The sequence below is a fragment of the Elgaria multicarinata genome, chromosome 1 (assembly GCF_023053635.1).
Source record: "Elgaria multicarinata webbii isolate HBS135686 ecotype San Diego chromosome 1, rElgMul1.1.pri, whole genome shotgun sequence".
NCBI lineage: Eukaryota > Metazoa > Chordata > Lepidosauria > Squamata > Anguidae > Elgaria > Elgaria multicarinata.
This window is the reverse complement of record NC_086171.1, coordinates 74,168,074-74,228,089: the sequence shown is the minus strand read 5'-3', so window position 1 is coordinate 74,228,089 and position 60,016 is coordinate 74,168,074. Positions and strand designations below refer to the sequence as shown.

The window sequence follows — 60,016 nt, the reverse complement described above, 5'->3', positions numbered from 1 at the left end:
CTCAAGCAGATGGTCTCATTCAGTGACCACAGATTGAGGCTGCAATCCTATCCCCTTACCTGGGACTGACTTCTATATATATTGCACTTTACATCACAAAACATAACATGCATATATGTAGCAATTGTCAAGGAATTAAGCATTTGGCTAATTTTTAATCTTCTAAAGACAGGATATAAAGATTTACTGTTTGCAGATGCTTAATATCCTACATATGAGATATGTATCTCAGAATCTAACCTTTGTGTTAATAAAATATAGAAACATCTAAAAAAATGTCACTGCTGTACTCAATCTGTAAAATGGGTGATTTTTTTATATACTGACATTTGAAGCCAAATTCTGTAGAATTTTATTTACCTTGGATAGTAAATACTACTCAGGGTGGAATGTACCGTCTTAGGAAGATTATTTTTTACAACCTGAAGAGAAACTTTGAATTTTGAAGGTACCATTCACTCTAATCATTAGTGTCGTGGAATTTCAGAACACCGAATACGACTCAGGTTGCTGTCTTGCCCAATTGGCCTTTATTTCTTGTCAGTAAGACAGGCCGCACGCTGCAGAAGAAGAGACTCCCACCCAGCTGCTGTTAGTAACATATATAGGTTAAATGTCGTCATTGATCATTCTATGATTTTAACAAATCTGGTTACAGCTTACACTGATGAGATTAGGTTATTACTATGCGTGCACTAGCAGCTTTCTACTTCTCAGCCAAAAGCTTGTTTAAGTGTTTCCAAAAAGAACAAACAGCTTCTTCACATACAGAGGCCTTATCAATTTACATTCCAGCACATAAGTTACATTTTAGCTCGTAGTTACTTTCCAGCTTGTACTGTCTTCTAGTAGAGTTCCATCACTTACTACACAAGTTGGTTGCAGATGACATTTTTTTTTACCTAGTGGAATAGCTGCACAACGCCTTTTAATTGATAGAGCCCCATCTGGAAGCACCCAATAACACAAATTGTTGAAGACGGACCACTGTACAGAGTTTATATCTCAGTGCTTTTAAACTGAGTTTTTTTAAAACTTGCTTATTCTTATTTGCGGTGTTTTTAGAAATTGAGACTTGCCAGCCCCACTATTAGCCATGATACCCAAGTTGCAATGAACAACCCTGAATCCTTATACTTGTACAAGAGAGTACAAAATGTCTCATACCTCATATGGGGATCATTTTCTCATATGTATACAAGATTTTTTACACATCTGGCAAGGCTGAACAATGTCAGTAGAAACCAAGAAAAGGAAAAGACAGGATTACAAATTCCACACTTTGATTTACATAGAGAATGTTTATTAACAAATATTGAATTTTACATTTTTGGACAGCGGCTGACTATAAATTTCAGAAATATTATTTTAAATTGAAATTAAGTGTGAAAGCTTTACAGTCAATAGTGCAGGGCAGGAAGAAGGTAGATCAGGATCTAACTGGTAGATCTTCAAATGATTTGCAATAATCAGCAATAGTTTAAAAATAGTGACAACAAAAACATTTTTCCTCCTAAATTAGGCAAGAAATTTCCTTTTTACAATTTATTCTGCTTAGTCTCCATTTGATATATTTCAGGCCACTTAATATACTTTAGGCCACTATTATAGAATAAGTTTTACAACTATTTTTTAGACATTCTATTACTTAAAAATAATTTTGTTGCTTTCTCTTTTACCATTGCTTCTATAAAAGTGCTACAAATCATATCATCCAATTTTGCATGAGCAAACAAATATTTTAAGGCTAAAACCTAAGCATATAATCTTGACTTGTAAACATAAATGGAGATTTTTCCACAAACACTTTATTAATGTTAATAATGCTGGACCAATTAGGATGATGTTAAAAATATAAAGAGCATGCAATAACTGGATATATTTTAACCATAAAAGTGATTAAGGTGTTAGTTGACCTTTCTACATTACGTATTTGTCTGATTGTACTGGATAAAAAAAAAAAGAATTCTACTTTTTTTATTTAGTAGCAGAATTGTCTTTCTGGTGACAAAGTGTTTATAATTTTGTTCCCACTAATATCCTTCTGGAATATGAAAGTCATTATTTTCTTGATAGGATGTGTATTTTTTCTTAAGCTAGACAAAATATGGTTTCATTCAATCAAGCAACAGACCATTATGTGTGGGTATATTACATGTTCAACATTAATATTTGGTTTTTGCTCACAGAAGGCTTTATACATTTAGAAGTGCAATTATATGTTTCATATAAAATATGGCTGGAAGGCAAAACAAAAGCAGAACAGAGATAGGTCACGTTTTTTGTTTTACAGTTATGGTTCATGCTCCATCTCCAGAGTGCAAAGGATATGGCTTCAAGTTTCTCTGCCAGTTCTATACCACACCAGTTGAACCCATGCCAGTATCTGGACCCAACATCTGCCCTCATGGCTCATAAGAGCATGAGAGTGCCATCTATTTCCAATGGCAAAGGAACAAATAGGGGTTTCCTGAGTAGTTTGAACAGAGACAGTTGATTACTACAACGGTAATCACTATTTGTGCCACTGCAGTTTACACTGATCTATAGGATTGTGGGTTCCAGATACACATGACAATATAGGAAGACGCAATAACAGGCAAACACTGATGAAACTGACAATGCCTAGAAAATCTTTGTCATTAGAGCAGTTGACAAGGTCTGGAAGGTGGGCTAACTTTGTTACATGAAGTATGCATGAACGTCTTGCAATTAACCAGTTTAATTGCATAAACATTTGATACAACATTTCCACATGGCCGAAGTATCTAAGCCAAAACTATAATTGAGCCACAAGACTGACCCTGCAGGGGCCAATTACCCCTCAGGTAATTGTATGGTTTGTATAGTTACAACTATTCTTTCTTTAGCTTCTTCCAACACTATCCATAAAGCTTGCCAGAGGCAAATTGCAGTCTTTCCATTTCTCCTTATCCCCTGGATAAGATCTCAGGAAATGAGTTTCTCCTGACACTACTTTCTCCTGCTAGTCTCCCTGGGATCCTAAAAAAATCGGTAATAGAGACTAAGTATGCCTTCTACATCTCTGGTGCTCATATAGGACTTTAAAAAAATCATTCTATTTCTATTTTATTCCTTGAATAGCACAAGAGACACTTAAGCTACTTGAGAATCACAGGTGGTATGGCTGTCATTGGCCAGAAATGAACTGCTGCATAGTTTTAGGCATACATTTTTCTTTTTAAACAAAACTTATTAATTGCCCTTTTATTTCAGTAAGAAATTATCTGCAATGCACTGTGTTTTTATAAATATTAAGGGCACTTCCATGCGTCAGGTTTTATGGATGATTCACAATCTGAATTAGAATACTCATCACCCATAATCCATATGATAAGGAGAGCCAGCATCTGCTAGTTGCACCAAAACTGTTTTGGTAGTCCTAAATCTCTGCCTGAGAAGTCCTTTATTAATGAGATGCTTCCTGTTTTGTGTCCCATCTCTGCACTACTGATGAGGCACTGAACAACATATGGAAGCACTCTAACGCATTACACAGTTTGCTGTCCCATTATTTTATTTGGCTGAGAACCTGCTAATGCAGTTTCAGAGAAAGCCATTTGTAATCCATTCCGACCATTGTCAGATAAGGGCTCATGTTTGAGTGTTTGAATAAAGCTGGGATTTTTAAACTCAGAGTGCGTCTTCAGAAACTGGCTATTCAGCCCTCTCTCTTCTGCTAAACTGGCATTATGAAATTGATTATAGTAGTATGGGCCTTGCATGCTCTCCATAGTTTCTATACAGATTGGGTTCTGGGGTCCCAGTGGAGTTGTTTCCTTGTTATTCACCCCTTTGCCGAGTCCATTTCTATTGATGTTATTGGTATGATGCATCACTATGTGTTGCCAGTTATAAGGTGAGTAGACACAATGCTTTGGGGTTGGGCAAGGAGAAGGTTGCTCATTGAGATCCAGTTCGGTTTTAAGGTGAACCCTAGAAGGAAAATGGATTGACTGCTTTTTCACTGTGCTATTGTCATCTAGCCAAACGCAACTTGGTGAAACGGCATAACTATTAGCTATATTTTCAGAGTCAGAATCATATTCAGTTTTTATCAGCATGTTATGAGTCAACCCCGTATTGTACAGAGTTTCTGAGGATATTGACGGGCGTTGTAATTTCATGTATTCTCCTGAATAACTGTCGGCTGTGAACTGCTGCAAGCTTGAATAAGGCTGGCAATTTTCTATACCACTCCAGTGGGAAGGACAGCTTGATGATAAACTGAAGACGTGCTGGGGTCTTAGAGGTTTATTTGAGCATGTATTTTCATTACGCTGACTTCTAGAACAAGAACTTGACGGATTTCTTGAAGTCCAAATGCCATTTCCACTGTTACTATGCTGAACGCCAAATAGTAGAGCAGGATTAACAAATTCTTGCTGAATAAAACATTCATTATTGGCTGTATTAGGCTCAAACTTCACTTTTATGTTATCCTGTTCTTTTTTCCTTGGGGTCCACTTATTATGCTTCATTTGTCCCAATGTGTCTCTATTCCCTTTCATGCTTGCAATGCTGTTTGGTATTTTCTGATGGCTATCTTCCCTTTCAACAAAAGAGGAAAAACAAAATCAGCAAGCATAATAATACTAACCCTAATATTAATAGTAAACAGTTTTTTCCCCCAGAAATGTGTGACACAGAAATATATGGTGATGAGAAATAACAAGAATTCACTGGTACATTACTGGAATTAGTTGTCTTTTCACAATTTAATCTAGTAACATATTGATCAAAATATGTTATATGTGCATGTTGAACAGTATCATTTCATTCATCATCTCTGCAGATCCAAGTGAAAAACAATAATTGTTTGGATGAACAAAAGCAGCACCAGATATTTAGGACAAATATGTACAGCTGATCCTCTAAACCAGCCTTTCCCAACCTGGGCCCCTCCAGATGTTCTGGACTACTAGTCCCATCAATCCAGCCAGCATGATCATTGGGGAACCTGTAGGGTAAGCAAGCTACACAGAGAGCCACAAGCAGCCTGTGAAAACCTGCTGTATCACAACACTACTTTGATAGCTTTAACCATGTTAACAGTATGACATCGTAAGAGGGAAAAGCATGCAATTCACCAAAAGTGAAGAGAGGACAAGGAATACATTCAAGTACAATGAAACTAAACTGCTCAAACAGGAAAGCTCTTTTGAGTACTATCTGCTAAGGCTTAACACCACCAACACCTTCACAGTTCCCAACTAATCTGATCCTTGGAAAATTCTTTCTTGATTCAAATAATTTGAAACCACAAGTCATTCATTAAAAAAGGACACACCAAAAATATTTGTAGCACTATCTTTAAACTAACCCAGTTCCTATCCCATGTAAAAGTGTGTCAAACTAATCTTTCAAAAGAATGAGAGGGGGGAAACCTAAGGGCCACAATCTAATGCAAAATTTAGTGCCCTTATTCTCACTAATTTTGCTAATATTAAATTCACTTATCTCTGCATTGGATTATGGCTAAGAATTGCTCTTCACCAGAGAGGAAACACTTCACTTTCCACATAAATTAGGATGGAAAATTAGGGTCTCTTGTAAAATCCTTCTCACAATTTTTTTTTATCTTTTGAAAGCTCTTAACTTTTAAATATACTTACTTGGGAGTTTGCTGAAGAGCAATGGTATATTCTGAAGAACCATTTCTGTACTGAACTTGAGTACTGGCCTGTATCCAAACCCAGTGGTCTTCATTCGCTTGCAATTTCATCAGAGAAATGCCATTTTCTCTATTGTTCTTCCCTATAAAAAGTTTAAGGGATTTTTTTGGGTGTAATATCTTAAGTATGTTACCAAACTTTACTATTACTATATCATCTATGCAGATAGCCTATTCAACCCATGATATTCTGAACACTCAGTTGTTTAGTACCAAGAAAAATATAAGCCTAAATTTGTCATTCCCTAATATTAGCAAATCAAAGGTATTGAAAGCACATTGCTTTGATTTAGATCCAACAGTTTTTCATTTCCATTATTTCATTAATATTTGCTTGTTCAGCAAGAGCAACTAGAAGGTAATACCAAAACGAGTGTAACCTGAACACAAACCTTCAAGGACAGTTAAATGAAGGAGATAGTCTGGAGCTTCACAGGGAGCTAGAACTGTGGGTTTTGTGATGCATTGCTATCATATCTTCTGGTCTTAGAATTTCAACGCTTTATCAGAGTTATGATAGCAAAAAATGTGAAGGCAACAAACTAACCAAGAGATGGAGAGGGTGGTCAGGGTGAACTGCTCTACCTGCCACATTTTTCTCCAGTCAACTGCTAAATGTAATTTTTTGGAGGGGTGGAACCCAGACCTATCTAGGTGAAATCTCATAGGTCTCAGATCATATTAGATGAATTGGTATTGGTAGAGCAGGGGTGGTGAAATTCATTCGGCCCGAGGGCCACATTCCCTTTCAGGGAACCTTCTAGGAGCTGCATGACAAAAAATGTGGGAAGACCACCCCACACTCCTTCATTCACACATGCACACATTCTCACATATCACACCATCATTCACACAAAGGTCCATTTTAACACAAACACACTCATCTTCCCCCTCCCCCAATACAAATCCCTCTTCCCATGGCAATTAGGCTTCTAAATTGAGACTTTTAAAAAGTGTAATTGCAGCACAGGCAGTGGATGCTGGTGGCTCCTATTTCAGTGGGGCTGTGAATCCACTCTGGGCTTCGGTTAGAACTCTAAAGGAGCTATCCAAGGTGATGAACCCATTTTGGGGATAGGGTCCAGCACTTTGGATAGCTTCTTAAGAATTCTGGCTGGTTCTGACTGAAACCCAGAACGGATTCACAGCCCCACTGATATAGGAGCCACCAGCCTCCACTGGGGAGCGTATTTTCAAGGCGGAGGGGGAAAGAAATCACACCCCTTGGGAAAAGGGTAACGTTTTTCTTCCCTGCAGTGACTTCTCCCACTGGCAGGATGGAGGTTCTTCACCCCTGAGCTAAAGAACGGGAAATATTTCCCAAAAGAGGATAGCTACAGCAATGCACTTCTATATCAGAAACCCCAGTCACATTAGTGGTTGAAAAGTAAAAGCGGAATTGCCTCTTGTATTTTCTTCAGAAAGGAAAAATGATTTACAAACAAACTCTACAAAATGTCATTACATGGATAAATATAGAATAATATTTTTTTTAAAATACCACTGGTGAAAACAATACCTTCTTGGAAAACATTTCTTCTATGATAATCAGCCATATACTGTCCAGAAACAGCCTTTGAGCTATAAAGATGAAATGGCAGGAAAATAGCTTAATAAAATATAGTACAGTTAAGAATTTATCCCAAAGAGTCATAGCAATTGTTGTAAAAACATTTCACAGTAATTCCTGAATAACTGTACAACCTATTGCACAACCTATATGGCTTGGGTCCAGGTTATTTGAAAGACCGTATTCTCCCTTATGAGTCTGCCCGTGCTTTGAGATCTTCTGGAGAAGCCCTTCTTTCAGTCCCACCATCTTCATGGGCACGCTTGGTGGGAACATGGGGGAGGGCCTTCTCAGTGGCTGCTCCAGTGCTTTGGAACTCTCTTCCCGGGGAAGCTAGACTGGCTCCCTCCTTGATGGGCTTTTGGAAGCAAGCTAAAACTTGTTTGTTCCAGCATGCCTTTGGAGAATAATCTGGTCCTCCATCTATGTTAAGGACTTGTAATTTTGTCATGTATTTTCAACGTTTATGGTTTTTTAAAATTGATTTATGTATTATTTATTTATTTATTTTAACATTTCTTTCCCTAGGTTTTACAATGTATGTTTTAAACTTTGTAATGCCGCCTTTAGGCCTAGTATTGGGCAGAAGGCGGGATACAAATAAATATAATAATAATAATAATAATAATAATAATGATGATGATGATGCACCCGGATACAAATAATTGCACCTTTTACCTGAGTTGGTAGCAGTATTCACAGGATTGGATTAGTTATAGAATAGGGCTACAAAGTAACAGGTTTCCAGTTCTGTAGTGTAATAATATCATGTTTGGCAATGTCCTTTTATACAATGACAGGGCAAATGTGGTTGTGGTGTGGAATTAGTCATATTAAGATTGATCTTAGCAGCAGTCTTTAAGTACGGAGAAAGTTCAATACATTTGAAATAGCAGCAAAGTGAACATTAATAACATTGGAAAATACAAGATTCCCAAAATCAAAAGTCTACTGAAGGGAAAAGGGGAAAATCTTGTTAATTTAGTCTCACTAAAATATTCTAAATGAATTTATAGTTGAAATATTCATTTCTATGTTTTTATCAACAAAAAACCTAGTGAAGAATTATGCAAAGAATAAGTATCAAAAACTGCATTTGGACTTACTTTGTATCTGGTGTGGCTGCATGATCAGATTTGCATTTTGCTTTCACAAAAAGGCTTTTTAACTTCATGTCAGTCACAGAAGGAAGCAGAAGTGGTACCACTATGCAGAATAAAGATAGCTGAGGAGGTAATATTGCTCCTGATGAAGTTTTCTTCTTTTGTCCAAAGAGAAATTTCAGTTTACCTTGAAAATGCATTGTCTGGAAAAGGATAAAACAAAGAAGAAAGTCTGTAAATATTTGCTGCACAAAAATAAGCTTAATTTAATGGATAACGTTGGCACTTCATAATATTCAGAAGTTGTATCTTTGCATGCCATAATTGAATGAATTTATAAGTTGCCGTAGCCATGCTAATGTAATTAATTACCTCAACACTCTAATAACTTCTATTAAGATCCACATGGTTAACATACTGGAGGCAACTGGGTTGTGGGAAGGAATTATATTGAGATACAATGTGGTTTAGCGTGTAAAGTGTAGGACCTTGGGGAGAACTGTGTTCCAATCACTGTTTAGCTATGAAGTCACTGGAAGAACTACGGACAGAAGTTCGCAACATTGTGGAAGAACTATAGACAGAAGTTCGCAACATTGTCCAAGAGGTGGCAACAAAAAACGTCCCAAAGAAAAAGAAAACCAAGAAGGCAAGATGGCTGTCTGCTGAGACACTGGAAGTAGCCCAAGAAAGAAGGAAAGCAAAAGGCAACAGTGATAGGGGGAGATATGCCCAATTAAATGCAAAATTCCAGAGGTTAGCCAGATGAGATAAGGAATTATTTTTAAACAAGCAATGCGCAGAAATGGAAGAAGACAATAGAATAGGAAGGACAAGAGACCTCTTCCAGAAAATTAGAAACATCGGAGATAAATTCCAGGCAAAAATGGGTATGATCAAAAACAAGAGATCAAGAAAAGGTGGCAAGAATATACGGAATATCTGTATAGGAAGGATAATAATATTGGGGATAGGTCAAACAGTGTGGTCAGTGAGTTAGAGCCAGACATCCTGAAGAGTGAGGTTGAATGGGCCTTAAGAAGCATTGCTAATAACAAGGCAGCAGGAGACGACGGTATCCCAGCTGAACTGTTTAAAATATTGCAAGATGATGCTGTCAAGGTGATGCATGCCATACGCCAGCAAATTTGGAAAACACAAGAATGGCCATCAGAATGGAAAAAATCAACTTATATCCCCATACCAAAAAAGGGAAACACTAAAGAATGTTCAAACTATCAGACAGTGGCACTTATTTCACATGCCAGTAAGGTAATGCTCAAGATCCTGCAAGGTAGACTCCAGCAATTCATAGAGCGAGAATTGCCAGATGTACAAGCTGGGTTTAGAAAAGGCAGAGGAACTAGAGACCAAATTGCCAATATCTGCTGGATAATGGAGAAAGCCAGGGAGTTCCAGAAAAACATCTATTTCTGTTTTATTGACTATTCTAAAGCCTTTGACTGTGTGGATCATAACAAACTGTGGCAAGTTCTTGGTGGTATGGGGATACCAAGTCATCTTGTCTGCCTCCTGAGGAATCTGTATAACGAACAAGTAGCAACGGAAAGAACAGACCATGGAACAATGGACTGGTTTAAGATTGGGAAAGGAGTACGGCAGGGTTGTATACTCTCACCTTACCTATTCAACTTGTATGCAGAACACATCATGCGACATGCTGGGCTTGACGAATCCAAGGCTGGAGTTAAAATCGCAGGAAGAAACATTAACAATCTCAGATATGCAGATGACACCACTTTGATAGCTGAAAGCGAGGAGGAGCTGAGGAGCCTTATGACGAAGGTGAAAGAAGAAAGTGCAAAAGCTGGGTTGAAGTTAAACCTCAAAAAAAACAAGATTATGGCAACCAGCTTGATTGATAACTGGCAAATAGAGGGAGAAAACGTGGAGGCAGTGACAGACTTTGTATTTCTGGGCGCAAAGATTACTGCAGACGCTGACTGCAGCCAGGAAATCAGAAGACGTTTACTTCTTGGGAGGAGAGCAATGACAAATCTTGATAAAATAGTTAAGAGCAGAGACACCACACTGACAACAAAGGTCCGCATAGTTAAAGCAATGGTATTCCCCGTAGTAACCTAAGGCTGCGAGAGCTGGACCATAAGGAAAGCTGAGCGAAGGAAGATAGATGCTTTTGAACTGTGGTGTTGGAGGAAAATTCTGAGAGTGCCTTGGACTGCAAGAAGATCAAACCAGTCCATACTCCAGGAAATAAAGCCAGACTGCTCACTTGAGGGAATGGTATTAAAGGCAAAACTGAAGTACTTTGGCCACATAATGAGAAGACAGGATACCCTGGAGAAGAGGCTGATGCTAGGGAAAGTGGAAGGCAAAAGGAAGAGGGGCCGACCAAGGGCAAGATGGATGGATGATATTCTGGAGGTGACAGACTTGACCTTGGGGGAGCTAGGGGTGGCGACAGCCGACAGAAAGCTCTGGCGTGGGCTGGTCCATGAAGTCACGAAGAGTCGGAAGTGACTGAACGAATAAACAACAACATGAAGTCACTAGGTGACTCTGGGCCAATTTACTGTCTCTCAGCCTAAACTATCTCATTGGGCATGACTACACAAAGGGTTTGCCCTGGGGTGGCATCGCATTAGCGGCACGTCATCTACATGACGCAGCTGCCGCTGCGAAGCCATCTGGGGGCAAACCTTGGAAACTCTGCTCCAAAAAAGTCAGGCACTTAAGTTGACTTTTTTGGCAGTGGAGCCCATGGCTCCCCCTGATTGGTCGCTAAGGGTGGTCCCAGTAAAAGTAAAAACAAAAAAGGGGGGGAGAGGAACGGGCAGCCAGAGGGAGGAGAGGAGAGGAGGTTCACCCCAAGTCCCTCCTCCCTCTCCTCACGTCCTCCATCTGGATGCCCGTTCTTCCCCCTCCATTTCTTTTTATTTTTATTATCTGTATCTGCGCAGCTGTGCAGATACAGACAATATTTTCTTAAAAAAGGGAGCAACAGCCCCATTCCTCCCCCCCACATTTTTTTGGTTTTGTTTTAACTTTTAAACACTGGGAAAGTTTGCACTTGCGTTCCTTCCCGTGCAGATGTCGGGAAAGAATGCAAGTGCAGGTGCAAGCTGCCTCGCGGCGCCAAAGCACCACCGTGAAAACAGGGGCCCAGAGTTGACAAATACAGTTGAAGAATAAAATATGAGAAACCCTATATATTCCACTCAGAACAGTATGGAGGAAATAATGTGTAAAGTGTACTAAACAAGGCATCTGACACACCTGGTTCCTCCCGAACAGATATTCTGAGAGCAGTATGATATCCACCCATTCAGAAACAGATCCCACAATACTCTAGTAACTTACAAAGCAACCTATTCTTAGAACCAGTAGCATGTTGTCTCATACTCCTCTGTGACCAGCATTAAATCACCATTTCAATAAAATCAGGAAGTTGCACAAAGGCTTTTTTAAAAAAAGGGTTACCTCCTTCCCCTAGAAGAAATGTTTCACTTGGAACAATTTTCTATTAATGTTATTTTTGTGAAGGAAAATCACATGTATACCATGTGGGGTCTTTTATATATAAAGCACCCGCAAACTACCGTGACTGAGGAATAACAAGAGCACAGCAAATGCCTCCTGTAGAAAGGCTCTCTATTTTGCCACATACACAACAGTGTTTGTATGGTAAACACTGAACCCACAAAATGGGTCCATTGTACAATGGCTTATAACAGAACAATAGTGTCATGGGCTAGGCCCATGGTCCCTTTAAGAAAACATCTTTGCATTATCCCGGAGAGAAGGAGATGGGTTTATCTGTGTCAAGAAGGGAGTAGCAAGCTAAATGCCAAGGCCGCGCTTTCGCAAGAAGCGCCTGGCATCTGATAACGCCTCCCTGGGCTGGTACCCGGGAAGAGTAACAAGTTGCAGCTGTACAATGTCTGGGAGCTTTCCCCCCTCCCTTTGGGTGAGGTGTGGGTTGCTAAGGGGTTTCAATTGGTCAGGGTGGGTCTGGTGACAAGGGGGTCCCAGAAAGAGATAAAAAGCTTGGGCACCCAAAGGTCCGGTCTCTTTCCTGTGGGTGTCAGGAGTCCGGTGTGTACGTGGTGAGCAAGAGCATCCAGGCCAGGCCAGCTGGATGGTGGAAGCCCCACGTGGCCACTGAGGGAAGGAGTCTAGTTCGAGTGGCGTGGAGCCGAGTCAAAGTGAGCAACAGAGGTTGAGTCGCAGTTTTAAGTGTTTGTTTTGTTTTAGAACAGGTTTGGGTACAAGTGGGCAAGGGACCTTGCCGGAGTTACGGCTGGTGGTGTTAGTGGGGACTGAGTGCGAATCCAATTGGTCTGAGCGTGGAAAAGGGTGAGGGTAAAGTATTATCCCCTGCTGTCCGGAGTGTGTCATTCCTTTTCTCCCCAAACCTCTTACGTGTTTATCTTAATGTGTGGACCCTTAAGGAAGTGTGTTTGTGTGAAGAATAAAAGTGTTTGGTCCCTATCTCCTATGTGGTGTTGTTCCTTGAGAACCTAGACTCCCAAAGGGTTAAAAAGCGGCAGTGAAGGGCCGTGTGTCTGGGCTGGCCGAGCCAGACCCCTCTTTCCTGGCTGGGAAATCGCTGAGTCAAGCCTGGCGGTTCCATCACAAATAGGTCATGAGGTATTTGGTGGGTTTCCCTTAGTCACTTTCTGAATCCAAAAGTAAGGCCAGGGAGGGACATCTGGGTAGGGGGGAATCAATAGACATGGGTAGGGTTAAGTATCCCCTGCTCATTGATTCTCAGCTGCAAGAGACCTCCTGCATGACCTCAGCAAATGCAGGTTTAAGAACCTAAAAAGAGCCCTGCTGACTTAGACGAAAGGTCCATCTAGCCAAGCATCATGTTTTCCACAGTAGCCAACTAGGTAAGCCTATAATCAGGACATGGGCAATACTTATCTCCTGCTCTTGTTGCTAGCAGCTGTTATTCAGAGGTATAATGGCTCTAAATCTGGAAGGCACATATGGCCATCATGGCTACTAGCCATTGATAGACTGTCCCCCATGAATCTGTCTAGTCCCCTTTTAAAGCAATCTAAACTAGTGGTGATCAACTCAAGGTAACAAACAGTTCAATCCTTAATATGGGCACTGAAGCTGTAATGCCTTTATTATAATGTTGCTCCCAAGAACAGCAGCAATACTTCGGTAAAATATCAAAATAATGGCAAAACCCAAATTCTTTAAATATAACAAATGTCCAAATTTCTACATTTTACATAAACCATTGTTTTGAAATGTACTTATGACATATGGGGTTACTTACAAGGAAGCCAGAAGTACTGTCTAAAAGGCAGCGGATTCGACAAGTAAAACAACGAGTTAAAAAGGATGAAAAGTCTGCTGGCATACTGTCACTCTCCTGTGCTTTAAACATTTTACTAAGAATTAATTCTTCACCTAAAAACAATAAGATGAAAAGTACATTTCATTCACTCATTTCAGTTATTATATTTCTATACTGTCCCAAAGCTCTCCAGGTGGTTCACAAAAATTTAAAATCATTAAAAAGACATCATACAAAGTACAAAACTATTTGCATAAAAACATATAAACAGACAGCACGTACCAGGCAACATTATCTATCTATCTATCTATCTATCTATCTATCTATCTATCTATCTATCTATCTCTAAAAACAATCAACCATTTCAGATTATGAAAGCAGAGAATTAAAAAACAAACAAACGTATTTATTTATTAGATTTTTATACTCCCCAATAGCCAAGGCTCTGTGGGCAGTGCACAATTAAAAATATAAAATTTCAATACGTATGAAATAAATTTAAAACATTAAAAGCTTAAGAACGCAATGTAAAATCAGATAAATTACAATCCAGGGAAAGTTGAGAGGGGTAAATGGGATAAGGAAATAATCACACACACACCCCTCTGCCTCACTCCTTTCCCCTCACCCACCCACAAACAGTATCTTGCAGGTCCCTACCTGTAGCAAGAGATTATTAATCAAAGGTACCTGTCTCTGTCTGCATATGTTGCCCAGATGCTAGTTGTGGTGGATTCATAGACCAGTGCAGTTGTCTGCAGAAATCCTGCCGGTCATCCACATGAATATAATCATATATATTTTGATGCATTACATCAGTCTGAAATAATCATAACATTTGTTATATTTATACCTTCTTTGTCATCTGAGCTTTTACATTTAATTTTTTTTAGCATATTCTTTTGTTCTTTGGAAGGTCAGTGACTTTTCTGATTGTCACTTATTGTCCCCAAATTCTTTTCTCCAACCCAACCCACGGAATTAATAACATTGCTCGCAACAAGGGGAAATCAGGGAAGGTAATAACGTAGGACTCTTGATCCTAATTGGGACCAGTGTATGGGTAAAAACCTCCCCCCAGCTACAAATTCACTCCCTTTCCAGCAGAGTTTAGCCCTTTCTGGATATACCAGTACGAAGATGCACTGATGCTATCCTATGGCTATCCTATTTTAGTGAACAGAAGAACTGTACCTTTTTAAAAGCAACATTTCAGTTGCATAAAAACCCTAAATTGTGAACATCCTGATATTATACAGTTGTACTTTCATCCCATAGAGAGTTTCTAAGCAGTACAGTTTTAGGAACATAGGAAGCTGCTTTATACAGAGTCAGACCCTTGGTCCATTTAGCCCAGTATTGTCAACACTGACTGGCAGTGGCTCTCCAGCATTTCAGACAAGACTCTTTACCAGCTCAACCTGGAGAAATCAGGGATTGAACCTGGGGCCTCCTGCATACAAACGCGATTTTCTCTTGTGTGATGACACAGAGCAGTCGACAGAAAATGGTAGCACAAAGAAGACTGATAAAAACACACCACTATATGCAACTTTCATGGGGTTGTGTCCAAATGGTTATGCAAGTGGAAAGCAGATTGCACAATCACTTTTTCTCTTCTCCAATTCCTTCCACTCTGCAGCCCCTGAAAAGCTTCTCCAGAGGGTTAGGGGTCCATCTTGAACAGTTGAGATGTGTTGTACAGGACTCCGAGGGGAGGAATCAATCACCTGAAATTAGGCAGAGTTGCCTTGCATGGGCAGAGGTATTTATTTTTGTATTTACCTGGTGAAATCCTAAATAGTCCGCAATTGTTGGTGATGCATAGAAGATCATTCCATCAGCACTTACTACCAGTGCAAAACCACTCAGTGTCTGGGGGATAAGGGGAGAAAGAAGTCATAGAAGAAATAATGAATCAAAATGGCCAAAAAAATATTTTGCTCATTCACTATCATTCACATCATCATATTCTTTTTCCTGAACAACTTTTTCTTAAATTGCCAAGTAATGATCACTCACAAATACTTACCCCACACATGGGCCTCATCTACACCAAGCAGGATATTGCAGTATGAAAGTAGTATATAAAAGGCAGGAGCCACACCAAGCAGGATATAGCACTATAAAAGTGGTATATGGTATGTGTCAATGGGCCCCAACAGTTGTCAGTGCACTTCAATACCACTATAAAGCAGTAGTGTAGCTCCTGCCTTTTATATATCTCTTTCATAGAGGAATATCCTGCTTGGTGTAGATTAGGCCATGGTAAAGCAAGATTTTCTGCATGGATATACGTCTATGCTAATGAAGAGTGTGCTTATTCTGGGAAGGCCAGACTTTATTTATTTCTTTTTTAATACAATGAGATTCAAACAGATGCTGGACGTAAGAATGAACCAATCTTGGATGTTGGATACTTTCATATTTTATATTTATAGCTATATCTTCTAATGAGTTTAGCAGAATGCCTAAAGAGCTGCACTTGAAATATCTAGCTATATATTTATAGCAATGGTAAATGACGGAGTGTGACAGAGGTGACTTCTCAATGCAAATAACGTATGGTACTACAGGCTACATGATCCATAATCTGTGAAGGGGCTCGGTACTGGGCTTGTCACCTGGCCCACTAGAGCATCCCTGTGATCTTGATAATGCTCATATCTCCAGATTTCATTAGGCTTCGAAGATATTTATTTGATTTATGCCCCACCTTTCTAACAAAAAATGGCACTCAAGGCAGTTTACGAAACAATTTAAGATGTATTAAAACAAAATCGAAACAATCAAGGTCCGTGATAACATTTGCTGATCAAGGACACATAGGATTTTGTGAAAAGAAAACAGAAGATGCCGGAGCAATAAAAAAGCTTTTTTTTCTTGCCTTGGGGATGCTTCATCTCGATCCCTTGTTTTCTTGGGTCAATAGTATTACTGTTATCATTATTATCATTATCATTTCTATACAATAATTCATAAAAATAAAAAATACAACATAAGGAAAAAAAAACTATTATGTTGTCGTTGTGTTCACCCTGCAGAAGAGCCCCTGCCCACAGGCTACCGGGAAGACTGCCTCTTTTAGATGCAATATAGGTGGACTTTGTCCTGTGACCTTTCATGGGAAACATTCTGCATAGTGGTTCCTTTGCACTGTCTTCTTGATTGCAGAAGCATATATTTGCATCAATTTAATATATTCCCACCCCACCCTAGTAAATTACTATATACACCTGTATGATCAGATAATCCACAGTGAATCCTATGTGCTGTGTGTGCCTATGCTAAGAATTACCCCTGCTGCTCTTTCCTTTATGTTATCGCCTAGAATCATAGAATCATAGAATAGTAGAGTTGGAAGGAGCCTATAAGGCCATCGAGTCCAACCCCCTGCTCAATGCAGGAATCCACCCTAAAGCATACTTGACAGATGGTTGTCCAGCTGCCTCTTGAATGCCTCTAGTGTGGGAGAGCCCACAACCTCCCTAGGTCACTGGTTCCATTGTTGTACTGCTCTAACAGTCAGGAAGTTTTTCCTGATGTCCAGCCGGAATCTGACGTCCTGTAACTTGAGCCCGTTATTCCGTGTCCTGCACTCTGGGAGGATCAATAAGAGATCCTGGCCCTGCTCTGTGTGACAACCTTTTAAGTATTTGAAGAGTGCTATCATTTCCCCCCTCAATCTTCTATATGACCAACATTTAGTCTGCTCTCTGCAATAGGGACAGGCCTCCCCCCCCTTTATTTTCTTTGCTTATCTTACTCTGTAGATTTTCATGAACATAAAACCCAGCTCTTCCACTATGATATATTCAACTTTGGATCCTCCTGGTGCCAAGCTTGGCACCTGACAATTTGTCAACTTTTTAGGAAAGAAACAAATATTTTATGACAATAACTATGAACGTGTTATAAATCTTATCATTGTTTTATTAATAAAACAAGCCCAGCTGGCTACTAAAATGCTTTTAGGCTCTTGAGTGGTTTCTTTTTTAAAAAATTTTTTATAGTACAGAAGAGCGTTACAGATAAACAAAGCTACTCTTTAATCTATGAAAACAGATGACTGTGGTAAATACATATGGAATCAATAACAGTCAAAATTTCTATACTAGGATAAACACTTGAAACATATGAAAAAAATATGTATTGTGAACATTTGTTTGTGGTAAAGTAGTGTTTAGGAATTTTTGTTTTATCTTACATGGTACATGAAGAATGAAATCATTTTTTTCTCCCCCAAAAGGAAAAAAAACGAAGAAGCTCTTGGCTAGAAAATGTACTGTGTGTTCTTCGACAAACATGTAGATCCAATTATACAGTCACGAAATGCTACACCTGCTACTTAACAAACAGTTAGCCCATTGCAGTTCAGTATAAGTTCAATTGGGGTGGGTGGGTTCAAAGTATTTCTCAGATTGAAGTTATCAGTTTCTCCCAAGCAGAGATTTTAGAAACATAAATAGAAAATGGAGACGAATACTTTGAGGAAAGCATAACTTCCCTTGGCAAGGTCTTTTATAATGCCTGCCCCCACCCGCCTCTTTTTTAAATGTTATTTTATTTAACACTCTATCTAAAAGCCTGCCAGAAAACACTTCAAAGCGGTTTTGGTCAAGGTCACAGTTCTAAAAAGTTTTGTTTTGTTTTGTTAAACTCCTGGGCCACATTTATTTTTCTTATTACTATTCTTTAAAATAAAGAAATAGAATGGCTTATATTGCAGTCCCCAGAGAGGAGGTTGCTATGACTCCCAGTGTACAACAGTCAAGGTCTTCAGACATGCCTTGCTTTAACGTATTTTCAAGTCACGCAATGCAGTATGACATTTTTAGAATCTGAACTTTCAGTTTATCTGGAACAGCTTCCTTTATGAGGACGTTGCCCTTTTTTTGTCTGTTTTCCAAATAATTAGCTATTTTCAGCATTTGGAAATGGAACACACACCCCTGTATTTGTTTCACAAGGATGTGCGCTTGTAAACACTCCAATGGGAAAAACAAACTGGTTAGAAGGGACTTCTCCATTTGTACCATAACATATGGTTAAGTGTGATTGCATCCATTACAAGAGGGATGGGGAACCTCAGGCCTGGAAGTCAAGTCCAGCCCTCCTGAGGTCCCCAGACGGCCACGCCCTCTTCTCCCAATGAATCGTTTGGTGGTTTCCTGGCTTTTGTGCAGTCAATTGCTTCTCCTAGGGTTTAGTTACTGGCAGCAAGAGCTTTGAACTACAACAGGCTGTTGATGTTGTTGTTTTGTGTTTTGGGGCCCACTCTCTCTGCCTTCAGTCCTGCCCAATATTGGAACAGGCCTCCAAGAGCTTTTCTAAAACTGAACTTGACCCTCGGGCTATAAGAGGTTCCCCATACCTTCATTACCAGGTGGCAGCCATTTGGAAAGTGAAGAGGAGGGATTCACACCCCCATCTACTAAGGGTGCTTCCCGACAAGGCTTTTATAGCACCATCACCCTGCCTCAGTCACAGAATTTTACGGGGCGGTGGGGGGGAGGACACTGTCGTCTTCCACTTGTAACCCTCCTGTTTTTTTCTCACCCATTCTTCTTTCTTTTCTTTTATCACAGTAAACCCATTAAGGAGAATAAGATGGAATTGCTCTATAATTAATGCCTTCTGATCGTTAATGATAGAAGCCCTTCATCTGGAAGAACCCTCATACCAACTCGAATCTGACTAACACTAGGGCTAATTCTATATTTATATCAAAGATTTCGGGAAAACCAACAAAGTTAGGCAACCTACTTCTCAAAACTTTCAAGTGTCCTATTATGTCTTCAACATACCATAGCAACAAACATGTTTAGAAAAGCTTTGTTTTAAAATTCTAGCCCTTTTTTTCTGGACTGGAATTTTTCCAGAGCTTTTGTTACAATCTTTGGAGATAGATAGGTGTAAGTTTATTAAAGGTACCAGACCAAACATTAAATGAAAAGTTAACTTGCAAGTTAACTTGCTCACTAAGATTTTTTTTTTTAAAAAAATGAAAAATAGCCTTAGAAGGCTGAAGATTTGAGTGGACCAGTGGCATGGGGAAGGAATGCATATATCCCTTTTCCTGTGGGACATTTTTCCAAATCAAAATTGTATGCACCCCAACTTCTTTTTCCCCCATAGTGGAAAAAGTATAGGTACCCCTTCTCCCACTTCAGGGGCAAAGCAGCAAAGAGGACTTTGAACAGGAAAAACAGCCAGTGGGAAAGAGTTAGGCACACTTCCCCAACATTCTTTACTAAAGATCACAGCCCTCCAAAGTCGCTTTTCATTTTTTTAAAAAAAATGCCAGCAGAAATTTACATATAATTTGCATTTAATGTCTAGTTTGGCACTAAGCTGTTTTTTTGGTGGTGAAGCTGTATTGTCTTAACATGGACAAAGATAACTTTAATTGATTCACATTTCATGAAGTGGGGACATAATTTTGTTCAGGGTTCCTGCACAATGAACAAAAATTGTCAAACCTAAAGCAACCTATAATATTGCAAAAGAAAAGCAGAAGTTAAGTCAGTGCCAATGATATGCTGGGTCTGACTTGCACTGAAAAAAACTATTCATGTGTATCCAGTGTGGTATGAGAGCTATAAATTCATGCAAGGTCCCAGCTCGCCTTCCATAAAAAGAAAAGTAATAATGCTTCTTTACATAGAAGAGAAGTATTTACCTTGCAATTGCCACAATATACTGCTCATATAATGAAACCACGGAAAGGTAATCTGGTGCTCCCTCCCATGAGCCCCACACACTAGTGCCAATGATCAGGGATTATAGAAATTGTAGTCCAAAACATCTGGAGGGCACCAGGTTGCCTACCCCTGATTCACACCATTCACAGGACCACTTTTCCCCCTCAAGTAACTGCTGAGTGTAGGCATTTACACAAGGCATTTATTGAGCACTCATGTGGCGCAGAGTGGTAAGCGGCAGTTACTGCAGCCAAAACTCTCCCCACGGCCTGAGTTCGATCCCAGCAGAAGCTGGTTCTCAGGCAGCCGGCTCAGGTCGACTCAGCCTTCCATCCTTCTGAGGTCGGTAAAATGAGTACCCAGCTAGCTGGGGGAAAGGTAACTGCGACTGGGGAAGGCAATGGCAAACCACCCCGCTACAAAGTCTGCCAAGAAAACGTCAGCGAAAGTAGGCGTCCCTCTAGGAGTCAGCAATGACTCAAGTGCTTGCATGAGAGGTTCCTTTCTTTTTTTTCATTTCCTACTCAGAGTTGTTTACAGGTGCTTTAGACGGTGTTGTGATTCTCCAAATTTGCTTCTGTTTTAAAACTGGACTTTTGGCGAGGTTTTTTTTTTTTTTTTAAGAGCAGGAAAATGCAGCATTTAATGATGAAAACAAAAGAAAACACAATTTCCTCTTGTGTGTTCATGCTATTTTGCTATACCACAGCACCACCTAAAGGTTATGTAGTGGAAAAGAAGGAAAGAAAATGCACCTTGTGTAGTGCTCAGATCTCTATTCTGTGTCGAAACGGAAAGCAGATACAGCGAATTGACAGCCAATTAACAGCCTCCTGTAGAAAAGTTCTCAATCATTGCAACTGACTTTCTGACAATCATATCATAAAGTAGGTAGTTCTATATCCATACATAGCTGTAAATAACCTATTTGATGTATAAATAAAATAAAATAAATAAAATAAAATAACAACCGACTCATGGTGAAACACCTGGAGAATACTAGAGGTCAGTGCCTGGGCAGCTGGATAATACTGATATGGACCAAGACACAGGTCATGATGAACATCGATCAGGGTGAAACAGATGCTTTGCTGACCTGAGGCATTTGATCTAATGTAAAAAAATATCTGCATTGGGGTGAAAATTGGTGGGAAGAAGTGGAAAAAGAAATTATTTCCATCTTGTTTGTATCCCACTAGCATAATTTGTTCCATGTCACAGGGACTCTCCCTCCCACAAAGTATTCAAACCTAGTAACATTGTACAACCAGTTAAGTCCAGTCTTGTCCTCAGACTGAGATACAGTGGTTTGCCCAAGGTAAGTGAGTTCATAACCAAGGTAAGATATGAATCAAGAACATCTTAGTTTTCAACTTCCACTGTTAGCTATTGTACTACACCATCTCCAGATTGGGGAGGGCACCTGATTGGAGAAGGCTGATCTACAGTGAGTAATAACAGCCTGCCTCAAGGTTTTGAGAAGCAGGTACCACTCTGGGATAAAGCTGATTTAGGCTGCCATCCTAGACACACCTGGGGCATGGGTACACGAAGGGTTTGCCCCGGGGTTGCTTCGCAGTAGCGCCATGTCATCTACATGACGTAGCCGCCATTGCAAAGCCATCCGGGGGCAAACCCTGGAAACTCCGCTCCAAAAAAGTTGGGGCACACTTTTTTGGCAGTGGAGGCAGCCCTGTGGCTCTAAAAAGGTTTTTTAAAAAAGCGGGGGAGAAGAGGAACAGTGCCGTTTCTCCCCCCTTTTTTAATTTTATGATTTCTATCTGCGGAGATCTGCAGAAACAAATAATAAAAATAAATGCAGGCGGGTGGGGAGGAACGGGCAGCCAGAGGAAGGAGACGCTGTTCTCCAGTCCCTCTTGCATCCTCCTCTGGCTGCCTCGTTCCTTCCCCCCATTTTTATTTTTAATTATATGAATCTGCAGAGCTCCGCAGATAGAGCTTATAAAATTAAAACAAAAAGGGGGGAATGGGCAGCCAGAGGGAGGAGACATGTTCAGCCTCTCGCATCCTCCTCTGCTGCCTCGTACCTTTCCCCCCATTTTTTTCTTATATGAATCTGCGGAGCTCTGCAGATAGAGCTCATTAAAAAAAAATTAAAAAGGGGGAGGAATGGCCCCGTTCCTCCCCCCCCCCCAAACTTTTAAAAAAAACTTTTCAAAAATCGCACTTGCCTTCCTTCCAGTGCAGGTGCCGGGAAGGAAGGCAAGTGCGGGTGCAAGGTGCCTGGTGGTGCCAAAGCACCTCCATAAAGAAGAGGGCCAGGACATAAATCCCATTGAACTCAGTAGGGGTTATTTCTGAGTCAACACATAGGATTACACTGTTACTTTCAAGTTACTTTCATCAAGTCACAAAAACTACAACATATATAAGGCCTATATATAACAGGTTTGTTACTAGTCTCTCACCTGTTACCCCCTGGTGAGTAAGAACAGACTCTAAACAAGACACTTTAGAAAAGCTGTGGGTTTTTCTCCCCCTTTCAGGCTGTAATAATTAACATATAGACATGTTGGCAAGCAGGGTCAACAAAATATTTGGGGGGGCTAAGTTCAAGAAATGCTGTCTATCACCCACCTCTAGTAAGAATCCACCTTCTGGCATGGCAGGTTCCTTGGGTAAGCCAACTTCTTTTATTCCCTGGCCTGCTTGCTTTCTCAAATGCTTCTCTTGAACAGCTGTTAGGAAGAATGAAACGTATATATTTAACGTCACTAGCAATGTCAAAAAAAACCGAAATGTTATTTTAATGGGTTGGATCCAGGTTTAGACACATGTAACTGGGCTGGCAGAAGTGGACTTCCTTGTCCCCTTCCTTGTCCCCTCCAGCCCCCTGAAAATGCTATACAAAGGGATGGGGGTCCCACTGAATGGGTAGAAAGAGTCATCTTCCATGAGCAGAGCTCTTCCATCAACAAAAGGCAGATCCTGGATCCAAGCCAAGGCATTTTGGGACCCTATTCCAGGAGTATTATTTTTCCTTTGTTATACTGTCTATAGTATCACTGGTGTCTCTGTGATTAGTTTAAAGGCTCACATTTTTTAAGTTTTAGATTTGAGGTATAAAGCACACTGGGGCAGGGGGGAATACTGCAAAGTGTGCAAGGTGTTTTCTTTAGAATCTGAAAAACACTGCAATCAAAAATAGAAAATATATTAAGACAAAAGAAGATAGTCTTTCCAAAGAACACACTGTAAATATTGACCCAGCCTTGCCTTTGCATGCTCAGTTATCCCTTTTCAGTTAACTGTAATGCAAAATCTCGTGTTTTCATGAAAATACAGATAAAATGTTCTAATTTATCCATTTTTCTGCAACATCCAACATCTAGGGTTAACCTTGTTAAAAAGAGAAATGCCCGAATCCTGACACATGGATTCCTCAGCTACGAAATGGCCAACACTGCGATGAGACTGTCCTGATGATGTTCAGCTTTGCATCCTAGGGACAGTACTATCAGTGTTAATCCTCCATTTTATGTGAGTGTTGGGGCAGGGAGGGAAATCAGTGCTGACATTTGCAACTGGAAGCAAGATTTTTTTTAAAAGGATATATATCCAGTGGAATATATATATCCTTTTTCTTGTTGAAAGGATATGTATATACAATGTTTATAGCATATTCCTTTGAATGGCTGATTCTAAGGCAGTTCTTTGGACCCAGGCCCATGTGTTTTGTACCAAACAGTACAGCTAGTGGCAGTTGAGTTAGCTTAACCTACCTCTTATGTCAGCCACCCACATCCTGTGCACCAGGAATATTGCCAGGCAAAAGATTCAGGGCCCAGGCCCATAGGATAGAAATCTGCGAATCCTAATTTATATCTATACATGAAAATTTATAAATAATTACTGGGGTTTATTTAAATCTCACAGGACAATGCTAACCAATTAATTTCTCATCCAAATATTCTCAAATAAAAATTTCCAGTTAATTTATACCCTATCCCAGTTCATCTCAAACCAATGGGAAATGTCCCCCCGCAAGCTTTTTTGCCATGCAGGGGAAGATTTGGGGGGTTAGGTTGGGGTGTATTGCTGCCTATGTGACAATTATGCTCGGAAAATGCTTTCATTGGTACCAATGGACACTCAGCGCTCTGTAGAATAGTTCCAGGGCCCTGGGAAATAGTTCCAGAGCCTTGGGAAATAGATTTGGGGTTGGGGCGCCATGAGCCCATGCCTAGCAATGCCCTTGCTAAGTACCATCACAGCTTTTTCTCCACGTGCATCAGAAAAATGGATGCACACAAAACAACCTTCCTTCTTTCATGCTTGGCAATTCAATTTGATACCAATGGCAAGAAATCTGCACCACCTCATATATTCCAAATGTGCACAAAGTATAAAAGAAGGACAATGGTGCCTATCAGTGGATGATATACCAACTGCCAGCAATAAAAACAAGTCTTTTCTCTCCCCTACCTACTGCGCTATTCTCAATCTGCTTTTCCTTTGAACGTTTTCCCTTTGAACTTTTAAAGGCAGAGCACATGACATTTACTTAAGGTGCGGAATTCAGCAAACTACGCAGTCTTTACTACCTTTTAAATCTTTCTGTCTTGCCCCTTAAAAGAAAGAAGAAGCATGAAATGACTTGTAGCCTCCCATTAGAATTTCATGTTTCCCATGAGGTTTCTTCAAACAAGCAACTCCAAGCATTTTGTTGGCTGTTCTGTTTTTTTGACAGCTTGCGTGATTAGCGCTCATAGACATATCTTCTCTGCATATGAGCAAGTGCTGGGCATGGAGCCACTCGCTCAGTTAAAATCTCCACCCATTGCTTCCTTCCCCTCCTCCCCCAGCTGAGGTTTCTTCTCTTTTTTTTGTGAGAGAAACACCAGGGGGAGAACACGCCTTTGGTATAAAAGAATAGTGCTAAGTAACGAGGGCTTCGCTGTCACGCAATGAGAACCGACTGTCAATCTTTCCATGCAACTGACAGTGGCCTGGCTCTTGTTTAAGCCATTGCGTGCGAACATACAACCCACATTCCCCTATGAAATTCTTCATAACAACAGCTGTTAAATATTGATGACGCCTGGTGAGCGCTGAACGTTCTTCATGAAGGTTAAGCCTTCATGTAATGGAACCTAATTTTGTATTTTTATCTGCTTTCCGAAATATTCTTCTGTTTCCAAGCAATGAAAACCAGAAAATAATTTATTAGAGGGGAAAAGGGGAAATTGGCAAGTTAAGAGCGTATCACTGTCAAGCAAACTTTTTTCTTGCATGAAAGCCTAGAAGCCACCCCCCCACCCAAACTAAGTAGGTTAGTTGTATTTGTGAGGATTTTCTATATGCTGGATCTATAAAACTTTGCAAAAACTGTAGTGCAGTTTTCACAGAGGAATACTTAGAATGAGAATGGAATAATGAATACAACAAAAATAGTAAAAAAAATATTATTGCAGTTTTGGCTTTACTAGCTGTTTAATAAATATCTAAATAACAGTACAATCCTATATATACATCTATCCAGAAATAAGACCCACTGAGTTCAATGGGACTTATTCCCAGGAAAGTGTATATAAAATTGCAGCCTGAATGAAATAAACAGCTGCCATTCTGCTGAAAAGGGATTTTGTGTGAAGTTCAATATGTTGAGGGAGACATGCCAATGTTTGCAATCTGTACGAAGCTACTTCCCACAACTTGCTGAGATCTTCATATACCAGAGGATAATTTCTGTTAACTCTCATTAAGATAAAATGCCAACAAAAAGCAGCCTGCATATACACACGCAGAAACCCCTCAGTGGAGACTCACAGGGGTCCTTCTCCGTGAGCCCCTGCCAAAGGAAGTGAGGTAGGTGGCTACTATGAGGAGGGCTTTCTCTGCTGTGGCACCCTGGCTGTGGAACGAGCCCCCAGAGAGGTTCGCCTGGCGCCTATACTGTACTCTTTCCGTCGCCAGCTGAAGACCTTTTTATTTTCTCAGTATTTTAACACCTAATTTAACTTAAATTTAAACCTCGTTTTAATTCCGTATTTTAATCTATATCAATTTTTGCTGTGTGGTTTTATCCTGGTTGTGCTTTTTATATTGTATTTTGTATTTGTGTTTTTAGATTGTTGGTTGTTTTTATGCTCTTCATGGTCTTAATTTTTGTGAACCGCCCAGAGAGCTTTGGCTATTGGGCGGTATAAAAATGTAATAAATAAATAAATAAATTTCTGTTTTTAAGGCAGAAGAAGGAGATCATGAAAATCCTGCAGTCCTATATTTTGGACTCTAATGTAATTATAAGAACTAAACACACAACAAGAAGCATTTATAAAGCGAGAATCCTAACATAATATAGGCCTGTCATCCAAATGGTGGTGTTGACATGTGAGATAATAGCATGTATCATTATCTTGAAAACTCTGAAATATTAAATTTGTCCTCCAAAACAGCCAAGGCTGACTTTATTCGTCACATGATGAAAGCTACTGATCCCGCTATTTAGTCCTTCCACCCAGATCAATGGCTGACTTCAGCTTTTAAGTATAGGAGGATTGCAAGGCCATTGTTGGATCAAAGATCCACCTTCTGAGCCAAAACTTTCCATGTAGCTTGGGCTGCTGGAACATGGGCCCTCAGGTCTAAACAATGCTATTGCTGATGCTGGTGTAATGATGTGGCTTACAGACAGAACTATATATCAGGAAGGCCCCAATTTAAGTTTCACCTTTGCCATAAGACCTTAGGTAAGCCATTCCCAGCCTCAGTCCCATATCTCCAACATGGAAGATAATAATAATACTGACCTAACTTACAGAATATATCTATTGGTCTATCCAGCCAAGTACTATCTACTTTAGCCTTACTCAGTCTGGTGCCTTCCAGATGATTTGGGCCATAATTTACAGAATTCCTGAACATTGACCATGCTAGCTGGAGCTGATGGGAATTGAAGCTGGGGAAGGCTCTCCAAATCTCAGACTGAGAACTTTTCCAACCCTGATTTTTTTTTTAAAAAAAAAATGCTAAGTTTTTCTGATGAGTTACACGGGGCTGTCTTGATGTCGTTTTTGCCTGGGGGTAGCTCTGAATCTGGTTTTATGATGCAGCCAAGGATTCGAAGCCAACCCGGGGCAGAGGCAAAGATGTGTGACTGAAAAGTCCAGGATTTACCATGACTTTTCCAGCCAGTGCAAGGTCAGCCACTCTGGGGGCATTCCCGGGAGGAAGGTGACCATGGTGACCATTGGTCACCAGAAGCTGGGGGAGGGGGTGGACCAGAAAGCCAAATGGCCACTGGAAAGCCCCCCACCATCTCTGGTGTGGGGAGAAAGGTTTCCTTTTTGAAGAGGAGCCTTTTGTGTTTTACAGAGAGTAAAAGGGAAAGCCAGGGAGGGACGGGGTGGGTGGGGGGAGCCGTAAACCCTGCACTCACTCTTTGGCATGGGGATTACCCAGCGTAACCTTGGAGGAGTGAAAGGATGGGGTTCTGGGGGGAAGTGACGCCATCAAGACAGCCCCCAGTTAAATCCAGGTAACCCTTTGTTCCTCCCAACAGATAATTAGCACTATCAAAACTGATAATGCCAATAATTTTAGGCCGCATGCACGTGCATAAACACACTACATCACACTGGGATTATGGGAGATGTTTGGGTTAATGGCTTTGTTTTTAATGAAGTGCTTTGGATTTTCCAAACAAAGCTAAACTCTCCAAACATTGAGAGTTTTTTAACCCTGCCGTCTATATAAATATTCTTCTCACTTGACATGCAAAATACTAGGAAGAGGAATATAAACAGAAGCAGGTTTTATAGAAAATGTTCTAGAATTATGGGTCAATAAGAAGACATATCTAATTAGATGATTATCTTCCTCAAAAAAAAATTCCATTCATGGCTGACCTGAACAGAAAGGTCAGGATTACAGCAAAGACATTTTCTCTTAGCAAGGCAGAAAGACAGAGACAGCAGCTCATTTACACATTACTGGTCTATCATGCATCAGATCTCTGTTCCTCAGATCAAATGATCACTTTCATAACCACTTTTTTGAGGTTGCAACTAAGCCTGCTACAGTCACGCAATCCCTGGGCAGCTATAGTTCACTATAACAACCCAGGCCTTGAAATATTTAAAGAAGCAGCTTCTTTCCCCGCTCTCCTGTTTTCACGCTGATATAAAGATGAAAAATACTGGGGCACTTGAAATAGGTGTTAAAATTGTCACATTTGTTTAGAAGGGTATCCAGACAGGGGTTTGGGGATTTAACAAATACTACTACGAATAAAGAAAAATATAATTATATGAATTAGGAATGCTCTTAGAGAAACTGAACTTGAAATCTTCTAAAAGTTACTAAAGGCTGGGGGTTTATTTATTTACATGAAATCTGACAGCATGGATGCAAATGTCCACGATAAAGATTGGTGAGAAAACATGATTGCAAAGATGGGAGATGGAGGACCAGTGGCGGCAGGAGAACCTGAAGTATGGAAACGTTTGCGTGGCGAGAGGGGAGGATGAGAGACAATGGAGGGGAAGGTAATGGAGACACCATCAGGGATACCTTAATACCCTCCAACACTTCACAGATGAGAACGAGGACACTTTTGTGTATGAGTACTATCACCTGTGTGAGCCAGAAGACTGATCTGGGAACGGAGAGACACATAAGAACATAATAAGTGCCCTGAGGCTGGATCAGACCAAGGGTTCATCTAGTCCAGCACTCTGTTCACACAGTGGCCAACTAGCCATTGGGCAGGGACCAACAAAGCAGGACATGGTGCAACTGGACCCTCCCACCCATGTTCCCCAGCAACTGGTGCACACAGGCTTACTGCCTCGAATACTGGAGATAGCACACAACTATCAGGGTTAGTAGCCATTGATAGCCTTCTCCTCCAGGAATTTGTTTAATCCCCTTTTAAAGCCATCCAAATTGGTGGCCATCACTGTATCTTGTGGAAGTGAATTCCATAGTTTAACTACGCACTGTGTGAAGAAGCACTTCCTTTTATCTGTCCTGAATCTCCCACCAATCAGCTTCATGGGATGACCCTGGGTTCTACTATTACGAGAGAGGGAGAAAAAGGTCACCCTTTCCACTTTTTCCACACCATGCATAATTTTGTACATCTCTATCATGTCTCTTCTTACTCACCTTTTTTCTAAGCTAAACAATCCCAGATGTTGTAACTTTTCTACACAAGGGAGTTGCTCCAGTCTCTATCATTTTAGTTGCCCTGTTCTGCACTATTCCTAATAATATATTTTTTTAAGTGAGGTGACCAGAACTGTGCACAGTATTCTAAATGTGGTCACAACCATAGATTTGTATAAGGGCACTATGAACTTGGTAGTTTCATTCTCAATTGCTTTCCTAATTATGCCTAACATGGAGTTTTCCTTTTTCACAGCAACCACACAATGGGTTGACATTTTCATCAAGCTGTCATCAAAACCCCAAGATCTCTTCCTTGGTAAGATCCCACCAGGTTATACTTGAATTTGGGATGTTTTGCCCCAATGTGCATCACTTGCATACACTGAACTACATCAGCCATTTTGATGCCCACTCTCCCAGTTTGGAGAGATTCTTTTGGAGCTCCTCACAATCTCTTTTCATTGTAACCACACTAAATAATTTTGTGTGATCAGCAAACCTGGCCAGTTCATTGCTCCCTTCTAATTCCAGATGAATAAATTGAAAAGTGTTAGTCCGAATACAGATCCCTGTGGAACCCCAGTGTTTACATCCCTCCATTGGAAGAATTTACTATTTATTTCTACTCTCTGCTTTTTGTTCTTTAACCAGTTACTGATCTATGAGAGGACCTCTCTTATTCCATGACTGGTAAGCTTGCTCAGAAGTCTTTGGTGAGGGACTTTGGGCTTCATCACACAGGGGGAAATCGCTTTTCTTTACCATCGCTTCTCCATCCCTGCTTCTATGTGGCCCATTCAGGGGCTGCTTTGATTGCACTCTTTTTTCTGTACACAGAAGGAGATCACAGCACATTCAGGTGTGTATTTTTTGGGCAGATTTTTTGGGGTCTATTTTGCAATGGGAAAACGAGTGGAAGGCGTGGGAGGCGTGCAGGAGATGGACGACATCATATAAAGGACATGCGCACATCCGTAAGTGGGCAGTAGGAAGCATGCAATAAAATGCTCGTCTGATGAACCTCTTTGTCAAAAGCTTTTGGAAGTCCAAGTAAACAAGGTCTACCACATAACCCCTGTCCACATGCATACTGAAACTCTCAAAGAACTCTGAAAGGCTAGTGAGACAGGACTTAACTTTGCAGAAACCATGTTGTTTCTTTTTCAGCAGGGCTTGTACTTCTATATTCTCACTAATTTTATCTTTAATATTGCTTTCAACCAATTTACCCAGAACAGACATTAAGCTAATTGGCCTGTAATTTACCAGATCTCCACTGGGTCTCTTTTTAAAAACTGATGTTACATTGTCCATTCCCCAGTCCTCTGGTACAGAGGCTGATCTTAGGGACATGCTGTATTATTTTGTTAGAAGATCATCAATTTCATATTTGAGGTTTTTAAGAACTCTATGATGGATACCATTTGGGCCCAGTGATTTATTAACTTTCAATTCATCAATAAGGTCGATAACTTCACCTTTTGTCACCACTATTTCCCTCAATTCCTCAGACTCCCTTCCTGAAAACATCAGTTCAGGCACATGTATGTGTCCTATATCTTCTGCAGTGAAGACCATCCATACTCTTGGTGTAAGTCATCCACCAAGGCAACCAAGGTAGCTTCTGTCCCAAACCCAGAATTGATGCATGTTTTCCTCAGTCCTGTTCCAATGGGCCAGGCGATGTGCTGTTGGTGGGCAGCAGTCACTTGTATGCTAAACATCCAGTACTGGGACATAAGGAAGGAGGAAACTGCTGTAGCTCAGTGCATTCTGGGAAACAAGGTGAAAGTCACACTTGTTGGGGGGTGGGAGGGATGCTCATCAGTGCAAACAGATTTATGGCCTCCTGGTAAGTAGCCCCCAAAGTTCCCTAAGCACCTTCAGCTACCAAGTTATACCCAAAGCAGAAAAAGAAGGTCATTCTGCACATCCAAAGCACATGCTTGAAACAGTACCCTTGCCAGAAGGGGTGAGCACAGGGTCTGATCAGAAATAGCCCCTGAAGAAACTGCTAGTTAAGCATTTCCACACAGTTGTATGTTTAAATCACTGTCACATCAAACACACAGTGTGCAAGAGAATACTCAAAAGCAGAACTATCCCCCCCCCCCCCCCCGGCAATATTGAGGATGGGAAACACACTGCTATTTTCCAGCTTACAAGTGTGAGGTAAAAGAAGTGGGGTTTTCCCTATGCTGTGGGTTTTACTGCTGCACAATTCATAGCAATCAAAGAAACATTCAAGCAGTGGGAAGGCCTGAATAGTGCTTTCCCACACTTGCCCAACTCTCTCAGGGAAGCTCAACACAGCAAACACATTGACTGCTCATACACCAGATTTCTCCTTGCCATAAAGCAGGCAAGCATTTATACACGTCATTAAACACCTGGGTGTACATGCAGTGTGCAAACATTTCACTGGGCCAGGATCTTCAGATGTGTGCACCACTGCTTATTTTGTCCACATTTAGCGTGTGCGCTGCCAGAACCATTGGGGTTCATGGATTGGACATGTCTGCTGCCTAAAGTATAGAGCTGCTCTAGTCAGTAGGCAAACTATTTTGCAATGGAGTTCTCCAATCAAACCGGTGTACAAAATGTGTATATTAGGGAAAAGGGCACACAAAAATGCTTAAATAAGTGAAAACTTTTTTTAAAAAAATAATTATTTTAGGAACATGCCTGGCAAAATACGTGCATATTAAGCAAAATTGCATTACAAATGCATACATTAGGAGAAACGGACACTAAAATGTGTACCAATTTTCACTCAGACCTAAAATTTTTTTATCAAAGTTCGGGAATAACCAAATGCACAACAGGAAAAAATAAGAACCTTAAAGAAACTAAAAATCTACAGATTCATCCATGCCTAATAAGCTGCCAAATTTAAAGTATTTTAAAAAATGCTGGGTCTGTATTCTCAGAACATTATCAAGGGAGGAAAGGGGGGTAATGCTTAGTTTTTAAAAAGAGGTGTTACTATATATTTGTTTCTTTGAATAACCAGTACAGCCACAAATGGAAGAGATAGTGCTAAATGGGCATGGTTTTAAGAACAGAGAGACAAGGCTATGCCAGCAGTACCTGGGAGAGACTATTTCTACTTCCATCACTGCTCTCTGTTATTGCTAGTATGGGTATACAGTAACAAAAAGCCTAGCGTATTCTTGATATTACTGCTCCTACAGTGGGAAAACTTGGCTGCAAACTCTGTGTGTGTGTGTCCTTTCACAAAATTGCCAGAATGATTTCCTTGACTTCAGGAAGGCAATATTGAAAAATATCCCAATGACGTTTTAAAAGCATGCTCATTTCTATTTGAACTAGTTCCAACTATATTGAAACAAATTTCTAAAAGGAACGATTATCATTTTAGAAAACAGTCTGAAGTACCCTATTTCTTCGATTCTAAGACGCACTTTTTTCCCCATATAAGAATCGCGGGTGCATCTCAGGGTGTTTTTTTTTCTGTTGGTGGTACTGAAATTAGTGTGCGTCTTACAATCGATGGCAACTTACAATCGAAGAAATACGGTACTTGCACCTGTATTGTATAAAAAGCTATGCCTGCTGCTACAGCATTTTGATATTAGGAGCAATTACAGGGAGGACACCTAGTGGCAGTCATACATCGTTACATCATTACATCATTTGGCAGTAGAAGTAAACCAAGCGCTACAGATGCAGCTCCCAGCCTCATCTGAAACTTTATTTGAAAAGAGGATGGACACATGAAAATAATAACGAGTTTAAAAACTGAAAACTTAGTTTAATGAATCTTTTTGCTTGCACTGTTTACATCCAGACCGTTACAAGTCTCACTTTTTTAAACTGGCCCTAGATGTTATGCAGGGGCAAAATTCAGTAGTCTGAAAGCTTCATCAGACAAGCATTTTTATTGCACACTTGTTACTGGGTCCCTCTCACAACGTCATCGTCTGCCTCCCGTCCTTCTTGCCTTCTTCGTGCCACAAAAAAACACCCCGGTAAGTCCGACTTAAAATAAAAATGGAAGTTGCTGCTATCTCTTGCTGTGTGCAGGAGAAGCAGAGGGATCAAAACAGCCCATTGAATGGGCCACGTGGAAGATGTTTACTTCCTCTTTCAAAAGAGGAAATAATGAAGGACAAATGCCCTAGCGGAGAAGTGATGGTAAGGACACGAGGTTTTCCCGTGTGATGACATTCAGATGCAACCTCCTTACTTGTTCTTTTTAGATTTTGTGTACACGCAACACAGGGGAAGCAAATATTTCTTTGGAATACTCCTTCTTTGGGTACATCTTGATGAGGGGTTTGCCCTGAGGTGGATCTGGAGTGGTGGCAAGTCATCTACATGATGCAGCCGCCATCCTGAAGCCATCCAGGGACAAACCCCTGAAACTCCTCTTAAAAAAAGTCGGGCACTTACCCTGACTTTTTTTTGCTGCGGAGGTGTGTCACAGCCGATAGCGACCCGATTGGCCACCATCGGCTGGACAGGGAAGGGGGCAGACCTCCTGGAGCGCCAGGTCCCAGAGCCATGCGTCCCTCTCTTCCTCCCCCTCTGGCTGCCCCATTCCTTCCCCCCTGTTTTTTAAAAGTTTTTTTTTCCTGTAAATAGATTTTAAAAATGGGAGGGGGAAGAGGAACAGAGCCCGTTCCTTCCCCCCATTTTTTTATCTGTAAATGCAAGATAAAATGGGCCCCATTCCTCTCTCTCCCCCCCTTTTAAATTTACAGATAAAAAAGGGGGGAGGAACAGGGCAGCCAGAGGGAGGTCAGAGGGAGGAGAGCTGGAGAAATAAATAAATAAATAATGGGGGGGAGAGGAACGGGTCTCCTGTGTTTTGTTTTGTTTTATCTGTAAATGAAGGGAGGTCAGAGGGAGGAGAGCTGGTTCGGGCACCACACGTCCCTCTCTTCCTCTCCCTCTGGCTGCCTCGTTCCTCCTCCCCCCACTCCATGCTCAGCACGGCGGCAGCGACGGAAATTCCACACTCGCGCTCCTTCCTGTGCAGATGCTGGGAAGGAGCGCAAATGTAGGACCCTGAGGCTTCACGGCACCAACGCACCACCGTCAAAATAAGGCCGGTGTTTCATTTACAGGCGTCTATGGCATTCTTCCTTCTCCTGCTTCATCTAACAATGGGGTTACGTTTCTTTTCCTCAACACTTCTGAATAAAAGTTACATTCATAGTGAGCATGTTTAATCCTATCAACACTATCCAACCTTTCTATCAAAATTGCCGTTCCAGTTAGTATTAATCTATGTTCATCCAAAGCTTCTCTTAATTTCAACCAAGGGGTAGGGAACCTGTGGCTTTCCAGATGATGTTGGACTCCAGCTCCCATCATTTCTAACCACTGGTCATGTAGCTGGGGCTGATGAGAGTTGAAGTCAAGCAACATCTGGAGAGCACCAGGCTGGGGAAGACTGGTCTACTGTGCTTCCCCAAGGTCTTTGGCTGAGGTCTTTCGCAGCCCTGTTAGCAGAGATATTTTTAAATTTATGTCAAAGAAGTAGAAAAACTGGATTTCAGATGCATTTGTTTAAAATCCTTCAGCCCCTAACTAGCTGTGATTGTGTTAGATTCCTATCTTTAAATGTGGATTTGCCTCCAGCAAAGTGGGAATTTTAAGAAGCATGTTGGTGACTCAAGCTTTGTCCCACCCATTATCCATCAACATTTCCCAAGCCTGGCTCATGGCCAGTATTAGAGCCTGGCTTTTATCAAACTGCCCAGGAAGCTGAGCTGTGGGCAGAGGGAAGGCTTAGCTCCATCCAATTATATATGCCCCTTTGGCTCTAAAAATCAGCCACCCCGCCCCCATTTCTACTTTATGAACAGCTGGGATAGAACCTTATTTAAGTCAGGCCTACCGTTGTAAAGTCTATTTACAAGTCTATTTCCTGCACTCAACATCCAAGGTCCTCCTCCGGGTGCCTACTCTGAAGGAAGCTCGGCGGATGGCAACAAGAGAGAGGGCCTTTTCTGTGGTGGCCCCCCAATTGTGGAACAATCTCCCTGATTAGGCCTGCCTGGTGCCGACGTTGTTATCTTTTTGGCGCCAGGTCAAGACTTTTCTCTTATCCCAGGCATTTAGCAATATGTAATAAGCATTGGGTTTGTTTTTATATGTTTTTGTGGTTTGAAATTGTATGTTTTTGTGATTTAAAAATTTTGTATATTATTTTAAAGTGTTTTTATCCTATGTAAACCACCCAGAGAGCCTCAGCTATGGGGCGGTATACAAATGTAAATAATAATAATAATAATAATAATAATAATAATAATAATAATCTCTTACGGCAAAATCAGACATGATGTGGGAAATGGATAATTGGACCTCCCAATGTCTTTTTTCTAAGAAAACCACCAATTTGGTGTCACACTGTGGTGCTTTGGGAGCATGACCCTTCCACCCAACCTCACAGCTAGTAGCTGCTGGGAGGGGAGAGTATTTGGGCTTTTCTACATAAGGCTTTTAACCCGCCACTTTATAGAGGCTTCTGGATTCTTTGTGGGATTAAGATCTGCTTTTTTTTACATTTTTTACATTTTTTCCTCCGCCTTTCTGTATGTTCTATTACACAAGCACTAGATAGTGCTGTGGTATAGCAGAATTGTGGAAATACAGCAGGGTTTCATGCTGCCATTCAGGATATACCAGACAGTTTTTGTTAGAAACCCCCCCACTAAATTAGTTGAAAAGCACAAGAGAGGCCCTGGACGATGGACAATGTCATGTAAAGCACTCACAAACTACCATGAGTGAGGAATCACAGGTGCGCAATAAATGCCTCATGTAGAAAGGTTCTTTAAGTCAGGAAAATAGTGCAGTGTTTTGTACTTTCTTCTTTTAATCCTTTCTCAGCAGTGCTGAGAAATTCCCTTCCCTTCCACAGCCTTTCTAATGCAACAAAGATTGACTTTGTATCCTACATCTAATTTTAAACCTACCATAGTGGTATTATACTTATGTGATTGCTTTCCAACAATATTGGTGTTTTGTATATTTATAGATACACACACATGCACATATATGCAGATGTGTGTGTGTGTATACGTTTTCTCTAAGATTGTTAGGAAATAGGGCTGGCAATTTTTCAGGAAAAACTAGTTTAATGGAAAGTTTGAGCAAACACCGCCTTAAAACAGAATTAATAACTGCCTGCTCTAAACTAGAAATGGCTAAAAGCTGGCATACTAATGAAATAAATGGTGAATAATTTAGTAGAGTGGCCAATTGATTGAAGAAATGGCAGCTGATGACTTTATTGTGATGCTTTGTACACCATTTTGCAGGCTTTTGGCAACCTAAAAATATAAGCATAACTAAAGTGAATGTCTACAGAAGACTGAAACAAGGAGGTAGTATATAGTGCTGCTTCTATTATCACGAGCAGTTGCTGCTGTGCGTCCCCAGTCCTGTGCATGATCAGCTTCGGCTGATTCGCCAGCTGCGCCCCTTCCTAGAGCTGGAAGACCTAAAGACGGTAGTGCATGCGCTGGTAACTTGGGAGGCTCAACTTCTGCAATGCACTCTACATAAGGCTACCTTCCTTTGTGCCTAGTTTGGAAACTTCAATTAGTTCAAAATATGGCAGTCAGGTTGGTCACTGGTACACCTAGAGGGGACCATATTACACCAGCTTTAAAATCTCTTCACTGGCTGCCAATTAGTTTCCAGGCGAAGTATAAAGTGCTGGTTATTACCTTTAAAGTCCTACATGGTTTGGGTCCAGGCTACCTGCGGGATTGCCTTCTCCCATACAATCCGCCCCACACACTCAGGTCCTCTGGGAAGAATCTATTTCAGTCTGCCAAAATTAGATTAACAAGTATTACCCAAAGGGCCTTATCTTCTGCTGCTCCCAGACTGTGGAATGGCCTGCCAGAGGAGACTCCTCAACTTAACAGTCTTTTAGCATTTAAGGAAGCTATAAAGACTGATCTATTCTGGCAGGCCTATCCAGTGAATTATAGGATACTTTTAGGATGTTTTAATAATGTATACTATGTTTTTTAATTCAGTTTTATGTATTTATACTTTTTGTTGTTTTCTACCTTGATCCAAATGGAGAGGTGGGTAAGAAATAAATTTCATATTATTATTATTATTATTATTATTATTATTATTATTATTATTATTATTATTATTTGATTTGATTTATTACATTTATATACCGCCCCATAGCCGAAGCTCTCTGGGCAGTTTACAAAAGTTAAAAACAGTGAACATTTAAAAAGTATACAAAATTTAAAACCATCAAAAACATAAACAGTATAAAAACAACGGTATCCATTTAAAAAGTTTCCACGTAAAAGTGAAGACAAACTAAACTCTAGTATCCAGTTCCTTAGGAAGTGCAAGGAGGAAAAAAGACTTGCTATTGTAACCCAGCTTATTCTATACAAGGTTTCTGTTTGCTGAAGATTTCAGTGAAAGACGCCAACAGTGAAACATTCTCTTTACATCTCATATCGAGAGCATATAAAATCAGATTGCTAGACATTATTATGACTAATACTACTACTACCTAGACAGTTTTGTCTATCTTTATATGATTGCCATTTTCAATAGAATAGGGATATAAGGGTGTAGTAACAAAAATGCTGGAAAAAATACCTGTTAAGACGGAGAGCTTTAAAAATTAAATAGTATGGGGAGAGGACTAAAGTTGAAAAGGAGTGTACTAGTCACTGGAAAGGTTAACGAATAATGAGCTTGGATGTAGTTCATAAAGATTCAATTGAGCATCCACTAATTGTTCATGCTAGTTATGCATAACTGGCATTATTTTGTAAGCAGCAGGAGATAACTTTGTGCATACTGGTTTAATTACTTACATCTGACATGTAATGTTTTTACGCATAACTCATCCCTGGCATTATACAAGTTCTATTGCAAATATTTTCAGATGGTGAAATACCAAACATTTTGTTTACAAAATAAACTAAAATATTTCTAAATCTGCAAGATGCATCATGTACATAGATGCACACACATTTGATTTAGATTATACAACGTCCCAAAATGGCTAAAAATCATATAAAGCTCACTACAATATTGAAGTCTGTTTGTTCTGGAACAAAACCATCACCTTGGTTTTTAATACAACATCACTTAACATAAAAATAAGAAAAGCCCTATTAGATCAAGCATTCTCTTTCCACAGTGGCCCACCAGATGTTTGTGGGAAGCCCACAAGCAAGATATGAGTGCAACAGCACCCTTCCAACCATGTTCATCAGTAACTGGTATTGAGAGCTATACTGCCTCTGGTACTGAAGCTAATACATAGCCAACATGACTAGTAGCCATTGATAGCCTTATCCTCCATGAATTTGTCTAAAAGCTCCATCCAACGAGTGTTTTATTGCGCGCTCATTACTGGGCACTCACAGAGTTTGCTCAGGTCCCTCACATAACGTCGTCTGCCTCTCGAGCACCTTCTGCCCCTTCTGGCCTTCCTTGCATGACAAAAAAACCAACCCTCATTAAGTCAAAAAAAAATTTAATCTCGGAATCTCTGCTCTCTCCTGCTGTGAGCAGAAGCAGCGCCATTAGAACAGTGGACTCAATGGGCCTCGTGTTCATTGTGTACTTCCTCTAGTTAAACCAGTTAAGGAAAAGGAAAGGAACCTCTCGTGCAAGCACTGAGTCATTACTGACTCTTGGAGGGACGCCAGCTTTCGCGGACGTTTTCTTGGCAGGCCTTATAGTGGGGTGGTTTGCCGTTGCCTTCCCCGGCCGTTATTACCTTTCCCCCAGCTAGCTGGGTACTCATTTTACCGACCTCGGGAGGATGGAAGGCTGAGTCGACCAGAGCCGGCTGCCTTAAACCAGCTTCCACTGGGATCGAACTCAGGCCATGGGGAGAGTTTCGGCTGCAAAACAATATTAAAATAGCTATCACAGCATCTTGAAATTCTTAGGTCTAAAATTCATCTGGGTAGGCCTGCCAGAAAAGACTAGTCTTTACAGCTGTCTTATACTCAGAGAGAGGATTAAGTTGACAAATCTCCTCCGGCAGGCTATTCCACAATTGTCCCACTAGTATCTCTTACTAGTGGGACAATCTTTAAAGCTTTTCCTGCCCCCACCCATCTTTCTTCTCCTTGTGTTCCTGCTCTTTTCTCACACTGATTTTTAATGGGATTTGTGGGCAGGAAACACCCTTGCCCCCACAACACCCTCTTTCTTCCTCACTCAGTCTCACATGGCCCCTCGTCACTGCAGTCACTGAGGAAAGAGCAGTGGATGAAAGGAGATGGAGGAGAGAGACATGGGGAGTACGGATGGGAGCAGCAGCAAGGGGTCATTTTGCTGGGCGGTGTCATGCAAGGGCACTCCCAACACCACCACACACACATCCTTCTTCTCTCCTTTGTAATGTTTTTTTTTTTTTTTTGCGGTTAGCTTTGACTGTACAAGTACAGTGGAGTGGAGCTCTGAATTGTTATTTTTAAAACCTCTGCTGCTTCGCATCATCAGAGGTGCGCATTCTGTCAGCTAAGTCAAAAAGAAAGACCACAGGCAGCATTTTATTCCTCCTACTTCTACAGCAGTGGTTCCCAACTGGTGGTCCGCAGAACCCCCCCAGGGGGTCCGTGGCACCATTCACATATTCACCATTCATTTCTGGAGTCCACTGATGACGAATTCCTACAAGAAGTAAAATATAACATCACTGAGCACCTGCGTGATTTAGCGACTAGCTTCAGAGATTACTTCCCTGCACCTAATCATGAAAACTCATGGATAAGGAATCCTTTTGAATGTGGTGATGTACAACTAACAACTCTATCTGTGGAAGAGCAAGATGCACTTCTTGACGTGACTTGTGATAGTTCATTGAAATCATTTTTTAAAGAATATAGACTGGACCAATTCTGGGTGAAGGTTTTTCCTGATTATAAGAAGTTAGGTGAAAAAGCTTTGAAACATCTAGTTCCCTTTTGTTCCACATATCTTTGTGACAAACATTTTCGACATTTTGTTATATGAAGAACAAGCATAGAAATCGGCTTGATGTTGATCCAGATTTTAGATTAAAAGTAGGAAATATTGAACCAGATGTGGAAGGAATTGTTCGGGGTGGGTGGATGAAGAGGCATGATTTCTCCCATCACATTTAAGTTTAGTAGCTGCTAGACAAGTTATCATTTGTTCAATTGTAAACTAGACGTTAGTAAAATTAAATTCGTCTTTATATTCCTAACTAAATCATTGTCATTTTTGTGTGGTAATATCACAAATATCGCAACTTTTATGGTCTGTTTTTAGTATACCTAAAATCCTTTGCTTCTCCTGCAGTTAGAACGGAAGTGCACACTTGGCTCAAAATTTTCATTGAGCTATGCCCCATGACCCCAAGGTCCTTTTACTGGTCAGTTACCACCAGCTCAGACCTCATCAGCATATATGTGTTGCATCACCTTACACTTGCCTACACTGAACCACATTTGCCATTTTAATGCAATTTCCTCCAATTTGGAGATATCCTTTTAGAACCTTTCATTGCCCCTTTTTCTATTGGGTGTCAGCAAACCTGGGCACCTCAGTGCTCATCCCTTCCTCCAGATCATTTATGAAAAAGTTTAAAAGTACTGGTCCTGGTACATATTTATTTATTTACAATATTTATATACTGCTTCTTATCTAAAATAGATTCCGGAGGAGTGAACATAGGAATAAAACAGAAAAAAAGATAAAAAGATTAAAACAACATATCAAAATTGTTCAATTTAAAACAGAATACCAATAAAAATGGTGGCTGGTCCTATATATCCTTGGGAGTCCCCAGTTTACACCCCTCCATTGTGACAACGTACAATTCAATTACTACTCTCTGCTTTCTTTCTTTTTCTTTTTTACCAGTTACTGATCCATAAGAGGATCTCTCCTCTTATTCCATGACTGCTAAGTTTGGTCAAGAGTCTTTGGTGAGAGACTTTTTCAAAAGCCTTTGGAAAGTCCAAGTAAACAGTGTCTGCGATATCACCCTATCCATATGCTTGTTAATACTGTCAAAGAGTCCCAAAAGGTTAGTTTGGCAGAATGTACCTTCGTAGAAGCCATATTAATTCTTCTTCAGGCAGGCCTACCCTTGATAAAATGCTTGATAATTTTATCTTTAATAATGTTTTTCACCAATTTACCTGGAACAGATGTTAAGCTAACTGGCCTGTAATTTCCTGGATGTCCCCTATATTGCATTTTCAACATTGGTGTTATACTGGCCACTTTCTCATCCTCTGGTATAGAAATCAGTCTTAGGGACATGTTACATATTTTTGTTAGAAGATCAGCATTTTCACATTTCAGTTCTTCAAGAACTCTAGGATGGATACCATCTGAGCCTTGTGAGTTGTTTGTTTTCAATTTGTCAATAAGGTCTAGAACTTTATTGCTACTATTAGCTCTTCAGACTCCTTTCCTGAAAATATTTCTTCAGGCGTGGGTATCTGCCCTACAACTTCTGCAGTGACAACAGTCACAAGTAATTTATTCAGCTTATCTGCAATCTCCTTGTCCTCTTTTATTATTCCTTTAATTTCCTTGCCATCAAACAGTCTAACATCCTTAGCCAACATTCTGCTTTTGATGATTTTTTAATATTGTTGGTTGTTAATAGTTATTCTTATCAAAATTCCTTTTTGCATCTCCTTTTCCTTGCCTGTATTTATTTTTGTTTACCTACATATATAGTCCACGTTTGTGTTCTTTTTTGTTCTCCTGCATCTGCATTATCAGAACGAAACCTTCTTTTCTCTAATAGTTTCCTTGACACTGCTCATTAACTACAATGGTGACTGCTTGGACTTAGTGAAACCTTTCCTTATTTGCAAAATATATTCTAATTAAGCTTCTATTATTGAGGTTTTGAGTAACCATTAAGCATTCTGAAGAGAGTCGATCCACCTGATTTTCCATTTCCATTTCTTTTTTTTACCAATCCCCCCATATTTTTTTAGAACTGTCCTCTTTTGAACTCAAGTGTGACTGTGTTAAACTTCTTGGACAATTTTCCAAGTATGTATAGATTAAATTTGAAAGCACTTCGGTCAATGTTTCCAACTGTTTCAATAACACTCACATCTGTTAATAGGTCCTGCTTAGCATTAATTCAGAGTTGCCTTCCCTCTGGCTGATTCCATGACCAGCACAGTCATTTAGGGTATCAAGAAATGTTACCTCTTTATTATGACCAGGAACACATATTTATCCAGTCTATATGCCCTTTTTGTCATACAGAGTGACACCACCCTTCCTATAGAGCTTTTATCTAGAGACAATCATTTCCTACTGATTCTCTCAATTCTTCCAGGTTTCTCTTATGCCTGTTATATAGGTTGATCATGTGGAAAGGAGGACAGGGCTCCTGTATCTTTAACAGTTGCATAGAAAAGGGGATTTCAGCAGGTGTCATTTGTAGGCATGCAGCACCTGGTGGAATTCCCTCTTCGTCCCAATAGTTAAAGCTGCAGGAAACCTACCCTCTTTTGTTTCTGGTCCCTCTAGGCAGGGCTCCTGCAGCTTTAACCCTTGGGGTAAAGAGGTAATTTTACCAGGTGCTGCATGCATACAAATCTGACACCTGCTGAAATTCCCTTTTCAATACAACCGTTAAAGATACAGGGGCCCTGTCCTCCTTTTCATATGGTCACCCTATGTTATACCTATGTTTTCCATTAAAACCAAACACCCCAACTCTCATAATTTTGCTCAGGAACAATAGCAAAAATTGCTCAGAGACAATTCAACTTGCAAACAGTATTCCCTGTCCACCCCTCAGAAGAGAGAAGAGGATGAAGGAAACATATTAACTCCTGCTATCTTACCTTTTTTTTCTAGCTCCTGTAGGTCCCTTTCCCAATCTCTATCCTCATTACCTAGTGGAGGCTTCCATTGTTCAAGCATCTAATCCACAAGACTGCGCCCTAAATTGTATTTATGAGGGCTTAAAACTAATCTGGTAGAGCATAGTGTTCATATTTTCAAGATGGTATAGCAGCTAGGGTTAACTTAGTCTATCTGCTTTCACACTATAGCTATTTAAAATGGCTGCTGCCACTTTGGTCTCTGGGCCAGGGGTTGCCATGGCCTATTATATTACATCATAATAGGCTATGACACTGTCACACATAGCATAGCATGCTAAACAGCCAGGAAAAGAGTGGCAGTAGGCTATTTAAAATTTGTTCATTCATTTATAACATTTTTATACTGCCCTTCATCAAAACTGAATCCAGTGGAGTTAGATTACTCATGTTTCTCACACTAGATGAATATAACTGGATATAAAGATTAAAAAAACAGAGCAGTGAAGCCACAAATTCTTTGTTTATATTGTTTTAACCTTGTGTGAACTGCCCCTGGGGATCCCTTGGGACCAAAAGTGTCAAAATAAAAAATCAGAGTACTAGGGAGGAGGAGGAAATTTCTTTAATCTGGTCCTGGGTCTCTGAGCCAGGAGTCGCCATGGCCGCCTATTATATTACATCATAATAGGTTATGACACTATCACATATAGCACAGCATGCTAACCAGTTATGAAAAGAGAGGCAGTAGGCTATTTAAAATGTATTCCTTCCTTCATTCATAACATTTTATACTGCCCTTCATCAAAATTGATTCCAGGGCAGTTTACAAGGTTAAAAAATACCAATATATAAGCAGGAAAACAACTTCTCATATTATGGCAACATGTTGTTTGTAAAGTGGATGAAGGTAACTTTAATTTTCTTGCCATCAAAGTCCAACCACCTGCTTCTGAGGCAGGAAATCCCATCTCTCACTAGGTCCTGGATGCCATTTAGGATTAAATCCAGGGTGGCCTCCTTAGGGTCAATTCTACAACCAACAGTTCAGTAGCAATGTCAATTAGGGTATCTAGAAATTTACCTCTTTATTGTGACTTCTACTACATGTTGTGGGTTGTAGGGTGGGAATGAAATATGCTGGGTTCAGACAACATGCTAAACCGTGCTGCAACGTGGGGAATTATGCAAATAGCAGTCACACGCACAGAGGGAGAAGCTATGATAGCTGCTTCTCCCTACATGATCTTCCAAACCCAGTCTATGTGAAGTCAACTTAAGTCACCCATTACTACAACTTTCTTCTTTGGATATCTCCCTGATTACATTCTACATTTCAAGATGATTTTAAGTGTTTGGTTAGGGGGCTGACAGCATTTCCTTAGTACTAAATTAGTTTTAGGGCCAGGTTTTGGTACCCACAGTAATTCTGTGGAGGAGTCTGTCCCTTTTGAGTTTTTAAATTTTTATCCAGAGATGCCCATATCCCATTGGTTCTTTCCATTCCACCAGGTTTCTGTCACATCTGCATTCTCCTTTAAAACCAATCACTCCAGCTCCCCACAAGGTTGTAACTTGCAAGTAATGCCAAGGCACATTTGTTGTTGCTGATTTATCTGTATAATCAACACTGATAAGTAGCAATCAAAGTCTGGTGGCACGGCATCATTTTTCAAAAGTTGAAGATGCTTTGAAACAAAGAGTCTTGTGGCACTTTAAAGACTAACAAATTTATTATGGCACTACCTTTTGTGGACACTGACCACTTCATCAGATGCTCATGATGTGTACACTCATCTTACTTTCACCTCTAGTAAGCAGGTTTCTCAGGTTTTGGTGTTTCAAAAATTCTGCAAAGCCTTTTTGACTAGAAGTGACCGTGGATAAAACAAATGTGTGCACATATCCAGGGAAGTAAAGGCTCTCTCAAACCACTTTCAATTCTTTAGAAACAAACAAACAAACAATGCTACTCTGCTTAATTGTCTTTAAAATTTCAAGTGTGCCAGAGATTTGCCTTCAGGACCAGCATCTTCACCATCAGGTAAACGCACACAATGTTGGCCAACAACAGCATAGGGCTGTCTATATGACTTCTAAGCCCCGCGGTGGCTGCGCAGTGGAGCTGCGTTGGTTATACTATGCAGCTGGCAACGCACAACCACCACGGGGCTTTTGCACAAAGCTGCGCTTTTAAAAAGTCAGGGACTTGACCCAACTTTTTTCTTCAAAGTGAGGTCACCACAGGCCTTCTACCACGTGACCTTGTTCCGGGGCGGATGGCAACCCCTAACTGATCACTGGAAGCCAGGCAGAGGGCAGGCCCAGTGAGCCAAATGGCCACCAGAAAGCCCGCACGACCGCCTGCCACCACCCTGCAGCAGCAAAGCAGCAGTAAAGCAGCACTGTGAAGGAAGGGTCCCTGATTACCCGCTGCCACCCCACAGCAGCGAAACCACAGGGTTAAGTGGCAAAGCGGGGGCACCGTGGCACTGTGAAGGCAGGGCCCATGTAAGAGAGCAGAAGCTGACACAGTGCCACTAACACTGCCACCACTTGCGACATCTCATTTCCAGCTCCAGGGGCCGCTGATCTGAATACTGAAAATATGTTTGTTTGGGCTGGAGAGCCAGCAACAGAAAGAGAAATTGGGCCCACAGGCAAGAACAGGAACTGGGTTCTCACTCATGGGGTGAATCTCGGTCATGTTCTAACTGGACTACTGCAATACGCCTTACTTAGGGCTGCTTTTGAAAAGAGTTCAGAAACTTCAACAGGTGCAAAATGATGAACCAAAGATGTTAACTAGGCCTCCGTATTACTCCAAGTTTTGTTTGATTATCACAGACTCCTAGGCTATTCTGAGCCCAATTCAAACTAGTTACCACATTTAAAGCCCTAAACAATTTGGGACTAGGAAACCTAAAGATTCCCTTTTCTGACATGAACTTGCCATTAAGATCTTCAACAGAGTCCTTGCTCTGTTTCCCACAACAAACATAGAGGCAGTTACTGTATGGAACAGGGCCTTCACAGTCATGGCACCCAGGCTTTGGAACTCCCTATCCTCCAAAGCTCATCTGGGCCCTTCCTTATTAGCTTGTTATCATCCAACAAAGACTGTGCAATTTGAGAAGCTTTTGGTCTAAGATAGCTATCTCCTCCTACCCAGTCTGCTATATTTCTTTTTCTTTGCCACCACTGTTTCTTCTTCTTTTTGTACTGTGATTCCTGATTTTGTTTTATTGTGGTTGAATTCTTTTACTGTGAAATTTTTGTTTTTATTTTAATCTTATTTTGCGCTGTAATTTTTAATTAGCTTTAAGCTGTTTTTGGAGCCTTATAAAAAGTGACTTATAAATTTAAATATAAATATAAAAATAACATGTGAGTGTGGGCTGTATCAATTCACTATATAGGTGGGGGGGTGTTCAACTGGATGGAGGGTGTTCAACCAGTTCTGGATGGGGTTGCACTCCCCCTAAAGGAGCAGGTTCATAGCTTGGGGGTTCTCCTACAACCATCTCTGTCACTTGAGGCTCAGGTGGCCTCAGTGGCACAGAGTACTTTCTACCAACTCTGGTTGGTGGCCCAGCTACGCCCCTATCTGGACAGGGATAACTTAGCTTTAGTTGTCCATACTCCAAATCAGATTACAGCAATGCCCTCTACATGGGGCAGCCTTTGAAGACGGTTCGGAAGCTGCAGCTTGTGCAGAATGCGGCAGCCAGATTGATAGCTGGAACAGGGAGGTTTGAGCATATAACACCGATTCTGGCCTGCTTGCATTGGCTGCCTATATGTTTCTGAGCCCAATTCAAAGTGCTGGTTTTAACCTATAAAGCCCTACATGGCTTGGGACCGCAATACCTGATGGAACACCTCTCCCGACATGAACCTACCCATACACTGCGCTCAACATCTAAGGTCCTCCTCCGAGTGCCCACTCCGAGGGAAGCTCGGAGGATGGCAACAAGGGAGAGGGCCTTTTCGGTGACGGCCCCCTGACTGTGGAATTATCTCCCTGATGAGGCTCACCTTGTGCCAACACTGTTATCTTTCAGGCCCCAGGTCAAGACTTTTCTCTTCTCCCAGGCATTTAACAGCATTTAACAGACCCCAGAACTGTTGTTTTTTAAATGGATACTGTTGTTTTTATGTTTCTGATGGTTTTTAAATTTTGTATACTTTTTAATGTTTACTGTTTTAACTTTTGTGAACAGCCCAGAGAGCTTCGGCTGTGGGGCAATATATAAATGCAATAAATAAATAAATAAGATCAAAAATTTTAATAATATTTAGCTTTTACATAGAACTTTTAAAAGTTCAAAGCACTTCACACAGAATAAGGCAGGTTAGGTTTATCCTTATATGTTGTATACCAATTATCTTTTGTAAATACTTTTAGCTGTACTCTTTTATTACATGTATTTTATTGAGGTTTTTATTGTTATTGATATTTTCTCTCTCACACCCTCTTTATTTATTTGTAACGTGCTTTGCGAAAAGACTTTCCAAGAGGCAGGGCTGAAGACCCCCAAATAAATAATAAAGACTTAAGTTGGGTGACTGAAGCAGAGTGAGAATCACTTCCTTATGGCTGCCTAGTGAATTTGTGGCAGAGGTAAGATTCAAACTAGGTATGATGATTCTTAATTCAGGCTTTCAGCCACTATATTACACCCACTCTCCGCAAAGTTCCCTCCATGTAGAATGCCAACACGACAGGGAAAGTGGTCAAAAGGCTTGCCTTTCACTGACGAGCTACTTTTCTGTGTTTTTGTACAGAGAAAAGTTCCATCAGGTGAGCCCACACACCTACCATCTGAAGTGGAACATCACAGACACAGATTTACATCCTCAATGAGAACTAGGCCAAGGAAACAGGTTGAAAGCAGCACTGTATATCAGCAAAATGCATAAATCTTAATAAGCAACTAGTTTTTCTAGAGGGCTACTTAAACGGGAGAGCATGGTGTGGCAGGCCAAAGGGTGAGAGTCTACCCCACCTGAAATGGCCTGGCAGCAAGACTTTTTAATACTTCCATACCGCTCTTTTACTTCTGGAGGACAGTGTAGAGCAGTCTTCCCAACCTGGCCACTTCCAGATGTTGGACAGCAACCAAGAGTTGTAGTCCAACACATGTGGAGGGTTCCAAGCTGGAGGAGGCTAGTGTAGAAGCTCTCCAACAGGCTGGATTTGACCCAGGGGGCTTCAGTTACTGTCCCTTGGTCACACCTGTTTCTATCCATTTCTTCAGCTCAGTTCAGACAACACATTTCTCTATGCAGTGTGAAAGCTCCACTCAAAAGCAGCAGTTTCTGCAGCTGAAACTCTCCCCACGGCCTGAGTTCGATCCCAGCGGAAGCTGGTTTCAGGCAGCCGGCTCGGGTCGACTCAGCCTTCCATCCTCCCGAGGTCGGTAAAATGAGTACCCATTTAGCTGGGGGAAAGGTAATCACGGCCGGGGAAGGCAACGGCAAACCACCCCACTATAAGGCCTGCCAAGAAAACGTCAGTGAAAGCTGGCATCCCTCCAAGAGTCAGTAATGACTCAGTGCTTGCACGAGAGGTTCCTTTCCTTTTCCACCACACAATATGTTCTATCTCCACCACTGTGTGACCGTGGGCTCCCGTGGAGTTGAGTAAAAGACAACACAATGTTTGATTGACAGTTCCTCTGCCCTCACTCCTCCCACCATCCTCCTGATGGTATCCCATCAGCCATTGCTGCAAAATCCCAGTAGCACTCCTAGAGCAGCACTTGCTCCTTTTACCGCTATTGCCAGAGAACTCTGTAGACAGTGGGAAAAGTCCACTCAACGCAACAGGAAACTCCACGAAGCCCTCCACACAACACACCAGTTGTGCAGGAACTCTCCTCTGCACAGCATGGATATTCAGCGTAGAGTGTTTTCTAAAAAAAACACCTCCACCATGGGGTGGAGTTTTCCCTCCAGACAATGCATTTCTCAATGGTGGTGTAAAAACTCCACTGTGGAGTTCTAAAACCACCATAGAGAAACACGTTGTCTGAACTGAGCCTTCATGTCATTAGCCACTACGTGTTCCCCTTCTTGAAGAATTCCTTCTATTATTAGAGGGGACTGCTGAGAAAATATAAAAGACAAACTCATAAGGTCCTACGATTATAAACTTAGCCTCTTTCCCAAAGTTCTTCCAATCATTTCAATGTCAAGGAAGCCTACACGTTTTATATGAATTTTGAAGTCATCTTGTGATGGGTTTTAAACATGCCAGACATGTTAACAAATTTTAAGTCATGCAGTTATCACTAGCTAAAGCAGAATAATGGACCAACAGTTTTCTACTTTGATGAGCAACCCCTTAGACCTCAACAAAATATTTTGTATGACTTGAAGGTTTACCTTGAAAGAAGCTTTTGACTCTAATGTAACTGACGCTGAGACGCAAGATGGAGAGTTTATCCAGTTTAGATATTATATCTGGTGGGAAAGGCAGGAGGCTGGCCAAGTGATCTAGTTCAGCATTCAAGCGGTCTCTATGTCTCTTTGAAGGGTTAGACTTTCCATTCCCAAGTGCAGGCCTCCTGTTTGTGGAGAAAACATGTTACCAAGGCCAAGCTTCTTAAATCTATATAGGCAATGACAGTTTTCATGATCTATTTTCAAATATAGAAAGAGGAAGAACTATAGCATCTTTTGAAACAGCTGAAATTAAGATTTGGAAGGACAACCTGTTGTATGTTGTTATGGGGACCAAATTGAGCTATGGCTAAGCTTTATACCATTTGCAAAATTAAACTTATATAGTATGCAAATTTGGGGTGTTGCACACAAACGGATTGGAGAGCCAACCCTTCCCCCTGTAGTGAACGTCCAGAGGGTGCACCAAAACACTTTCCCAGAAAGGTCACCAATTTTGATGAATGACAGTGGTAAACCACTGGTTTCAAAAATACCCCTCGCTATGTAATCTCAATGTGCACCACTTTCCACATCTTGTATCCCCAAATCCCTTCACAAACACCTCCGCTGCACCCAATCCTCATTTCTTGCAGCTTCCACCTCTCCAACAACTGTTTGCTCTCCTGTCATGTGAGCCTATACATCTAAGTCATCTAACTTTTCTCCTCTAACTCTTCTCCAGACCATGGGTTATTTGGCAGTTATTTCCCTGGATAATTAGGGAAATTCCCCCCCCCCTAAGATTTAACCAAGCCACCATGGCTCATTTTAAGGAGCTGCATAGGTTTTTTTCCTGTCTAAACTTGAATAGGACTGCGCCCTAAGCCTTTTGTTGAAGGATCAGTGGTGAAAATTTTAAGATAAAGGAGCAGACGCTGGGTAGAATCCAATGGGGTGTTTATCCTCCTGCTGATTCTCCTCTGTCCCACCAATTTCCTTCCACAAGCAGTAGGTCTTGTGATTCCATTATGCAAGTGGGACCCACTGCTTACCCAAGGAAGATATAGCACTTCCTAAAGGAAGCCCTGAAATGAACAGAAACACTCATTTCTGGAAGGAAGAGGTAGGTTGGTGGAGCTCTCTTCTGTGAGTTCTGCTGACTTTTCAGAAACTAGCGTTTCAGTTCATTTTGGGATGCCCTGGAAGCACTAAATCAATGTTGCACAAGTGATGGGGTCTGCTTGCGCAACAGAAATGGAGGGTCATAAGAGAATTGACGGGGGTATAAGTGCCCTGTTGGATTCTACCAAAACTTTTATTAAAGGAAGCAGAAGAGAAGGAGAAAGACATGAGAAGTATCTGCACTACATACATACTAGTTTTATACCAGTTTAACTGTCATGGCATTGACAAAGGAATCCTGAGAGTTGTAATATGGTGAAGTGTCATAAAGCTCTAGCCCCCTCTCAGGGAACTATAATTCCCAGGGTTCCCTGAGTTGAAGGCATGATAGTTGGATCAGCCTTAGGAGGACATATTTGGCATATTTTATACCAATGCAGAACAGTGGATAACGTTAAACTTCAACTGTGTTGTCACATCCCAACTTAGTCATGAAGGTTACTGAGTCATCTTGGACAATTCATTGTTTCTTACCCTAATATATGTCAACAAGGATGTTGTGGGGATAAAACAAGACAGTGGGAAATAACAAACAATGTATGAGTCTAGGGACTTGTTGGAGGAAGGGTTTTATATGAAATAAATAACGGGTAGGATAAAAATTTGATAAATAAATACTTAACTGTTTTTGAACGGGTTTCCGTCTTTTCCTCCCAGCATACAGGCATTCTCCTGGTGGAATCATTGTGCTGACATGGAAGCTGGAAAGCATATCCCATTACATTCAATTAAAGCCAGCACTTCTTCCAAAGCTGTGCATCATAAAGAGCTATGTTACAGATGCTCTCTTCATCACTGAACTGACCAACTGGTGTAAGCCAATTTCGTAGTTTAATTTCGTACATAGAACATTCATTTATATAAAAAAAGATTTTAACTAGCAAGAAATGCATATTCATTTTGAAGATGGTCAACTGGAAGCTTGCATGCCAGATATGCCCCCCACGGCCATTTTACCTGGCCCTGAAAACCCTCCCCAAACATTAGTCAAAACTAGGACCACATAAAAATGTTTTAAGAGCGCAATCCTATGCATATTTATACAGAAAAAAAGCCATCTAACTCTCTAAAAACAGTTTAGACAGCTGGGGCATGCTGGGAGTTGTAGGACTTTTTTTCTGTCTAAACATTTTTTTCCTATTTTTAAAAACTTTTTTTTATTGTGAATATCAACAAACAGAACAGAAAATACATCGTAAAAACGGGGCGGGGGGACCCATACATTGTGTATATAGAATTATCATCATTTCCATTGTATGTTACATACATAAGATTGTGACCTAGAGTAAAAGAAATAAACACTTTAATGTTACATCTATCTTTTGATTTTGTTTACTGTAACATGTACGTAATACATCTATGTACAAATGTGTTCCGTAAGTGGGAAGCCCTTAATTGCGAAATAATGAAATCTTGCAATTAAAGAGCCTGCACAAATGTGAGGGAATTATGTTTCTGAAGTAGAATGCACTTCTCGCCCCCCATCCCCAAGCACTGTCTGGAGAAAAGAAGTGGCCCAAAGAACACAGAGGTTGGTGGTATTATTATTATTATTATTATTATTATTATTATTATTATTATTATTATTATTAATGTATCCCCCTCTTCCCCCAGAAAGCCTCTGAGATAAGATGGTGATAGAAACAATTAGCACAAGGCCCCCACTGAGCATTTCATAAGAACAGATCTAAACCCAGGACCAGATTAAAGAAATTTCCTCCTCCTCCCTAGTACTCTGATTTTTTTATTTTGACACTTTTGGTCCCAAGGGATCCCCAGGGGCAGTTCACACAAGGTTAAAACAATATAAACAAAGAATTTGTGGCTTCACTGCTCTGTTTTTTTAATCTTTATATCCAGTTATATTCATCTAGTGTGAGAAACATGAGTAATCTAACTCCCCTGGATTCAGTTTTGATGAAGGGCAGTATAAAAATGTTATAAATTAATGAACAAATTTTAAATAGCCTACTGCCACTCTTTTCCTGGCTGTTTAGCATGCTATGCTATGTGTGACAGTGTCATAGCCTATTATGATGTAATATAATAGGCCATGGCAACACCTGGCCCAGAGACCAAAGTGGCAGCAGCCATTTTACATAGCTATAGCATGAAAGCAGATAGACTAAGTTAACCCTAGCTGCCATAGTATCCTATGCCATCTTGAAAATATGAACACTATGCTCTACCAGATTAGTTTTAAGCCCTCAGAAATATCATAAGGGTGCAGTCCTATGGATTAGATGCTTGAACAATGGAAGCCTCCGTTAGGGAATGAGGACGGGAAAGGGACCTACAGGAGCTAAAAAAAGGTAAGATAGCAGGAGCTAGCATGCCTCCTTCATTCCCTTCTCTCTTCTGAGAGGGGCGGGGAATACTATTTGCAGGTTTTCTTGGCCCTGAGTGATTTGTACCATGTGGTCATACCAATACAGATGGCGAGAACAGCCCTGTGTGCTTTGAGGCCTTACAGAAATAATCCCATGGGTGCTGGGATCCTGTCAGCACAAAGGAGAGAGAAAATTGTAGGAATTTAACCCCCAAGCTTGCTAGAAGCATGCCAAGTTAGCCCTATCATCTCGTGTGAAGCTGGAGGAAGCATTTTTTTCTCCCAGACGAACCAAGGTGCTTTCATGTTTGCTTATTCTGAAGAGCAAAGAAGCTGGGAAAATCAACATCCGCTTTACTCAACTAGTACCATCTTGCACCCAGTAAGAGCTGAGATCAGGACAGAAAATGCACTGGTCTCACAACTCCCATAGGGGCCCAAGTGTTTCTGGTTATAGAGACTGACCAGCAACCCTGCATTAAGGGAAGAGGCTTGACAGGGGAGATGACTGACTAATTCCTTTCAAAGTTACATTGTAAGACATGAATATACCCCTACAAGTTGCTCTCAACTCCAAAGCCTATTCCTGTTGTGGTCAGACCTGGCTACAGCTATACATGCATCAGTTACATCATGATCGGACTACTGCAATGTGCTCTATGCGGGGATGCCCTTGAATACCACCCAGAAGCTTCAGTTGGTATGCTAAAATTTTGACAGGAGCCAAGTAGTGTTATCATGTGACCTCCTAATTTTGCACGTTGCACTGGGTACCAGTTTGTTTCTCAGTGCAAGTCAACGTGATGGTTTTAAAATCTTTAAAGTTGTTTATGGTTTGGGATAAAAAAAAAAGTTTTAAAATTGTAAAGGTACACAAAATGTATAGCTCCACCTGAAGTCCAGCGGCTTACCTTGACAAACTGCAGGTGCAACACTGAGACAGTAATGTGGTTACTATCTTCAGATACAACGTTTTTTATCTTCAGATACTTTGCATTGTTGTTTTCAAGTCACTGTAATTACTCTTCAGTGCTGTAGTTCATAGGATAATTCCATGTCAGTGCAAGTATTTCATCAGCTGTCCATGAAAAAATAATAGTGAGCTAAAGTATATATCATTCTTCGATCCTACACTGCATGTAGATTTAAAGACTTTTTAAATCGTGGAATTCTTTATAATTATTGGAATAATTGGCATTCTCAGAGTAAATGAAATTTATTGTGGTTTGGGTTTAAGTCTACCAGCAAATAAGACCACAAAAATTACTAGCCATTTGTGGCAGGGTGACATCCCAAAAAAACCAAAACCCCAATGGTTGCGTTTGCATGCAATCAAGATGTCCACTGGGAGGATACAGTCCATTTGTGCCTGCTTGACTCTTCCCAGTAGTGTGGCCTGCTAAACTAATCAGGAATCAGAAGCTTACCATTTGTCTGAACCCAGTTTTCTGGTTTGCTGCACCCTTCACAAGCCAGTATTGCAAACCAGGGTTTGTTCTTGGTTTACTAATCGTGGTTCGTAAAGGGCACAACAAGCCAGGAGCCTAGTTTCAGATAACACAACAAGCTTTCGATTTCTGATTAAGGTAAACCTGACTTCCCAAACCTAACACACTCCAGATATTTTGGACTTCAACTTCCATCAACCCCAGCCATCTTGGCCAATGGCCAGGACTGCTGGGAGCTGTAGCACAAAATATCTGTAGGGCACCAGATTGGAGAAGGCTGGGTCAGCCCTGGTCATGTTAACAGGTGAAGCCCAGCGAGTGTAAACAATAAGCCAGGATTTTCCAGAAACTTGGTTTACAATTGTTTGTGAACACAGCCAATCTTTGTGCTCCTAATCACCTGGAAGTCAATGGATAGGTGTATAGTTTATACATTCAGCTCAAACATTCAGACATCTAATTTCTCTGCTGGGTATTACTTCAGAAAGCCATGTATGCATTGGGAATTTCCAAAACAAATGGTATCATTTTTAGACCCACTTATGTTTCAGAGTAGCTCTGCAAACTGTCAAACTACATCTGTTCATTTTCATTTGATTTGATTTTGGCCTAACAACTTAAACATGTGCTATTCAATGCAGTCCCAAAAGATTCTTTGCAGCAAATATTTCAGTACTTTAGCTAAAGTAGAAGCTACTTAGTAATATGCTGTAGGACCAGCAACACATTTTGGCTCCGGATGCAGAAAATCCAAATTTCCCCTCACCTGCCCTGCAATAAAAAGTGTGATAATAAATTAAATAACTAGCAATTTGCTTCCTCTTAAGGTAGCTGCCTTATTTTGCCTAATGGTAGTGACTGGTCATGATGCCATCTGTTGTTGTTTTTGCTGAAGAAAGAATTTAAATGTGAGTAACCAGCTTTGAACAGGCGTCCTTATTTTGTTTCAGAAAATGCAAAATAAGGTAGTTCCAAATTTACTGCCATCCTACAACTCACCCACATTGTTAAATCAGTAACTAATACCTGCAAGCAATTTGTATGACTCTACTTAGAAACATTGTTCCTAGGATTTTAGTTTTTCTTTTGCTCAAATTCTCCTTAAGACAACTATTCATTCCCACATCGTGCATCATCTTCTTGATCCGTTTGCTATAATTTGCTTGCCTTAAATGGACCCTTATGTATAAAGCAGGTATGGGGAACTTTTGGGGGCCTGTGGGCACATTTGGAAATTTGAGAAATTGCCCCGGGGCACCCCTTAAAATAGCTGCCATAGGGGACGTGGCTAGTCTTTTTTTTTTTTTTTTTTTTTTTAATTTTTGAATATTTTTATTATTAAAACAACAAACACAAATCAAAATCACTTAATACAAGATATTATCATACCTTACTATCATATATTCAATATTAACCTATTAAACATAATATAATAAACATAACAGTGCTCCCCCCACCTCGGGATCTCATTCTTGTTTCCAAAAACTCATAGTTTCATCTGTTGGTGGAACCCCCCTTCCTTTAGAAAATACAAACTCCAGGAACTTTTTCCATATACTCTCAAAATCATTCGTTTTTACTATGCCTCTTTGCATTTTTATATTACATGTCAATTTATCATTTATAGCAATGTCCCACACTTCTTTATACCATTCTTCAATACAATAATCTCCTGTAATTTTCCAATTCCTAGTTACTATCAACCTCGCAGCTGTCAGTAGGTTCGTTATCAATTCTTTCATTTCTTTATTACATTTAGGATCATCATGCAGTGAGAGTAATGCAATCCTTGGTGTAACTTCTACTTTAAATCCCACAATCTGTTCAATCTCATAAAACACCATCTTCCATAACTTTTGCACATGTATACAATCCCACCACATATGTAAATACGTTCCCTTTTCTCCACAACCCCTCCAACAATCTGCTGAAAGCTGTTTATTAATCTTATTTAATCTAACCGGAGTTAAGTACCACCTCCATACAAGTTTATAATAATTCTCCTTTATTCTTACTGACATATTTCTCAACACTCTCTGTCTCCATAGTCCATCCCACCTCTGTTGTCCTATTTGTATCTTCAGATCAGTCTCCCAAACGTGGCTAGTCTTAAAGGACAAGTAACCTGCCTAAAAGACTGAGTACCACAGAGGTGAGATCTGAGCTACAATGCACAAAACAACTCCTTTGAAACCATAGTTTACTGCACCAAAAGAAACCTATTTTACAGAATGCAAGGTTTTTCTTATTTAGGGTCACTTCTGGGCTTCCTGCAATTTTCAGAACAATGGTCCATAAGGAACATGTGGGGATAAGCACTTCCTTTGTTGGACCCCTAAAGTGTCAAGACTGCTCTTGCACAAAGACCCCCTGTGGCTATCACTCTGGAATTTGGCAACTCAATCCCTTCAGAAGGGCAACTCTCTCTTCATCTAGTTCTGCCAATAACTAAAATGGCAGTTCCCTTAAAAAATAAAATAAAAATATAAAGATACATTGCACCAAAAAAAAGCACTTTTCCCCCGACGTTGGGCAGGTATAATCCCCTCCTAAGGAGCTACTATAATTGCAACTATCATCCAGTTCTGACCAAGGGAAAAGAAGTTATAGCTGTCTTTTGATTTCCCATAATAATCAATCGGGTGCTTGAAGCAGACCAACTCTGAATCGGTCTGAGCAAAAAGTGACTGTTTCCAAATTGGGGTCTAAGTCGCAGAGTGAAATCTGTCCATAGCTCTAGAAGAAAGCTATCTGGTGCCACAGTTTGGTTGACCCTATAACCTATTCGGCAAGGATATAGCTCAAGTGTATTCTGGAGAAATTTTACCTCAGATTTGAAGTGGGAATGGAAGGATCTGGAACCTATTTCTACATTTTAATTCATGCTTATAAAATAGCCAGTTGCCTCTGCTTCCTGGCAAAACTGGACAGTTTTAGAAAAAAATACTCAGGGTTTTTTCTTGATGTAGACTAGCATAGATATGTAAGACATGAAAAATATTTTTCTTTTCAAGCCTGTTTTTTTTTAAAAAAAATGATTGAAAGGCAAATTGGATTCATAGCTAAATAAAAGAAGGTGTCCACCACTGGCTTATCTGGGTTAAAAACGGGCACTGCTGCTACACAACACTTTATTTCAGTGGATTGTATGCTGGCTCCTACAGTTCTCACAGTAACTTCAGCCAACCAGTATTGAACACTTCAGAAATGTCACTGGATAATTTTAAAAGTTCAAAATCCGAAGTGACATAAAATCAGATCCACAATATAGGTATTTCCACAACTGTCCTATCAATATTAAATAACTCCTCTGGGACAAGTAGATTGTAAGTTGCAACCCAACTTTGTGAATTGCACCAAGGCATTAAATATTGATTTAAAATGTTACATGCAAATCATTTTATTCAATCAAATTAAATCCAGTATCATAAACATTTGCCAGCTCTTCAAATAAAGCTCTCTCTACTCCCCTTGCACGGAACAACCCACTGAGTACTTAATTTGCTTCTTGGTGTAGGCATCCTGTGCACAGTGCAATGATTAAAGAGTCCTTACTTCAGATCTTTTTTTAAAACATGACTACATCTAAATTGTCTTATAAACAAACTGTATCATGGCGGGTGGATTTAACAGGGTAGAGAAATAGGGGAACAAGATAAGAATAAACGGCATTTTCACAAGTGGCATCAAAGATGTCTTAAATCTGGAATGTATTTATTTAGGAAATTTATATACTACACTTTGGATAATAGTAACTCAGGACAGCTTACATACACTAAAATGAAATAATGCTAAAACCATTCTAAATCACATAATACATAAAATAGGGGTTGCAAAGATGCATGAAAAGCCAGATTAAAACAAAGCACATAATATAAACTAAAAGATCTGGGTGAAAAAATGTGCTTCATGTGGTACCACAAAGACAGCAGATTCAGCATCAGATGAGCCTCCTTGGGGAGACAGTTCCAGAGTAAAGGCACCACAACCGAAAAGGTCCTGTCATGCGTTAGCACCACCTCACATACGGTATGTGTTTACATATATATAGAAAGAGAGAGACGGAGATAATTGATTTTGAACTATCATGTGTTAATGTTTTGTTCAGAAACGCATATCAGAAAGCAGGGTTTGGGGATTTAAAACAAATACAAAAATCACTAGTGCACATCCATCTCACATTATAAAACAAATACATAGCAACATGTACAGAAACGTTACATGGAAATTAGTCCTCATTTCTAAGTGCAAACAAATATTTCCTCTTTCATGTGGAAGATTTATGTAACTTTAATCCTGGTGTCTTTTTAAAAAATCTCTGATAAACATAGCTCATGCAGTTAGATCACTTCCAAGAAGTATCAGACTGAAAAATGAAAAACAAAACTAAAAACGCACTTCTCCCCAGCAAGGAAGTAGAGAGAATGTCAGCTTTCCTTTATGATGGCTCCTCCATATGCTTCAACTTTGTTCTAGAAAGGCCATTTGTGACGACGAATTGATCCATCCACTTTGAAAAACTTTTGTTTCTCCAGTAAGATCAGCTACAAACTACTGTTGACCCTTCATGATCTGGACTTGCTAGACCTTACGTAGTCTCCCATACTCGGAGCTGTACTGCTGCCACATTAACAACTTTCCTAAAACGCAGTTTGCCTGCCATTGCAGATCTTCCATTACAACATTCAGCCCCAAATAAATGCTGGACAACGGGTAGGATGCAACTCCCGTATAGGCTGAACAGGCCTGCTTTTGCATCTCACACCAACTGAGAATGACTCTTTACCACACTTCAGAATCCTTTACAATGCACAAGGGTTCCATGTAGAAGTTTCCTGCCATACAAGTCAATGTGATTTGAGTTCCCTGAAAACAGGACATCTGAAAACCACAGCAATAGATGAAAAAATATTTTATTTAATATTATTAATTAGTGAATACTTTTTAATCATATTTCATTTGAAGGAGTTCTGTCTAACTCTAGCGCAGATGGCACCGTTGTATACTTGTGTATGTCTCTCTCGTAAACGAGGCAATAAGTTTAAGGCAATTTTTCAAATGAGAAACAATTTGTTTACAATGTTCACTCAAGAGAAAATTTCACTTAAATTGATTCAAAATTAGCCTACTAAAATATAAAATTTCACTTAGCTAATCATTTAAAAGCAGGCCAGTCAGCTGCCTAACAGGCTGCCCCACAACTATAGTAAGGCTGTAATCTTACTACACACACTTTCCTGGAAGTAAGACCTATTGAACTTAATGGGTCATACTTTTGAGCAGATATAGATAGGATTACACTGTAAGATTACTTGCATTTAACTTGATGGCTGATGTTTCTAGA

The 60,016-nt window shown here is 40.4% G+C and overlaps 1 protein-coding gene across 1 annotated transcript; it reads right to left on the bottom strand.

Moving 5' to 3' along the window:
- Positions 1–3,154: 3,154 nt before the first annotated feature.
- AHRR (aryl hydrocarbon receptor repressor) lies at positions 3,155–51,595 on the bottom strand. Its single transcript, XM_063116240.1, has 10 exons — positions 51,519–51,595; positions 49,714–49,895; positions 22,970–23,070; positions 15,453–15,542; positions 14,358–14,487; positions 13,647–13,780; positions 8,372–8,571; positions 7,215–7,276; positions 5,637–5,778; positions 3,155–4,572 (listed from the first exon to the last, which is right to left on the bottom strand). The coding sequence occupies exons 1-10, from the start codon at positions 51,578–51,580 to the stop codon at positions 3,513–3,515; spliced, it is 2,163 nt and encodes a 720-aa protein (XP_062972310.1). The 5' UTR covers positions 51,581–51,595; the 3' UTR covers positions 3,155–3,512.
- Between the last annotated feature and the right edge of the window lie 8,421 nt (positions 51,596–60,016).

Excerpts from the sequence above, each read along its gene's own strand:
- AHRR (XM_063116240.1), bottom strand. The coding sequence starts at position 51,580 with ATGATTCCACCAGGAGAATGCCTGTATGCTGGGAGGAAAAGACGGAAA. Across the intron at positions 14,488-15,452 it reads ACTATTTAGGATTTCACCAG|ACTGATGTAATGCATCAAAA; the intron begins GTAAATACAAAA and ends TGATTATTTCAG. Across the intron at positions 4,573-5,636 it reads GCTCTTCAGCAAACTCCCAA|GGAAGATAGCCATCAGAAAA; the intron begins GTAAGTATATTT and ends TTTTGTTGAAAG.